The 72,089-nt window shown below is 29.6% G+C and overlaps 1 protein-coding gene across 15 annotated transcripts; it reads right to left on the bottom strand.

Annotated features, from left to right (window-relative positions):
• Positions 1–25,270: 25,270 nt before the first annotated feature.
• On the bottom strand, positions 25,271–52,046 carry LOC147817051 (serine/threonine-protein kinase mig-15-like). 15 transcript variants are annotated; one of them, XR_015430077.1, is made up of 10 exons: positions 51,811–52,034; positions 50,588–50,792; positions 46,935–47,113; positions 45,427–45,638; positions 43,763–43,826; positions 40,498–40,748; positions 34,317–34,395; positions 33,677–33,793; positions 31,640–31,720; positions 25,271–25,833 (listed from the first exon to the last, which is right to left on the bottom strand). XR_015430077.1 is itself a non-coding variant. In XM_087154295.1 (7 exons), the coding sequence occupies exons 4-7, from the start codon at positions 40,606–40,608 to the stop codon at positions 25,796–25,798; spliced, it is 309 nt and encodes a 102-aa protein (XP_087010421.1). In that variant the 5' UTR covers positions 40,609–40,748; positions 43,763–43,826; positions 45,427–45,638; positions 50,588–50,792; the 3' UTR covers positions 25,271–25,795. The 15 variants fall into 15 exon arrangements, 3 of the variants coding, with proteins under 3 accessions (XP_087010421.1, XP_087010423.1, XP_087010422.1); XR_015430071.1 differs by lacking the exon at positions 40,498–40,748 and having other exon boundaries at positions 46,814–47,113; positions 51,811–52,039; XR_015430072.1 differs by lacking the exon at positions 40,498–40,748 and having other exon boundaries at positions 43,763–43,870; positions 46,814–47,113; positions 51,811–52,039.
• Between the last annotated feature and the right edge of the window lie 20,043 nt (positions 52,047–72,089).

Genomic DNA, 72,089 nt, shown 5'->3' on the forward strand with positions numbered 1-72,089 from the left:
ATTTCGAAATAAACCATAATTTAGCTTATTTTATTAATTTTCAGCTTATTTATATACACAAATTTAAAACTAGATTGGATACAGCACAAGGACCGAAAATTTAACTTTTGGATATAAAACCGAATTTAGGGGGATACCTAAATAATTATTGTTAATTAATTGACACAAAATAATTATTATTAATTACTTTTATTATAGAATGAAATGTTTTAAAAGATCTGCTTATGTTTAATATTTTTTCAATGAAATAACATAGCCTATATTAAAATCTAACGAATCAGAAATAGCCGTAAAATCTTTGACAGATAGATGGCCCTGTCAAAGAGTGAAATGACAAGTGGCCCATCATTGAAATAACTGAACAAAAAAATCACAAAATATTAAAAAACTAAATTAATAAAAAGAAGGATTTACAATACCAAGCCAAATTATTGGAAGCACTCTAAGATTCTATGTAAAATCGTAATTATCAGGTGATACTTTAGTGTTTTTATGCTGCTTTAACTTATTTACCTTTGAGTATTAAATGGTTAACATTGTAATGCAATACGTTAAAAATAAATACAAATAGGAAGTATGTAAAAAATCTCGCGAATAAAAACCCATTAAATGTATCTTTAAATATAAAAATATTGCCTATAAACTCGTGCAAAACATGTCATTATTAAAACACTTCAGAGCGTCTAATAATTTGGTCTAATTCTTATAATATACTAATATAATACCTGATATAATAAATATTCTATATTTGTATAATACATCGTCTAATTAATATTATATATCGTCTAATTTCACCAATGGATACACGAACGTAAGCAAGTATAAACCGGTTTCAGTCGCCTAAAAAGCTGTATAGTATCACCCTGATAGTTAAGATTTTACATGAAATCTTACAGTGCGGTCGAATAATATGGCCAGGTATTGTAGTTATTGCTTTGTTGGCTTAAAAACTCTTCCTTCAGAACGAAGTCTATCCTCATGATGGAAGGTCACCTTTTGCTCATAAAAATTATTTATAAAACATAGTTTTTAATTTGTCAAAGTTTGTAATTTGAGTAAAAAAATATTGATGTAAACAGGGGGCATATATTGTAAGCTTCTAGATAATTTGAACTTTGAAATTATATTACGTTTAAAAAAATTATCAATACAAAACTGCGCATGCCTTCCATGTTTTTCCTAACTACACCCATAAGTTGACTTAATTAAAAAATTTGCTTACTTCCAAAGGTGATGAATTTATAAGTCTTCTTAATATTCAAGTAAAATTTTGATACAATGGTTCAAGTACGTTTAATAGGAAAAATAATAAAATAAAATCAATTAAGATAAATAAAACAATTAGGCTAATTGAAAAGAATTAACATAGTTAAAAGGGACAAAAAAACTTTTGTTATAAACTAAAAAAATATCTTAATTATGTAAGAAAGAAAAATTTGAATTAAACGACAGACACAACGGAAATCTCGAGAGTCAACAAAAGAAATATTAATAAGACTCACCTCATATTTACAGCCTTTTTTGTTCCAAGCAATTTATGACCAGAAATGAGACAAAAGGGTGTTGATATCCGATACTTCCGAAGTAAGGACAAAAGAGGCAATTGAAAGAATTGAGGCGGTTATTTCACGATTCTGTGAATGATACGTTGATATTTTCATCAGTGGAAAAAGTGCTCTTTTGGTTAGAAAAGTGAAGAATAAACAATTATTTTATATTTATAAACACTTCGAGTAGATTCAGCTCCAAACTCCAAATAAAACTTTAAAAAGAAAAAAATCGGATCTGAGGTATTTAGCTTATACGTAAATCCGGCTTTGGTTGGGTTCGTTGTAGTGGAAGTGGGCGTCTGAGGGGCCCTTTACCCATTCATCCTGAAATTAAAGTAAGAAACATACATGACAAAATTAAAGTTTGGGGAGCAAAATGGAGTTCTTGAGAAAAAAAAATGGCACTTTGCCATTATTAGGCAATAACAAAATTACAAGTAATTAAAAAGTACATGAAAAAAAGGTAAAATTAAAAGGTCCCGCAGTGGACTGATCGTTAAGACACGGTTCCCAGCAGATCAAGCATCACTGGCTGCGGTCAGTGTGCGGGTGGGTGACCACTTGGATCAGTCTGCGTAGGGACTGAGGGTGTGGGGTATGGGTCCTCGTTAAACTGTTCTACCGTAATGCAGGTCGTCGAGCTACCGAAGCGGGGGTGCCATCCCTTCCACAGAGGGTCAAAATTGTGATGGTATGTCTTCGGAACATCCTCATGGATGCTTTCCAGATCGTCGCCAATAGCTCAATTTGCAGCTCTAGGGGGGTGCGACGTAAATAAACTACAACAACAACAAAGTAAACAGTCATTTTTTATTGTTGAGTATTAAAATTAAATTATTAAAAAAATTGATAATATTACTCGATTGTTAAATATATTGATTGTGATGAGATTTTTTGATTACACATATATTTTGAAGGAGGAACACATTTTAAGCTCATAAGCACATTTGAAGCACAGAGTAAAAATTTTGTAAGCTGGATGAGCCATTACATGTTTAACGAAGTCTATTTATACATTGTTTTTCGAAATTCTGAATATAAGTTATTTTCAATTTTAAATGCATTTTTTTGCGATTTTTTTTCAATCGTTTTTTTTAAACATTACATTTTGATTTGCTGCTCAAAATCTATAAGAGTTAGAAACTTGAAATCATGAAGACGTGTTGAACATATGGAAGAAGTTTGAAAAAATACAATTCGAATATTATTTTAATTTTATTATATTTTTTTTCTATAATCGTCACCCAATTTTAAGTTTACGATTGCCAATATTTAACCCCGTAGCCTTGTAATTTTGAACATAATCTAGAAGACAACGGAAATCCTGGATCAGTATCCAGAGGTTTTGATTTGTTATGGGAACTTGGAGGACTTTATGACCCCGATAGATTTAACGTACCCCAATCACCACTTTATACACGGATTGATTATTTTGAGTTTACTACTAATGTTCAACTCCGTAGCCTTGCAATTTTGAGCCAATTCAGAAGATAAGGAAACTCCTGAATCAGTACTTCCAGAGGTATGATTTGTTATGGGAACATGGAGGACTTTGTGACTAGACAGATTCAACGTGCATCAGTCATCATTTACTACACGGACACTCTTCGGCCGGTGGGGATCGTACCCACGACCTCTTGGACATGGGCCTAATATCCTACCAACCAGGCTATCCCGGCCCAATCATAGTATATATTATTTTATTTTATAACCGTCGTTGAACAGCCTACCCAATTTTTTGGGTTTAGGACTACTAACGTTCAACACCAAAGCCTTGACATTTTGACCCCAAACCACAAGACAAGGGAATTCCTGAATCGAGTATTAGGAAAATTTGCTTTCGTGGAGGACTTTTTTGAGCGAACTAGCCAGTATTTGCGTTGCATGGAGAGGAAAACCACGAAAACCTCCCTAGGTAGCCTAACGGCAAGGAGACCCATGATCTGTGTAACATTAACGCATAATGGAAAATGTTGAATGATGGTGACCATGAAATCATCTTAGTCATCATCATCATCATCAATCATCATGTGAATCACATTGAAACCAACACAAATCAGCAAAATGTTTTGATGGGATCATCAGGATTAAAATTACATGTCATTATCCACCACTAGGGAAATTTCCCTTCTTTGTGTGTCGCCCCTAACTGCATACGATGACATTTCTAGGCTTGAGTTCCTATGCATTTTTAATCCTGGCTATGAACCTTAACTTCCTTAGAATTTTATCGCAACAGTTACGTGAACCCCTGTTATATATAACGTTTTTAAGTTTGTAGTATTAGAAACATTTGTAGCTTTAGAAACAAAACTAATTTCAGATAACATCATAATTTTGAGCGTAAATTAGGAAAATTGATTGTGTTTGAAATATAATGCCGAACCATATTAGTCGTTTATTTGTGGGCTACACAATCAGGGATTTTTAATTATAGGATAAATTAAATTTCACAAAATGCAGTATTTTACCTAAAGTATGGATTGAAATTCCCAAAGCGAATTAGACAGTTGACAGTTTAACCAGTTTTTGTTCAACTGAATATTCGATTTTGTCACGATTAGCGAAAAACTAATTGTCAGATAGGAATTTTTAAGTTAAAATTTATAAAAATAAACAACTCAGTTAGCAAAAAGGGAGTTTAAGAACGATTATGTCTATCCCCTGATGGCGTTATGGCAGATTTTAGCGTATTCCTTCAAAGAATGTACAAAGAAACAATGATTTTTTTTCTTTTAACATATTTTATACACTATTGAATAAGATTTATAAAGCGTCTAATATATTTATTTTTTGGTCTGAAATTTTTAGCAAAATTGCGGCTTTAAATGGATTGCAATGTCTTTCTGCTTAATCGATTTTTTAATCGTTCTGCGTAAATCGAATTTTCAATTTACCAGTTCATTGATAACAATTGAGCTGAATAAAACAAAATTCTAAAATTTGATTACACTTTGAAATTTCAGATTTATGCTTAGTTGTTCATTTATAAATAAATTTCGGTTCCCTATAAATCTAGATACAGTCAAACCCCGCAATAGTGAACCTTCAAGGGACCGACATTTTGGTTCACTATAACCGGGAGTTCACTATATCCGTTACGCAGGCAAGTTAACTAATGGTTCCCAAACTCCTCCCTGTTATTACGCATTATTCAAATAAATGACTGAAAAATATTATGTCGTAGCAAAAAATGTGTTCTTTTTCATTACTCCTCGTCTTACGTGCAAAAAAAAAAAAATTAGTAATTCTTAGCTGATGAGCAATCCTCAACATCAGATATGGAAACACTTTCCGACTCTCAGATAATTTTTCCTGAATTTCTGTTATTCCACTTTTTAAACCCGTCTAACCTGCCATTCGAGCACATAAAAGAAGTCTCATAAAATCGCTTAGAAAATTCATCGACATTTGTCCAAATACTGGAAAATTGCGACTTCTTCGAATGGTGAACCACTTCAGAAATGCTTCTTCAACATCCTTTTGATCTGCTTTTCTCAACTTTTCTTTACCTTCTAAATTTTTTTTCATGAGCAGAAATTATTAATTGCGTATTTTTCCATATGCTACAAACTGCAGATTTGAATAGTTAATATTCCCTGCAAATATCAGCTTTATTGCATCGATTTTCAATTTTTCTGATTTTGCCCATTTTATCATCAATGCAGAACGTTTTACGTTTACTGGTCACCATAGTTAAACTTGAGACACTTGTTTGCAGGCTTATTTTTAACTAAACTGAGAGCAAAAAGGAGTTGAAAAGAGGGTTTTATCAACACATATTAGTGTCCAACCCTTTGACCAATAATGAATAATTACTCATTCCCTCTGATAGAAAATGCATATTGATCCCACTGACACCTTGCAGGTGCATCATCTGCCTGGAAGCATCTGCTTGGGTTGTTTAGGGATTGGAAAGTGAAATAAAAGAAGCAAACAAGAAAAAATGCTTATTGCTACATTCCCCTCTATAGATGGTTTTAAACATCGGTATATGTATTTATTTTGAAGTAGAAATTTCAAAATTATTACAATAAAATGAAGAATAAAATCAGTCGAAGACAGAAAAAAGTTCATTATATCCAACTTCCTCACTTTTTTGGTTCACTATATCCACAAAAAATAACATTATACTTGTATAGCAAGGCACGGGACCGAACATTTCGTTCGCTATATCCAGGAGTTCACTATAAACCGTGTTCACTATAGCGGGGTTTGACTGTATTATATATAATTAAATATTATATATATTAAATATTATATATAATTAAATATTATATATAATTAAATATTATATATAATTAAATATTATATATAATTATGTATGCACTAGTAAAGCAAGACAGCAATTTAAGAAATGATCTAGTTCAGCCTAGGTAAAGTAAAAGACGTTATGCATATACTTCAAGAAAATCATTTCAACCATAATTCGGTAACTTGAACCTTAATGAGGAGCAAATTAGCTGCAACGTAACTGATACAAAAAGTTAAATCATTTTTGTTACTGCTTATAGAAACAACCGCCTATCATTTTAGTTCATGTAACATCCATATCGCTGGTTCAAAACTAAAACGACACTTCTACATTCACTTCTCATTGAAATAACATGAGAAGGGAGAGCAGAAGTGTCGTTTTAGTTTTGAACGAACCAGCGATATGGCCTGCAATTCCTTTGATATGTTTAGTTATTAATAAGCATATTAAAAATAGCATTAAGACGTATCCATAACTCCAAGTATTGAACACACTTGATCACGTTTTGAATCTTTTTACAAAAGTTATCAGATTTAGAAATAATTAGTTTTTTATATCCCTAATGATATAAAATCGCAATAAATTACCGTTCATTTGGCGATTTCTTTTCAATGGTTACGTTGAAATTTTTAACTAGCGAGTTATTGTAAAATCTTATGTTCACGCAGATTGCGCACTTCAGGAATGTAAGCACAATTAAACTGCGAGATCTCCTAATTTTTCTTTCTTTGTTAGTAAAAATCATTAGCAAAATCTTTTATAGTCCCCGCTTTTTAATATAAAATAATTAATTTAATTATTTTGAATGACATTTAAATCATCAATTTTTATTCAATTATAAAACTTTTTTATGCTTTTATTGTTCCTAGTTACACATAAACAAGTTTTCATTTTAGAATTTCAATGTCATAGAAAAAATCTCAGCAACCTGCAAATCAAAAGCAGTTTTAGTGAACGAGTTATTTTTTCCTCAGATGGTTATTAGGTTCAAACAGAAGAAAATAACATAAACCACGTATCTTCATTCTATTTCTTCACGTTTATCATTAAGCCCAGCGATAAAACGTGTGCACTTAAACGACTTTCTTTGGATTAACCTGCATCTATCAGATAGACATTTATTTTTTATTCTTTTCTGCCAGTGACTTAATTAGGCTCAAGAAGAAAAAACTTGAAGGCATTATCGTCGAAATTGAAGACCTGCAGTTTTGAAAAAGTTGCTTTTAACTGTTATTGAAAAGTTGCTTCTGTTAGTTTCTTTAATAATCAAAATACAAAACCCGTTAGGAAATCAAAAAACTGATTTAAATGAAAAATTATAATCAACTTGGACTCGTGATTCAAGGAAAATATATTAAAAAGCTTAAAAATGTTGGTCTTAACTGATGTATTTAGTGGTCATTTACAGGTATGATGATGTAATAAAAAATTATCTTTACCGGTTTCTTTAGTTAGTTCTGTTTTCTTAAGTTTAGTTTTGATTACTGTAACTGCGGCTAAAAATTTATAATATTTTGTTGTAAGCGTAAACAAAACCATAAATACAGTTAATTTGTTTAATTTCAGAAAAAATTCCTTTAAAAAGTAAATTTTGAATGGATTTATTCAGGTATATAAAGAAAATTTAGTAACACCAAACTTTTCAGAATTCAAATCCTTTATATTATGATTTATTCAATTTTTGAAAAATCGTATACTTAAAATCTGCTTTGTTTTCTGCGCTTCGTATATTTCTTTTGTTCAGAAGTAAAAAATTTAACATTATTGAATTAATAAATTATTACATATATTTTGTTTAAATTTCAGTCTTTTTCTCCTTTAAATTACGGAATTCAAAGGTAAGTTCATAAAGGTATTTGGGCCTCAATATTTTAAAATGTTTTTCTCACTGAAAACCTCTTACAAAATTTTGAGCAAAAAGTTTAGTTATTTTCATGCGTCTAAAAAGAAACTATTCTTTAAAGACAGTATAATGCAATCATAATAAAATAGCATAGAATATAGGACCAATGTATGAGCATTATTTTTTTTCTACTAAAAAAGCTTAATAGTTCATCTTTTTTACTACCCTTAAAAAAACATTTACAGGAGATAATGACAAACATTGATTTATTCGAAACAAAAAAATATTTACTTTGGGTTTTAATTGCTGGAATAATGAATGTTACATAAAAACAGCATCATGTTAAAAAAAAAAGTAAACTTAATTATTTAGTTAAGTTACTACATTAAAAATTGCTGTAATTTTTTTAATTTCGCTAAGAAAGTAAAAAAATAGTAAAGCGTATTAAAATATTCATGAGCTCAACAATTAAACTTATTTTGTACTTCAAATATATGTGATTTATATCAAGTAAAAAAATTTTCAAATATTAAATATGCTTTTTACCAACAAAAAAATAGGTACTTTATATATATATATATATGCTTTGTTAAAAATAATTTTTATGTGATTTTTCTTCTTAAATTAGGTTAAAATTATGCAAGGTTGTATTAAAAGTAATATTAATAAGAGGCCGTCAACAAAGATGCAACGTCTTGAGAAGATTAATTTCGAGGGAGAGGTAACATCGCGCATTTTATTTCGCATATATTCTAGTAATTTAAATTTTTTATTTTAACTTGCATCCTTTAAAAATATTAAGTTCTACTTCACTCTTTTATATTAATGTTTTATTTACTAGTTTACATAAATTTCGCTTTTTCTTGTAAATATTAATCTCAATTCAAGCAATATTATACGAATAATTATTTTTCGCTCTAATTATATTATAACACTGTTTTTTAATAGTAAAATGTAATGTGATCTAAAAGTAAGTTTCTGTATTTTGGGTATATGTTCATCTAATGTAGTTTTACTGGTGACAATGGCATAGCAGAAAAGGGTTATTGAAAAATCAGGTCATGATTGTCTATGAGAACACCTGCATCGTATAGGTATTTATGTCCACACTCAGTGTCAACTGTGTGGTACTGGAGCACCAATGAACAGAGCTGTAGGAGGCTTCACGGACTTGACTCGTTGTCGTGCGACAGACCGTTTGGGAAGATGACTTTTGTTATTTTCTATTTTTGTTCTTCCTCTGTGTTAATGTCTGTATTCCCTGGAAATAAAAGAAGTTATTGAAAAATATGACTTCAATCCTTTGCTCATCGAAACAATAAGACATGGCGAATGTTCTTTTGGAATTGCCAGATTCAGTTTAATACTAGTGTACATAGACTTTATTGTTTGAGAGAATAAAATTGCACTCAGTTTTATTAGTTCTCAAAACAAGCTGTATGTTTGTTTAACAAGGTTCAAGGCCTCTGGTAGGGTACACTATACCTAGGTAATATAATACGTCTTCCAATTAAAATATTATAGGTCAATATTAAGGGCAGATATTGTGACGTTTGTTAACATTGAAAAGTGTCTTCCAATTTCCTTGTTTTAATGCACTATTTAAAATATACATAGTGTATCCCATAAGGGGTCTATAATTATTTCCTGTTGTAGGGTACACTATTATCCCGTAATATAATACGTGGTCCAATTAAAATATTATGGGTCAATATTAAAATCCGATATCGGGCTTTACGTTAACATTGAAAAATGACTTCGCTATTCCTAATTTTAAAGAGTTTAAGAAGGCGATTTTCCTCACTTTAAGCTCTTCAGAACACTTATTTTAGATACGCATACATAGTAAAATACAGGGCCTCATTGTGCACCCCCTAATTGACCTATAATTATTTCCTCCGGTAGGGTACACTATTACCCTGTATTATAATACGTGGTCCAATTACAATATTAAGGATCAATATTAAGGTCTGATATCGCGCCTTGCGTTAGTTAACATTGAAAAATGTCTTTGAATTTTTAAAGCTCTTTAGAAGGCGAATTTCCTCATTTTAAGCTTTTCAGAACATTTATTTTAGATAAACATACACAGTAAAATACAGGGCCAAATTGTGTACCCCCTAGTGGGTCTATAATTATTTCCTTTGGTAGGGTACACTATTCCTAGGTAGCATAATACGTGGCCTAATTAAAATATTATAGGTTAATATTAAGGGCCGATATCGGGCCGTTTGTTAATATTGAAAAGTGTCTTCGAATTTACTTCTTTTAATGCACTATTTTAATTATACATAGTGTACCCCCTTCGAGTTGTATAATTATTTCCTGTGGTAGGGTACACTATTACCCTGTAATATAATACGTGGTCCAATTTAAATATTATGGTATAAAATACCAAAAAAGGAACAGGCGCACTACAGCTCAGCAGGTGGCAAACCAGTTTCTTGCTGCCACAGGAAAGCAGATTTCCCGAAAAATTATTGCCAGACGTTTGAGGGGAGGAGGACTATACGACCGCAGACCTGTTGTGTGTGTCCCATTGACCAGACAGCACCGTACTGCCCGTTTGCAATGGTGTCGTGAGCATCACAATTGGACTGGGCATGCGTACTATTCTCAGATGAGAGTAGGTTCAGTCTGTCATCGGATTGTAGACGCCAACTGATCTGGCGCGAGAATGGTACTGGTTATCGTACAGAAAATATCCGGGAAAGGGACCGATATCCGACATGCAGTGTCATGGTGTGAGCCGGCATCATGATCAATGGCCGCACGCGCCTACATGTGGTTGCGAATGGGACTATGACGGGCCAACGATACATTGATGAAGTTCTACTTCCTCATGTTCGTCTTTTCCGTGGTGCTGTCGGTGATATATTTGTTTTTATGGACGACAACGCACTCGCTGTTCAGGATTGTCTAGACAGCGAGGGTATTCAACGACTCGTATGGCCAGCACGTTCTCCAGATCTAAACCCCATTGAAAATGTTTGGGGAGGCAATTTTCTGGTCGAAACTATCCTTCGACAAACAAGAACACCCTCATCCGTGCATTGCCAGAGGAATGGGATAAATTGCCTCAACAGCTGCTGGATAATGTTGCGCAAAGTATGATACGACGTGTAGAATGTTGCATCACTATCCACGGTGGACATATCCCGTACTGACACCTTTCTTCAAGTTGCCTGCTGACATTTAGATGCATTTTTCCGTACGCAGCATCAAATAAACATTTGTTTCCTTCAGATGTTTCATAGCTTTTGTACTTTCCAGAACAGTGAATATTCTTTATTCTAATGTCTGAACAGTGTGGCAACTATATTTTATCCTACTAGGCCTCATGTCTCGCTTAATGCTATGTTACATTGCAATTTGTGATCCGTCCTTAGCAATTGTCAAGCAGTGTAGTTGCGCTCACTCTGCTCAGCTTCTAACACAGCAATGGGACAGTTCAATCTGTTGTGTGTTAAATCCTCTTGCTGATTGTGGATGCCTGTTATAAACGGTTACAAATAATTGGAGTTAGAGATTTTTTTTATTCGCCGTGCATTTTTCTATATATATCTTCGAGATTTCACAAATCTACGAATTGAAATTTGATTATTTTAACGCAATATTCAACATACTATTATGTATGTACAAACACAGCAACTTATAGGGCCCTCCTATTAAGCCTATAATTACTTCCTTTTGTAGGGTACACGGTACAGTCATCCCCGCTTAAAGGAATACCATCGGTTCCAGCCAAATCTATGCTATTAAGCGGGTTATTCGTTTAGAAGGGGAGTGCAATATTCTATCTTAAATTCTGAATTTTCACGAAATTTTACTTTTTAATGGTATTTAATGCATAATATAGTGTTTTGATTAAATAAACTCAGTTTTATGATCAATAAATAATTATAATTAAAATTTTCTGCCTTATTATCAAAAAAATTTCATTTATAATTACATAAAAATAAATCAATGTTAGTGAAAAGTATCATGTAGGAACTAAAATATTATTTGATCCCATCCGAAAAATTTTATAATTGAAGACTGTTTTTTATACCCGTTTTATTCATCAATTTATCAAAATTAGATATTCCCTTCTAGTTTCTACTAAAATTTTCATGACTTGTGCGTATTCCTTTCAAGCACAATCAGAATTTTTTTTTTATCTTCGAAACTTGAGAAACTCCTAATTAATGCACATAATATAATAATTCTTAATTTTATTTTCGATTAATTTAAATCATTTCTTTTCGCGCTCAACTTTCAACCAACTCAAAATTATCCACTGGATTAAGCAATTATTCTACTTAAGAGAAAGACACTCTTTACACTAGTGTATTAGGTTTTTAAAACTTTTTCTTATCAAAGTTAATAGTGCAACAAGAGGGGACAACAAGTCTTGACCTAAAAACAAATCACTCTATCCCTTTTTTACATACTAAATGATGTGTGAGTGAAGTAAGTCAAAGAGGGGTAAAACCCCCTTCATTTACTTCAATGTATAACTGGCAGCAAGATTTGATTAAATTTTCAACTTCATCCCAAACACCTACTAGTGAATAGTCCCTATTGAAATGACCACCTATTATCTTAATTGAAAAAGGGAAATTCCATTTTAACTGATGAAACATTTCATAAAAATAAACAAGTTTTTTTCATTTCGCTACCACTTCTTTATGCAATTAAGCGGGGCGAAAAACAACAGATAACCGTTTAAACGGGGAAGTTTAATATAAAATGATTTGGTTCCATTAAATTTTATTCGTATAAGCGGGTTATTCGATTATCCGAGGGGCGATTAAGTGGGGAAGACTGTAATATAATACCTGGTCCAACATATATATTAAGGGGAGATATAGGGTCATGTTGTAATACAAAATATTGACTTCGAATTTCATCATTTTAACGCTAGTTAACACACTCGTATATATACTTACGTAGTAACCTATAGGGCAATATTGTGTACCCCTAATAAGCCTATAATTATTTCCTTTGGTAGGATACACTATTGCCCATAATTTTGAACCCAAGGGAACTCCTGTATCACGTATTTGGAGAAATTTACCTTCGTAGAGTATTTCTTGTTACAACTAACCCTCATTGGCGTAACATGGAGAAGAAAAGTTCCCACGGTTAGCCTGTCAACAAGGGGGCCAATGATCTATCTACCACTGAGGACATTTTAAGTCAGCACTGTAATCGGAGCGAGCCAGGTGCGGAATTTGTATAGACTAGTCACAGTTGAGATTCGAAATAGGTTCACAATATTGGAAGGCAAACGCTTTATCCCCTGAAAATGTGCACGAGCATTATCAAAAAACGCGTTTATGTGTTGGAGATTTCAATAATTTATGCTTAAAGAGCCGCGATTGCGCAGCGCGATAGAGCGTTCGCCTTCCAATGAGACGAACCGGGTTCGAATCCCGCAACCGGCTTGCACCGACCGCAATGCTGACGTGAAATATCCTCAGTACTAACCCATGATCCGTCGATCATGGGTTAGTCACTTTGCCGTCAGACTAACAGTGGGAGGTTCTCGTGGTCTTCCTCACCATGTACCGCAAATGCTGGTTAGCTCCATCACGAAGGCAAATTTCTCCCAATTATCAATCCAGGAGTTCTCTTGTCTCCTGGATCGGGCTAAAAATTACAAGGCTACGGAGTTGAACATTAGTAGTCGTAAATCTATAAAACTGGGTTGACTGTTCAACGACGGTTATAAAATAAAATTTAAGCTTAAACAAAACAAAAAAAAAATAGTGCGTGGAGTCCCTCCAATCGGAAGAAGTTAAACTTTGCAACCTGCGACGTTAATTGTAGAAGAATCAGCAGTCGTAGAAGGATCATTAGTTCTATTCAACGACTCTTTTTCCTGCTCACTTCCGTGCTCTGTAATCATGGTAATAATTTTTTCTTTCCTTTATATTATTTTTTTAAATATATTTTTGATATTTTAACCTGAATCAAGTGTTCAGTATATTAAAAAAAACTATTTTTTCTTTAGGAAATAGCGAATAATAGCTAATAAACGGATACATTTCGGATAATTTTTATTTATTTGTTTATTTTAATTTATATTACTTTTTTAACTTCTTTTCAATATTTTAAAGCGAATAAAGTGTTCTATATGAGAAAAGAAATATTTTTCTTTGTTAAAGAGTGAAAAATGGCTGAAAAAGGGACAAAAGTCATATCAGGAGGCACGCACACATCGCACCCCGTAACTCCTTATAATCTTAACCTATAAATTTCAAACTCCGCCCAAAATTAGAATTTAATGTATCAACAATTGTACTGATGGATTTTTTTTATAAACCAATTACTGGGCCCACAATGGGCCAAAATAAGTTTTGTTTACTAACCTGGAGGAGGTGTTTCAAGCTAAATATTCTCGGGGTAGGCATGTGAATCTTGGCGCAGTTGGTAAAGCTCTGTGGCAAGTTGTATTTGGTGTCCCGGGGGCAATAGGTTCGAAACCCTGGAGGGTCGACATTCAAATTTTTTCTTTTTTTTTATATTATTCTTTTAAATATACTTTTTGATATTTCAACGTGAGTCAAGTATTCTGTATATAAAAAAAAGCTATTTCTTTCTTTGGGAAATAGCGAATAGTAGCTAATAATCGGATACATTTCGGATAATTTTTATTTATTTATTTATTTTAATTTATATTATTTTTTTAACTTCTTTTCAATATTTTAAAACGACTAAAGTGTTCTATACGTGAAAAGAAATATTTTTCTTTGTTAAACAGCGATTAAAGGCTGAAAACGGGACAGAAGTCATATCAGGAGGCACGCACACATCACACCCCGTAACTCCCTATAATATTAACCTATAAATTTCAAACTCCGCCCATAATTAGAATTTAATGAATGGAACAATTGTACCGAAGGATTTTTTTATATACCAATTAGTGGGCCTACAATCTGCCAAAATAAGTTTTATTTACTAATCGGGAGGAGGTGTTTTAAGCTAAATATTCGCGGGGCAGGCAACTGAATCATAGCGCAGTTGGTAAAGCTGTGTGGCAAGTTAGATTTGTTGTCCCGGGGTGCATGGGTTCGAAACCCTGATGCGGTCGACATTAAAAATTTTTCTTTTTTTAAATATTATTTTTTTAAATATATTTTTTGATATTTTAACCTGAATCAAGTGTTCTGTATATAAAAAAAATATAAAAAATATAAGTTCTGTATATAAAAAAGACTATTTTTTCTTTGGGAATTATCGAATAATAGCTTATAATCGGATAAATTTCGGATAAATTTTATTTATTTATTTATTTTAATTTATATTATATTTTTAACTTCTTTTCAATATTTTAAGGCGAATAAAGTCTTCTATACGTGAAAAGAAATATTTTACTTTGTAAAACAGCGAATAAAGGCTGTAAACGGGACAGAAGTCATATCAGGAGGCCCGCACACATCACACCCCGTAACTCCCTATAATATTAACCTATAAATTTCAAACTCCGCCCATAATTAGAATTTAATGCATGGAACAATTCGACCGAAGGATTTTTTTATATACCAATTAGTGGGCCTAAAATCTGCCAAAATAAGTTTTGTTTACTAATCGTGAGGAGGTGTTTTAAGCTAAATATTCGCGGGGCCGGCATATGAATCATGGCGCAGTTGGTAAAGCTGTGTGGCAAGTTAGATTTGTTGTCCCGGGGGGCATGGGTTCGAAACCCTGCGTGGGTCGACATTCAAATTTTTTCTTTTCTATATATTTCTTTAAAAATATATTTTAACCTGAATCAAGTGTTCTGTATATAAAAAAAACTATTTTTTCTTTGGGAAATAGCGAATAATAGCTAATAATCGGATAAATTTCGGATAACTTTTATTTATTTTAATTTATATTATATTTGTAACTTCTTTTCAATATTTTAAAACGAATAAAGTCTTCTTTACGAGAAAAGAAATATTTTTCTTTGTTAAACAGCGAATAAAGGCTGAAAACGGGAGAGAGAAGTCATATCAGGAGGCACGCACACATCACACCCCGTAACTCCCTATAATATTAACCTATAAATTTCAAACTCCGCCCATAATTAGAATTTAATGCATGGAACAATTGTACCGAAGGATTTTTTTATATACCAATTAGTGGGCCTACAATCTGCCAAAATAAGTTTTGTTTACTAATCGGGAGGAGGTGTTTTAAGCTAAATATTCGCGGGGCAGGCAGATGAATCATGGCGCAGTTGGTAAAGCTGTGAGGCAAGTTAGATTTGTTGTCCCGGGGGGCATGGGTTCGAAACCCTGATGCGGTCGACATTCAAATTTTTTCTTTTTTTAAATATTATTTTTTTAAATATATTTTTTGATATTTTAACCAGAATCAAGTGTTCTGTATATAAAAAAAATATAAAAAATATAAGTTCTGTATATAAAAAAGACTATTTTTTCTTTGGGAATTATCGAATAATAGCTTATAATCGGATAAATTTCGGATAACTTTTATTTATTTATTTATTTTAATTTATATTATATTTTTAACTTCTTTTCAATATTTTAAGGCGAATAAAGTCTTCTATACGTGAAAAGAAATATTTTACTTTGCAAAACAGCGAATAAAGGCTGTAAACGGGACAGAAGTCATATCAGGAGGCACGCACACATCACACCCCGTAACTCCCTATAATATTAACCTATAAATTTCAAACTCCGCCCATAATTAGAATTTAATGCATGGAACAATTCGACCGAAGGATTTTTTTATATACCAATTAGTGGGCCTACAATCTGCCAAAATAAGTTTTGTTTACTAATCGGGAGGAGGTGTTTTAAGCTAAATATTCGCGGGGCAGGCAAATGAATCATAGCGCAGTTGGTAAAGCTGTGTGGCAAGTTAGATTTGTTGTCCCGGGGTGCATGGGTTCGAAACCCTGATGCGGTCGACATTAAAAATTTTTCTTTTTTTAAATATTATTTTTTTAAATATATTTTTTGATATTTTAACCTGAATCAAGTGTTCTGTATATAAAAAAAAGTATTTTTTCTTTGGGAAATAGCGAATAATAGCTAATAATCGGATAAATTTCGGATAACTTTTATTTATTTATTTATTCTAATTTATATTATATTTTTTACTTCTTTTCAATATTTTAAAGCGAATAAAGTCTTCTATACGTGAAAAGAAATGTTTTTCTTTGTTAAACAGCGAATAAAGGCTGAAAACGGGACAGAAGTCATATCAGGAGGCACGCACACATTACACCCCGAAACTCCCTATAATATTAACCTATAAATTTCAAACTCCGCCTATAATTAGAATTTAATGCATGAAACAATTGTACCGAAGGATATTTTTATATACCATTAAGTGGGCCTACAATCTGCCAAAATAAGTTTTGATTACTAATCGGGAGGAGGTGTTTTAAGCTAAATATTCGCGGGGCAGGCATATAAATCATGGCGCAGTTGGTAAAGCTGTGTGGCAAGTTAGATTTGTTGTCCCGGGGGGCATGGGTTCGAAACCCTGATGCGGTCGACTTTCAAATTTTTTCTTTTTTTAAATATTATTTTTTTAAATATATTTTTTGATATTTTAACCTGAATCAAGTGTTCTGTATATAAAAAAAACAATTTTTTCTTTGGGAAGTAGCAAATAATAGCTAATAATCGGATAAATTTCGGATAACTTTTATTTATTTATTTATTTTAATTTATATTATATTTTTAACTTCTTTTCAATATTTTAAAGCGAATAAAGTCTTCTATACGTGAAAAGAAATATTTTTCTTTGTTAAACAGCGAATAAAGGCTGTAAACGGGACAGAAGTCATATCAGGAGGCTCGCACACATCACACCCCATAACTCCCTATAATATTAACCTATAAATTTCAAACTCCGCCTATAATTAAAATTTAATGCATGAAACAATTGTACCGAAGGATTTTTTTATATACCAATAAGTGGGCCTACAATCTGCCAAAATAAGTTTTGTTTACTAATCGGGAGGAGGTGTTTTAAGCTAAATATTCGCGGGGCAGGCATATGAATCATGGCGTAGTTGGTAAAGCTGTGTGGTAAGTTAGATTTGTTGTCCCGGGGGGCATGGGTTCGAAACCCTGATGCGGTCGACATTAAAATTTTTTTTTTTAAATGTTATTTTTTTAAATATATTTTTTGACATTTTAACCTGAATCAAGTGTTCTGTATATAAAAAAGACTATTTTTTCTTTGGGAAATAGCGAATAATAGCTTATAATCGGATAAATTTCGGATAACTTTTATTTATTTATTTATTTTAATTTATATTATATTTTTAACTTCTTTTCAATATTTTAAGGCGAATAAAGTCTTCTATACGTGAAAAGAAATATTTTTCTTTGTTAAACAGCGAATAAAGGCTGAAAACGGGACAGAAGTCATATCAGGAGGCACGCACACATCACACCCCGTAACTTCCTATAATATTAACCTATAAATTTCAAACTCCGCCCCTAATTAGAATTTAATGCATGGAACAATTGTACCGAAGGATTTTTTTATATACCAATTAGTGGGCCTACAATCTGCCAAAATAAGCTTTGTTTACTAATCGGGAGGAGGTGTTTTAAGCTAAATATTCGCGGGACAGGCATATGAATCATGGCTCAGTTAGTAAAGCTGTGTGGCAAGTTAGATTTGCTGTCCCGGGGGGCATGGGTTCGAAACCCTGCGTGGGTCGACGTTCAAATTTTTTCTTTTCTTTATATTTTTTTTTAAAAATATATTTTAACCTGAATCAAGTGTTCTGTATATAAAAAAAACTATTTTTTCTTTGGGAAATAGCAAATAATAGCTAATAATCGGATAAATTTCGGATAACTTTTATTTATTTATTTATTTTAATTTATAATATATTTTTAACTTCTTTTCAATATTTTAAAGCGAATAAAGTCTTCTATACGTGAAAAGAAATATTTTTCTTTGTTAAACAGCGAATAAAGGCTGAAAACGGGACAGAAGTCATATCAGGAGGCACGCACACATCACACCCCGTAACTCCCTATAATATTAACCTATAAATTTCAAACTCCGCCTATAATTAAAATTTAATGCATGAAACAATTGTACCGAAGGATTTTTTTATATACCAATAAGTGGGCCTACAATCTGCCAAAATAAGTTTTGTTTACTAATCGGGAGGAGGTGTTTTAAGCTAAATATTCGCGGGGCAGGCATATGGATCATGGCGCAGTTGGTAAAGCTGTGTGGCAAGTTAGATTTGTTGTCCCGGGGGGCATGGGTTCGAAACCCTGATGCGGTCGACATTAATTTTTTTTTTTTAAATGTTATTTTTTTAAATATATTTTTTGATATTTTAACCTGAATCAAGTGTTCTTTATATAAAAAAAAATAATTTTTTCCTTGGGAAATAGCGAATAATAGCTTATAATCGGATAAATTTCGGATAACTTTTATTTATTTATTTATTTTAATTTATATTATATTTTTAACTTCTTTTCAATATTTTAAGGCGAATAAAGTCTTCTATACGTGAAAAGAAATATTTTTCTTTGTTAAACAGCGAATAAAGGCTGAAAACGGGACAGAAGTCATATCAGGAGGCACGCACACCTCACACCCCGTAACTTCCTATAATATTAACCTATAAATTTCAAACTCCGCCCATAATTAGAATTTAATGCATGGAACAATTGTACCGAAGGATTTTTTTATATACCAATTAGTGGGCCTACAATCTGCCAAAATAAGTTTTGTTTACTAATCGGGAGGAGGTGTTTTAAGCTAAATATTCGCGGGGCAGGCATATGAATCATGGCGCAGTTAGTAAAGCTGTGTGGCAAGTTAGATTTGCTGTCCCGGGGGGCATGGGTTCGAAACCCTGATGCGGTCGATATTAAAATTTTTTCTTTTTTAAAAAATTATTTTTTCAAAAAATTTTTTTTGATATTTTAACCTAAATCAAGTGTTCTGTATATAAAAAAAACTATTTTTTCTTTGGGAAATAGCGAATAATAGCTAATAATCGGATAAATTTCGGATAACTTTTATTTATTTATTTATTTTAATTTATATTATATTTTTTACTTCTTTTCAATATTTTAAAGCGAATAAAGTCTTCTATACGTGAAAAGAAATGTTTTTCTTTGTTAAACAGCGAATAAAGGCTGAAAACGGGACAGAAGTCATATCAGGAGGCACGCACACATTACACCCCGTAACTCCCTATAATATTAACCTATAAATTTCAAACTCCGCCTATAATTAGAATTTAATGCATGAAACAATTGTACCGAAGGATATTTTTATATACCAATAAGTGGGCCTACAATCTGCCAAAATAAGTTTTGATTACTAATCGGGAGGAGGTGTTTTAAGCTAAATATTCGCGGGGCAGGCATATGAATCATGGCGCTGTTGGTAAAGCTGTGTGGCAAGTTAGATTTGTTGTCCCGGGGGGCATGGGTTCGAAACCCTGATGCGGTCGACATTTTTTTTTTTTAAATATTATTTTTTTAAATATATTTTTTGATATTTTAACCTGAATCAAGTGTTCTGTATATAAAAAAAAACTATTTTTTCTTTGGGAAATAGCGAATAATAGCTAATAATCGGATAAATTTCGGATAACTTTTATTTATTTATTTATTTTAATTTATATTATATTTTTAACTTCTTTTCTATATTTTAAAGCGAATAAAGTCTTCTATACGTGAAAAGAAATATTTATCTTTGTTAAAGAGCGAATAAAGGCTGAAAACGGGACAGAAGTCATATCAGGAGGCACGCACGCATCACACCCCGTAACTCCCTATAATATTAACCTATAAATTTCAAACTCCGCCCATAATTAGAATTTAATGTATCGAACAATAGTACCGAAGGATTTTTTTATATACCAATTAGTGGGCCCACAATCTGCCAAAATATGTTTTGTTTACTAATCTGGAGGAGGTGTTTTAAGCTAAATATTCGCAGAGTAGGCATGTGAAGCATGGCGCAGTTGGTAAAGCTGTGTGGCAAGTTAGATTTGTTGTTCCGGGGGCCATGGGTTCGAAACCTTGCGTCGGTCGACATTCAAATTTTTTCTCTTTTTATATATTACTTTTTTAAATATATTGTTTGATATTTTATCGTGAATCAAGTGTTCTGTATATAGAAAAAAAACTATTTTTTCTATGGGAAATAGCGAATAATAGCTAATAAACGGAAAAATTTCGGATAATTTTTATTTATTTATTTATTTAAATTTATATTATTTTTTTTAACTTCTTTTCAATATTTTAAATTGAATAAAGTGTAATAATATAATTTAAAATAAACAAAAAAAAAGAAAGAAAGTTTATTGAAAAATTGTCCGTCCTTGGGATTCGCACCCTGGACCCCTCCCTCCAGCAGCAAACTTGCTGGTCCGGTGGCCTTCCTTCCTGTCCACGGTGATGCGTGAAGCCTACCGCAGTTTCACTTCAAAAGCTCTCTCCTCTCATCTTCGTAATATACCTGTAGGGGCCCACTTTGACCTAATTGGCCTATAAAAATTCTCTTCGGGGAATATTTCGAACCCTCCTGAATATCGAAAAACACATTAAAAAAATAATATAATTTCAAATAAACTTAAAAAAATAAGAAAATTTTTTGAATTTTTTTTGTCTTTATCGAAGAGCAAACATACGGAATCTAATATATGTGAATCGCACTTCAGATGTGGCACACTGCTCAGTTAAAGCTCCAACGAGTGGATTTTTCTCCCGGAACGAGTCAAGCTTCACTGGCTACGGTCAGTGTGCGGGTGGGTGACCACTTGGATCAGTCTGCGTAGGGACCGACGTATGTTAACTCGTTAAACTGTTCTACCGTATAGTGCTCGACTTGGCGTGCAGGTCGTCGAGCTACCGAAGCGGGGGTGCCATCCCCTCTGCAGAGGATCGAAATTGTGATGGCATGTCTTCGGATTATCCTCAGGGGTGTTTCCCAGACCGTCGCCAATAGCCCATCGTACAGCGCTAGTGTGACGTAAATTAACTACAACAACTCCCGGCGCGAGTTCTAACACTCTTAATTACACGTGGAAAGATTGAACACATATAACGTTATTGTTAATAATGGTGAAATTATTAAATATATAAACAATAGTGCTTGTTTGAGTTATTTACAAACATTTTTAACTCCAAAATGGCTGTGAAAAAACGCCAAGTTGATTCAGAGTGCTGTGAGTTCAATGATGAGTGAGCTTGGAAATATTTTTCTACAGTTGCAAAAGATAAACCAGTATCTCTTGTCTGCAATGAAGATGTAGCTGTTTTTAACGAATACAACATTGACCGGCATATTACAGTCAAGCAGAAGACTGCCATTTACGAAGCAATATCTGAATAAGAAAGACGACAAAATACGGAAAGTCTTCTTAGAGAATTATCAGGCGGACAAAATTTTTTCGATGATAAACTCTGTCCAAGAAGCAGCTACGCATGCAAGTTGTATTGTAACATACAATGTTGCTAAAAATAATAAATCTCTAGGTGATGGGGAGTTTGTTAAACAATGTATGCTCCAAGTTAGTGATGTTTTATGTCCAGATATGAAAAATAATTTTGAGGCTGTAAGCTTATCGCGAAAAACTGTGACTTCCAGAATTGAAGCCAACGATAAAAGTTTGACATCACAACCCAAGTAGCACCTAATATTAGATAATATCAGAAAAATCGGTAAAATCTAACGCTATCTTGTACAACTTCTAATATTAGAAAGATACAAGAGGTCGCTGTTTGCTCTGCCTTATAATATTAGATTCTATGCGAACTAATATTATCTAGCGTTCGCCATAATATTATTTTTCATTAGTTTTGATGCTATATAATATTAGAATATATATTTTCTGATATTATCTTGCGTTGCTTTTTATTTTTTGGAGTAAGTAAGAGGTAGTAGCAAGGGATCCGGCAGAATAATATAAAAGGGGATGCAACCCTCTAACAAACTATCCCCCCCCCCAAAAAAAAATTAAAATATTCTGTTATTACATTTTGTTTTGTTATTACATATACTTTAATCTGTTAATTTTTTTCAAGATACATTTCTTCATTGTTAACAAGATATTTAAAATAAAAGTACGAATTTCTTGTACTTGCAAATTTTGCCGCGAAAAACTGTATTGATGGCGCTGGCTTAGCTACTGAGTTTGAAACACAAATAACTACAAACAGTAGTTTCGTATACTAACGTGTTTGTTTGTGCACGCTTAACATTGGTATTTATTGTGTTGATGAAGTTTTACAGTTGTGATAAGTCAGTTTGTGTTATACACCTTTGTTAAACTAAATAACTAATAGAAAATATAATATTATTTATATTTCATTAAATGAAATTTAAAATTATAGCTTAGATATCTGCCAAGTTTGTGCATGTTCAGTGTGCATAAGAAAAGAATCAAAGATGACTCAGAATTCATTGAAAAAGTTATAAACAGGTTTGGACAGCAAACAAGACGATTTCAATTCTTGTTTGATTAAAAAAAATTTTAACTGTTACGTATCAATAATTGCTTAATTATTTGCTTTTCAATAAAAATATTTTTAATAAAACATTTTTATAACAAAATTGTTTTTCTGTATCTCTTTAAGTGTTTAAAAAAAAAAAAAAAAGCTAGGGGGTTCAAGCACACCCTCTCGCACCCCGCTGCCGGCGCCCTTGGGTAGTAGAATAATTGGGAGATATAATTTTATACTTAATTTTCTGTATTGCTGTGAAGCAGTAAAGCATAGAACAATAGTTTTATAATGTCATTCCATGAATTATTTTCTTAGCGATACAGAAATAATAAATAAAATAATTGTAGCGAATTCTGCTAACCATCCATTTTCCTCCTTCTTACTCCAAAGTATATCTTATGTTCAGCTGATTTTTTTAAATATTTCAAATTTAATTAAGAAATACTATATTGCAACTTTTATTGCTATTTTTTTCCTTTTCTTCATACAATGGGTCTTTTGATGAATTTTGTATCATTAATAATTTTAAAATCATTAATTTAAAAATGTATTCTTAATTTTTTTTTTAGAAATGAGCCTTTCTTATCAAAATTTTAATTGAATTTGTTAGTTTGTAAAACTTGTTTATAAAAGCTGTAACTTAAGCCATTTTTAATCTCACAATTAACATTAATTATTTATATTCTGAAATTATGTAATAAAAACCACACTACATAATTATAAAGTTATATATTTACATTTGAACTGAGTGGAAATTTAAACTTAAAATTTTCTTCTTCTTATAATATTAAAATAAAATTGTTCAATTTTTAAGTGGTCATTTCTTGTAATAATTGACACAATAAAGAATAAAATTTAAAAATATTCAAATTACTTACTTCAACAAATTTACACATTTTCTGTCCCTTCTTCTTTTACAGAAATTAAATGTAGAAATACTTACGTAGCTTTATTCTTTCAGTATCTGAAATTTTATTTAACAAAACACCTGAAATAAAACCCAAACGCAACCTAGAAATTTTTCCACGGAGAGAAACCAGGAAAGCAACTAATACTATGAAAATTGCAAATATTTTTTTTATAATGTAAAAATAACTTTTATGGGCACTTCAGAAATTTTCATCAATTTGATAATTATTTAAAGGTGTTGTGTACTAAACCAACTATCTTTGCAAAAAATTTACATAACAATTTAATTTCAAAACTGTCAGTAAATATGTTTTATCTAAATTAAATTTGCACTAACATATACTTGCATACAAGAATGAAACGAAAATATAATAAAATTTTTTACATTATTTTTTAAAAGTTGCTTTCAGCATGAATGATCAAAATTTGACTACAATCCATTACTCTTTTGAGAACGTTGCTATAAAAAAATTCAGATTTTTGTTTGAAAATTCAAATTAAAAAAAATTCAGATTTTTGTTTGAAACAATTCCATTGCTTTTATTTCGCTGATTATAGATTATGCGTTATGACATAAATAGGTTTAGAAAAAAGCAGGTGTAATATGTAAACATTTTAAACAGAGCTTTTCAGAAAATAAATTTTAAAAAATTAAGCAGATGCTAGAGTCAATTTTCTGGTATTGATCAATTAGCCATAAAAAAAAACTATATTATGCATGTAAAAACTTGCTTTGCAAAGAGCCTTACTGATGAAAACTTAAACAAACAAGATTCTACTCTACGTTGGTTTAAATTTTTTGCTTTAACAATAATGTAAATAAATGTTCAGCTAAATTTTAAATATTAAGCCAAAGAAATTTTTACTATTATCATTATTTTAACATCATAAAAATATTCACTTCTTATCTTAAATTTGAACAAAATAATTCAAAATTAAGTGAAAAATACAATGCTAGTAGTATGAATGCTCATAAGCTGGAGTTAATGTTTAACAATGATGTTAAAATTAAATTGTTTCCGATATGTTGCAAATTTTAAAGAAACCGAATTTTAACTTCATCCAATTTCAAAATACTTAAACATTACTATCATGACTATAAAAAAATTTCCAACATTATATCTTTTTAAATTTTATTAATGAACACATATCTGCCTACCCCATTTTCTAAAATTTTGAAGATTTATTATAAAGTTGCTGTATAAATTACCCAATGCAGTAGCTAAGAATTAAAAAAATTAATCAAACCAAATCATGACAAACATTATTTCACAATTTAATTATTTTATTTTAAAACAAAACACAATATAAACTTCACTCAACTATAAAAGCAATATATTCTTACCGTCATTGTTTAATATAAACATATAATCCGTAAGAACACATATTTGTCCTTAAATAAAATAATTTTTATTGCAAAAAGCAACAGTTGGACTATGTGTTATCATTTTTATTATTATTTTCTAATAAAAAGAATTCCAAAACTTTACAGTAATTTATTTCATGCAGTTCTCTTCCCTTCAATTGCAATTTTTTGTTTATGTGCATATATCAGAACAATAAACTGATGAATCTGCTTTATTGAAAGATTTTATAAAATTGTCAGCAACCACACAAACACACAGCAGGGATGAATCACACAGAGATATGCCTTTCTTCAAACTTCTGCACAACAACAAGAGGACTTTCAGCTTCGGCAGATTTAAAGAGAATCTAACAGCATATACACATCAGTTGTTTTGTTTTCTGTCAGGATTGAACTTACGGGCCCTCGTATTCTACCAGAATGTCATTTTCCATTTGCATTATCCAGCAGCCCAGACGAAGCTAAAATTATAAGAGAGAAAAAGTTAAACTTAACATTGAAAACACTAAATTTAAAACTATTAGCATTGAATATTTCTTAAAGACTTAAATCATTTAAGACTTAATTCATTTAAAAAAATTTTAATAAGTCTAAAATTTAATAGGTAGATTTCTGTAACAATACCTAAACCAAAAAATCTCAGTATCACTGAGCAAGAGTCGAAAAATATTTCATTTATAACCACTCTCAAGTAATAATTTTATTCTTTCCTAATTATTTTTTATTAAAAAGAAATTATAGTTCAAAATTCTTAAGCCCTTCTGAATCACTGGAGTTTAAAAGATAATTCCTTCTAGAAATGTTGTTCTTTCTTTCATTTTTTGAAAGAACACCATAATTTAATAAAGAACAGGAAAGGAAAAAAAAACATTTTATATCTTATTGAAATCTGACTGTGAGTGGGGATTTTGTTACTAATTCAGATATTTGGAGCATAGGAAATCTGTGAAATTGGGGAAGGGGGATTCCGTTTTAAAAAATAAGATTTTTTGGCCACCTAAATCTATGAACTTTCCATGATTTTTTTTCCTTTAAATAGTTAAAATCATGACATTTCATGACTAATTTTGTTCAATATTGAAATGCCAGACTTTCCTTTATGTAAATTGACAGAGAGCTAGTCTAGAATGACCGGACACAAGATATCAGGGCAGTACTATGAAAAGTTTTAACTGAATACAAATACTTTAGGATCTCAGCTCAAGTTATCCATAACCAAAATTGTTCACAGTCAATCATTTGAAATAAATAAAATAAAATAAAAATGAATATTTTCATGTACAAGGATGGCTATTGTACAAGGGAGATATCTTTGTTTCGATTCAAGATGAAAGTTATTTTAATTAATTAATATTATTTAATAACATAATTATGGCTCATTCTTAATGATACAATTCATGGATTCAGTTGGCTGGAGTTCAATTAAAATATCTCAAAATACATTAAAAATAGTTTGCAAATTCAAATATATATATATGGATCACACTCTAGAACAATGGTTTCCAAATGATGTTAGGGGTTCCGTGAAGGAGTTCTGACAGTTGAGACTTTTTGAACAGTTTTTGAAATCTGTAATTATATTTAAAGTAATATGCCAAAAAATGGGAAATGAAAATTTTTAAAAAAATATGTAATTTTTCTAACAACAATTTTATAAAAGTATGAAAAAAACATGCATTTATAAGAATTTGCAATAGTATTTAACATTGCGCTTATCAAATCAAAATAAAATAACAGAATTTTTTTTAATAAAGAAATATGTTTCCCTAATAACTATTTTCAACATTTAAAAACAGCTTTTTAATAGCAATATAAAAACAAATCTTCAATTAGACTAGATTCATCTCTAAGACAGTGTATATTCAACTGTTAAACATACGAGTAAAACCTAAATTAAGATTATTAAATATAAAACGATGAAAAAAATTTATTTCTCCTTTTAAATATTAAAAGTTCAAAATAAAAAAAAAGTTTTTTACCCTAATTATTACCGGACTATTTAATCATTTAGGGCTTCATAGCAAAAAAAAAAAAATTGGGAACGGCTTTTCTGGAATTGTGCTATTTAATGTCCCGTTAACAGAAGACACAGAAGGAAGTATTTTCATCTAATTTCTGTTTGTATTTATTCGTCATTTACATGCACTTTACAGAGCTACATGCTACCTTCCTTTAATCAGGATAAATATAAATACTAAAAGGTCTTTCATGCTCTATCCATTCTTTAAATAAAAATTGATCATGAAGGAAAAAAAAAAACTATGATTACCACAAATATTAAAAATTTTAAGTCTTTTCCTTATGTTTCACTGCATTTTAAAAATATTTTTGCACTGAATTTGACTTCCTAGCCTTTTCAACAGTTTCATGGCCACTAGTAACTCATATAACACTTATTCTCAGTAGCAGCTGATTTAGAATGAAAAAAGAATATTTGTATGGAAATATTTAGCAATCCTGCTTAGGTATATTGAATAAAGTAAGTTGAACTATTTTTATTGCTGCCATTACCATCCTGACCCTTTATGAGTTGATTTTAACATTATTGAAAATTTTTGTTCTTCATTAGTTTATATTAGATAAGTCTTTGTACAAAATATATAAAAGTTTTTACAACAGTAACAATATTTTGTTTCCTGCAGAACAGCAATCAAGATGGATAAGAAATATTATAAATTTCACGGTAACTGCTGCATAATATACTAAATATTTTACATATAGAGAATTTTAGGGATTTTTATTGCCATCAAAATACAAAAACTTTATTACCATAATGTCTATAAATGGTCTGCAATATTTTTTCTTTATGATTGGCATTAAATGAATTCGAAATTTTTTTATGTTAACTCATAATTTTAAATAGTAGTAGACAAGTAAATAATTATTGATTGTTAAAAGATTTAATTTAAAAAGGGAGTTCTGAAAAAAAGAAACAAATTTTTAGAGCACAGAAAAAGAAAAGCCTTAAACTGATTCCTGCGAGGTCCATTTCATTATGTATTAGTAATACTTTTCAAAATATTCAACCCAGCAATAAATTGAGTAAAATCTCTATTTTAATGGGCGATTTTTTGAAAACTCAATTATAGATCTAAAATGTACAAAAATCAGGAGAAAAGCCAGAAGAAAATGGCAAAATCGAGTAGTCTGCTGGTAGATCCAGTAGAGTTGGCAGCTATGCTGCAGGGTAAAATAAAAAAAATGTCCATACATCTTAAACCATACTATTACCATTCATCTTAAAATTTGTAAACATATGAAAATACATCTTAAGCGCATACATCTTAAAATTTGTATAACAATTGTAATGACAGCTTGAGATTCCTAATGACAGAAATGAAAATGGAATAATACAATGTAATTTTTATTTATTTCACAATCTTAATTTAAATTTAGTACATTGAATTGTATACACAATTTTAGATGCTAAAATTTTGGCCGTTTTTTGTGTAATAATTTTGAATTTTAATATTTTATTTAATCTTAAATGGAAATTCATTAAAAATGTACTTAAGTATTTTTAATACCTTTGCATTTTGTATCATTTTATTGTTTAAAATCGCTACAATAATTTGTAACCATCAGGGATAAGTAATTTTTTGTATTCATCTTAAATAGTCATTGACCACAGGGGTAATTGTGAGCCCAAGGCAAAATTCCGGAAAATTTCTCGAGTTAAAAAAAAAAAGAAGTTTAAATCGAAACATTAGAAAAAAATTTAAACAAGGTGTTTTTGTACTTAGTTTACTAAAGTTATACTTAATTTAGTTCACATAAAATATATTTAAAATTTTACACATACCTATGATGACTTAGAGAAGTAATTGAAATTTACAAATATGTCTTTCTTTCTTGAGTTTATGATTATAATAACTATTTACTGATAAAAAATGAATATTAATCTTGAATATAAGCTTATAAAGTAGCTCTCCTTACAAACAAATAAAGTAAACTGCGTTTTTAAGTTCCACCTTTGAAAATTTGATTTCCAAAAACTTTTGTGATCAATGATTTTTTGAAACATCCGAACCTTCGATCTCCGGAAACTTCCAAATCACGGTTAGAGAAATATCCGGAAATCCGGATTTTTTCCGGAGCACAATCAGCCCTGATTAAGTTTTAGGGTATTTTTAAAAGACTCTGTCGTCAAATGAAATAAAGCTCTTTTTTTTCTGAACAACAAGCTATTTTTATAACTGCTGTGAGTTTGCAACAACTGTTAAGACATCCTAGTTCCCTGTGAATTTCATAAAAAATTCCCTGACTTTTCCAGGTATACTAGGTAAATTTCAATGGAAATTTATCTCATATTTTATTTATACCATGCAATTTTTTATCAGAAAACTTAGTTTTTTTTTATTTTTTATTTTTGCTATGTCAAAAATTAGATTTTGTGAGCAAAAACATTGAATGAGAATGGAAACATAGAAAAGTTTCACTTAAAAGTAGAATTTTATAAAATAATTGTAATAGGCCCATGGGAGCCCCGGTCATGTTTGACCTATCTTTAGCCAATATTATTATCCATGCTAGTTCTGAAAACGATGTAAAACATCAATAAGAAGTAAAGACACATTTTTGTGAAAACGGTTTTATATTTTAATATTTGAACAATGCTACATTATCTGGGCTAAGAATAAGTCTTTGATTTAAATAATTTTCATTCATAAAAATCTCACTAAGTTTTAAAAAAGCTGAATAACTTTCAAAATATTCAAATTTTTCTCTCATTCTAAGTCAGGATAACTCACTAGAGCAAGATAGTGTTGCGAGGCCACAATGGGCATCACATATTTCATAACTTTTAAAATTTCTTTAATTTCTTAAGCTTGTTTTTTTGTTTTACTCATTCTTAATCAAATTATAATTAAATTAAATCAATTATTTAATTTTTATAATGGCGAATATAAAATATTTTATTCTTTTCTCATTGATCAATGTAACGACTAACTTTTTATTTCAATACTAATGTAGATTCATTAATTCACCGTTGCGCCTAATCAAATTTTTTTTTATTATTTAGTTGTGGGCCAAGTTTGCTAAATATTCAGTTATGCCCAAAAATATTCTTTCTTTTCTATTAATAAAATTTTTCATTTATACAGGAATTAAAACAAAAAGTTGAATTAGAGTTATGCATGAGAGTAGTTTTCTTACAATGTCATGTTTAATTAAGTCCTATTTCAAGTAAAAACAGGCCATACTAACAATCAATAACATAATTTTTAAGAACAAAAATCTGCAATTAATTATTATTTTAAAGGTTTATTTATTGTAAATAAATTCCTTCAAATATTTAGCTTTAACTCAGTTAAAGATGCCAATTTTTTTAAAAAATGCTTCAAAATCTTCATAATATATGTGTATGTTTTATCATTCCATAATGCTAAATGCAAAAACTATTAGTAAAAGAGATGTCATGTTGTGTTCATTTAACTAACTTTTATGTAAATGACCATACTTAATATGAATAGTAAAAAAATAAAAAATTCATCCAGTAAGGATCTCATTAATGATAAAAAAAGACTACAGATGCTCAATTGACTTGATCTGTAAACTTTTCAACTAAATTTAGTTGAAGCTCTGAGGAGCTGCGTATTTTAAGCATAATCTAATAAAAAGCAATTTTTTAAACTTTAAACTCAGAAACTGTAGCTACTACTCTTGTTTGGTAGTTAAGAACATTGTAAAAGCATAATCTAAATAAAAAGCAAGCATATCTTTGATTATAATAGCTTCATTCCTTTTTCGTCTGTATTATCATGTAAAAATATTTCCTTCAATTGATTAAGAATTCATTTAATCCTCCTCTTTATAAATCATTAATATGTTTTTCTTAATAACTTTGGCATTTGTGCAGAAATCAAATTATTTAAATAGATTATTTGTTTACAATTGCCTAAAACATTAACATAAAACTCAAGAACAGTTTAAGTTTTATTACAATGTTTTTACCTTTATAAAATAGCCATTAACTTCCCACTACTAAAACTGTTCTGCAGATAATACAATACAATTGAAAGAATATTTTTAAAATAGCTTTCAAGATTGAAATTTGGAAATATAATTATACAGGATAATATGTAACTGTTCCTATCATAACTGAATAAAATGTTACATTTAAATCCATTATTCTTTTAATTTACAATAATAATATGTATTGTAAATAAACGAATACATATTATGTTATACATTTCAAACTTGATAATTATTTCAAACAGAATAGATAAATGAAGGTAAAATCAAAAAGAAAAAAATATTTCTTACCTACAGATGTTGGCATCTCTCCCCACTGAAGAACAACATTTTTATTAACTTTCCCACAGGAATTTACATAAACTCCTTCATCTAGAAATAAAAATAAACAAATTATTTTTACTCATAATAAATAATTTCAGTACCTAAACCACTCAAAAAATAGGATGGAAAAAATTCTGCTAAAAATCATTATCTTAAAAGTTATTTCAAAATACAGTAAAAGATAAGAGAAAGAAAAATACATAGCAAATTTAAAAAAAAAATGGAGATGCCTTAAGTTTTGAAAGATAAGTATGTTGAGGTCTTTAAATATAACAAAAAAGTTAAAGTGAAAACAAGCACTGATCTCGTTACAATTACTAAATATAGTTAATACCACTTTAAAATATAATTATTTAAAAAATTTTGTAAAACAATAAAAACTATCAACACCTTCTTGAATGTTCTGAGTAAATTTTCCATTCCAACAATTTTTTAAACATCTTAAAACATTTAAGAATCAAACTAATTTATGTAATACTTTGTATTTGTATGTTTTTATTGCTAGAAAGCAAAGAAGATGTTTAATTATAAACTACTAACATTTTTAAGGATGTTTGGAACAGAAAGCTTTTTTTCTGTTCAACTCTTAAAAAAGTTGTAATTCTTAAATAGAAATAAAGAGAAGGATCTTGAGAAATCTAAATTTTTCTGATCAACTGTTAGGTGGAATTTTGCTAGCAAAGAAGAAAAAGCTCGAAATGGATATTTTCAAAAAAAAAAAAAAAAAAAAAAAAATGAACAACATATTTCAAAGAAAATAGGTATTTAAACAACTTAATGTGAGTGTCAAAGAAAACAAGCATTTAATTCAGATTTTTATACTACTGTTATAATTATTTTTCAAAAGAATTATCTGGAACTAAAATAATTTCATAATGCATAAATCTCTGCATATGTAATTTTAATTGTAAGTAATTATTCAACAGACTTTTACAAATTCTCAAAATAGTTGAGTGATTTTCTGAACCTCAGACTTCAAACTTCGAGAAATTAAAAGGTTTTCAAAAAATATATTTGATTTTATTTTTTAACTCACTGAGATCATCTGAAAAGTTACATTTGCAACTTTTCAAACGATCCTAGTCAACCTAAACCTAGCAGTCCAAAATCTTAATCCATAAGGATTATTCCTAGTGCAGTGATAAGACATGTGCCTATAATACCAAAATATGATGGAAACTTAAAGCATTAAACAAATTCTCAATTTAACTTTTCATTTATAACTACTACAATATATTAACATTATCAATGATATATATTTAAAATGAAAAACTAATAAACATTAAAAGTAAATAATAAATTAAAAGAAATAAATAAAAATAATTTTTATTCCCTTGAAGTTTCTTTTTTCCTTTCTTACTGAACACCACTTTTTACATTTTTTGGCACATGTTCCATCACTGTTAATGTTTAAAATTAATTGAGTGTAATCCAAATTGGTTTAGTTTTATGCCAGAATTTTCCATTTTTAATATTGAAAAGAATCATTGTGCTTAAACACCTATTTTGTAAAATGTTTAACACTTATTTTGAGCAATATCCAATTTTGTAAAACATGTCTATCAAATTGTGTTCATTTTCTTATATATGTTTTTTAGCTGTATCAAAAACAAACAGCTCAACAATTTAATATTTTTAATAAATTGCAGATTAAAAAAGTTTTATTTTAATTTTATCAGTTTATTTAATTTTTCATGAAATTCATTATTTTAATTAAATATTTAAGAAAGAGTATGTTAATAAATATCTTTTAATAAAAATTGACCTTTTTTAAAAAATAGTCTGAACATAAAAATTGTCTCTTTATAAAAAACAAGAATAAGAACATTTACATATATTTGTAATAAGTATATTTGTATAAGTACATTTAATGTTAATATTAATGGCTCACTATACGTATAGATATATACAAAATTTTAAAAAAAAGTAAAAACTTTCATAATTCATCACAAACAACTTATTCTATACAGGTTGTCGGAAATACAACAAATGTGGCATGCATACAGAATTTAATGGTGGGATCTTTTCCAAGTTTTCCTTAAGGAATGCAGTGCCTTGCATTTCTTCAGTTTCAGCTGAAACTGTGCTGACAGCAGGTTCAATACATTCAAAGAAATGAAACTGCAAATTTCAAAAAGTTCTGATTTTATAATAATGAAGACACCACAGAACAATTTAATGTACAATGAAATATTTCAAATAAATACTAAACTTTTATATGTGTGCTGTAAAATACAAAAATTAAACTCAAACACATATTAATAATTCAGTTACTTTTTAGTATCTGCTCAACATAGCACATTTTGTCGCATTGTGTGAAAAATTATCAAAATTAAGAAAACCATCATTTTTAACCAAATTAACCTACACAAAAATTATAGAAAACAGAAAGTCTTCTTAATAATGGAGAACTAGTTGCTCGGGGACATTTTTAAACTGATAATGCAACATATGATTAGCAATAATTACAATAAAACTATAATCAGTAATTTTAAATCTCTAACAATAACAGTTTATACAGTTAGAAAATACTTTTTTCTTAAAAAAATTTGATAAATTCTTAAAATGAGCAGTAAATAGCTGGAATCAAATGTAAAACAATTTATGTTCAGTCATAAATTTTAAGCATTGAAATTATACTCACTATCATAACAAAGAAGAAGTTGCAAGCCTTTGGAATTGGGAAGAGTGACTATAGTGTGAGGTGTAATGAAGCCCTGAGACTAAAAGAAATATAAACATGAACATTAAAAACTTTTGAAATGCTTTGGACAATGACTAAAATAAACTAAACAAAGGAGCAGACTATATTATATATATATATATATATATATATATATATATATATATATATATATATATATATATATATATATATATATATACACATATATATTCTGCTCCTTTGTTTCTGACACAAAATTACAAAACAATTAATTATATCTATAAAAAATCATACACATAAAAAAAAAAGATTCTGCACAATCTAGCAGAAAATATATTGTGTAAAAAAAGGCCCATCAGCAAAAAATAAATAAATATAAAATAAAACAATAATACAATACCAATGTGTAAGATGCAGCAAGTATATAAAAATAGAATAATAATAATAAAAAAAAAATACTTGTATAAATGCCTTTCTAATTTAGGACCCAAAAATGTTTCAATGATACTAACAATTCTTTTTAGTTGTCACACACATTTAAAAAACCAAATTAGTTCATTTTAATATATATTTCATATGAAAAATCACATGTATTCCAAATTAGTTTAAATTTCCTGTTAAAAAAAGTTCTTTGTTACCACTGCAGCAGAATGCTTTAAAATTTAGTGTTTAATGTTAGTATTTTAAGGCTTTTAAAGACAATTTTTGAAGAAAAAACATTATGAATGCAATTTTTGATTATAAAACAGATTTTAATAATATTTTATAAAGTTTGATAAAACCTTAAATAACCCAAGAATACAGGGATTAAACATAGGAACTTCGTATATTAAAACCAGAATTTTAAAAAGTATATATTAACTGACATTTATTATTCTCTATGCATACATGCACACTAGCAAACATTTCAGATTATTTAACATAATTACAATGAAATACAAATCATGAAAACACTTAATCAGGGAGCTACTTCAATTCCAAACTTACTTATGATTTTTGTGTATTGTTTACTACAACATTAACTGCTTATCATATCATACTTATTTATTAACCTTTTCAAGAAGGATCGACAAGACAGCTAGGTCTGTAGGGGTATCTTTTTGCGACTGGGGGTGGAAATTGTAAAAGAAAGTTTCTGTTCGTAAAAAAATGGTGACGAGAATGAAACAACTTTATACTCCCACTGTTTTTCTTAAACACCCTTCACTACTTCTTTGACTATCGTATTTAGGGACAAGACAAGGGCCACCAGAGAGGGACTCTAGTGCTTTTGTATCACTTTATAAGTGCAGAAATCCTTTTTCAGTGGTTTTATTAGATTCAGCATAAAAAATTAAACAAATAATATTTCACATATCGTTTTCTATAATAAATTATCAGCCTGTCCTATGTTATTATAACTTATGCACCTTCAAGCATTCATTCATTTGCACCATGTAACACTTTGTCAATCTTTTTGTTTTGAAGTTTATCAATGCAGAATCTCAATAAATAATATTTCAATGTCTATACGTACATTTATGTTTAAAAAAATTAATGAATGGAAAAAATAATAGAAACAGCTTTTTCTTTTTTGCTGTTATATCAATCCCTCATTCGCAACAATTTCTGCAAAATCAAAATTTAAAGAATCAAGTCTTAGTTTACAATAACATACAAAAGGTTTAATAGCTATAATTATCAGTACCTATAATAATAACTATTTAATACATTACAATTAATATTTGTAATTTTAGTACGTTTATTAAGCATTTCACGTTTAATTTCTATCAAAAATATTTTACAAGCTGTTTTTTAACATATTTATATTAAAACAAATTTTAAACAATTTGTCTCTGTTCTACAATAAGTCTGAGTAAAAATAGAAGAAATTTAAATAATTTCTGATGCACGAAAAGACAATTTAACTACAAATATAACTATTTGAATGTAATTTTTATCTTTAGAATTGTTAAATCTTTTCAACTTATGAAAATATGTCACTTCAATCAATGATAAATAGTTTTTACCACTTTATTTGCCGGTTTTATGTTTTCACTATTAATGATAACAACAATAAAAACAAGAGGGGGAAACGAAGATAATTCTACTATAATTCCTGGCTAATTTGATTGATCTGTTCTTCTCAGTAAGAATGATCGTTACTATTGAAAATTATTTAATCAAATAAAATTCCCTTAATCTTATTTACATTATTATATTAAATAAATTGTGTGATACATAAAAAAACTATTATTACAATAACTTGGTTAATCATTGACAAAAATTAATACAACATTTTTAATTTAATTTAATTTTCTAAATAGCATATATCGTAATTTAAATCACTAACTCTAAAAAAAAAATGCTTTAGCCAGTTTCTAAATTTATTTTTAACATATCACTCAGAACCTTATTCCTCTAATCTCTCAGTTCGAATCAAATATGTGCTTTGGTTTCCAAAGAATTTTCTTTTAAAATAGCTTCCCCACAAGAAATACATGAATACTTCAATTATTGTGCTTCAGTTGCAAATGATTCACATGAAATATTCATATTCAAAACATCATGTCATTTTCTTTTTGTACCAAATTTCATAAATGAATGTATCTTACAGAAACTATGTAGAAACTATAATATAAATTTTTTTTTTTAAAATTCAGGTAATAGATTTATGAAATTTTAATGTTCTCAAAAATTTAGTTCGATCTTATGAAGATAAACCAACGAGATATTATTAGACTTCATAAAAACTAACTTAAAATTAAATTGTATCTAGCGTAATGAGAGGTGAGGAACACGAAAATTGTCAAAAGAAAAAAGATTAGGAAGAAAAAAAAATACAATTTATGATTTCATTACAAATAAAGCATAAAAAATACAGTACTATAAATTACACTTTCAAAATCTGAATCTTTGAAATCCTTATATAGCCAAAATCATGGATGAAGTTACAGCTAAAAAATGTAAATATATATATAAATTTTTCCTACAAAATAAATATTTTTATTAAAATTCATAGAAAAATATTTTCTTCTTGTCTGCAACAATTACAATCAAAATTTAAAAAAAACCGATAAGCACCACATTTATAGAAAACAGTAGATGTATACCCAAACTTATAATTGATATTTAAAAGTAAGTGGGAAATGTAGAAAACATTTTCTACCCTTATGAGAAAGTGTTGCATAAAACAATAAAACACATCCCACAGCCACCCCTTCCCCCAGAAAAAGGCTAAAGCTGAACTATCTATATTAGAGGTTTATACTTAAAGAGCTTTACAACAAATAGCTTCACAATTGTATAGATTAGAGTTGTAGTAGAAAAATGTGGCAAAATAAATTGCAACACTTAATGAAGTTTCCATTCTTATTCTGCTTAAAAATTCACATTTCATTACTTTTTAGTCAAAAGATACATGTTTACACCCCAAGTTGCTTAAATTATTGAATAACTGAGCCAGCTCGTTAAATATAAAAATTAAAGTTTATTTTTAGCTAATTCACAAAGTTTTCTATCAAGAATAACTTTTTGGTAAGAAAACTAGCATTTGATCAGAAAATTATCAGTTTATTTAGGGGAAGTCATAAGATTACAGGGTGGTTCAAAACTATACGTCAAAAATGTAAAGGCAGCTAGAGGTGACCTAAATAAACTGATTTTGTATAGGAATGTAGAATATGCTCAAATGCAGTGTTAAAAGTGCTAGCATGTAATGCAGTATTACTCCCAATAATTGAAAAGCCAGTTATACAAAAGATTTATTAACAGTTCCTAATATTAACAGATTTATTAACAGTTCCTAATATTAACAGATTTATTAACAGTTCCTAATATTAACAGATTTATTAACAGTCCCTATTAGCTTGCAACCAGTTTACAATCAAATTATAGAATTGCTTGATAGAGCGAGTATCAACAAGATTCAAAGAAGTGGCGCATGAATTGGTGCACATTAGCAAAAGTCAGCACATTTTCAGTGGCAACCAGATCTTTAGATGATTCAAGACTATTGATTGTACAGGTTACTTGTTTTATATTTGACCCCACATGAAGAAATCTAAGCACGTCAAATGTGGAGAATGCGGTGGCCAGTTCAGGAATGTGAGAAGAAATATATTAAAAGCAAGCAACAATGATAGTTTTGTCTGCATCAAAAATTAGGATTAGAGCGCCTGAAGCCTACTAAAAGTTAAATAATGTATTCATATTTAAAACATACTCAATTGCGAAACTATCCAAAAGGAGCGCAAGAAAAAGATCAACGGAAATATTATTCAATTAAAAAATCATGAAGGTGCTTAATGAAGTGGAAATAGATGCAGAAAATGTTTAACAGTGACTATAAGGCTTTTAAAATGTAAAACTATCATTTAATTTAAAGAAAAGAGCTTTGAAGTAAACTAAATAAAAGATTTAAAAAAGTTAATTTTATGTAAAATAAAAATTTATTTATTCAAGTGTAAACTATCAGCAAAAATAAAATACAAAACTTTATGCAGAAAATTTACATTTCCTTGAATCTCTTACAGATTAAAAATGTCATCATCATGTCATCAAACCCGACAAAATTAACTCCAATGAATTTTTCCTATGATTTATCTTGGTGATAAGAATTTGTGTGACACCTCAAAATTTTGGCACGTCTAAAAAGATACTTGTATAAGGAATGGGGCAAAATATTAGGTAAACTGCGCCATGCATACATATAAAATTCAGTGACCTGCATACAACTTTGCATTAAATGCAAAGGTCTTTACTTTGAAAATTTGTTATTATATTACAGGCAATAAAGTTTTCAAACTCATTTGAAAGTCTGGTACTGATATTTTGCTAAGCATTAAAGTTGTAGAGCATGTGTGTCAACTTATCTCTTAAAACCCTGTAATTTTAAACTATGCAAATTTTCAAACAAACCATGGAGTGAGGGATATTTGCGTTGCAGTATGCCACTTATTGTAAGTTTTTAAGACTAATTTCGTATAATTTATAATAAATATCTTCCACGTTATTATGTACATCATGACAATCAGCCACAAAATGTCAAGATATGAACTAAAGTGATCTTCAAGAACACAGAAACAGATTCCTGTGGCTAAATATTATATTAAAACTATTAGTCTAGTAAAAATAGCATGTAGTCTAGTACTCTAACAAAAAAGAGTACAAACTTTACTCACTTAACTATACTTTTACTCTAGTTACATCAGAAAAAGAATAAGGTAAACTACTAAGAAAACAAAGACAAAAAACACATAATTCAATGATGTCTTGATAACTACATGCTTGAGAACTAAATTTAACATCAATAAAACAAGTCCTAAATAAAGCAAAGAGAAAACTTTTGTTACTTTTAAATCTATTATATGTTATTAACTCAGAAAAAAAAACTTCTTTTTATTTAACCAACATATTAGTCATTGTGTTTCTTTGGATTATTATTTTCTTAAGTTTACTAAAGTTGCAATTTTTAAAATACCATATTTATTGCAATATAAGCCACCCTTTCCTTTTCAATGTTACTGAAAATCGAATGCAGCTTAGAGTCGAAGGTGTAACAATTTGTTGAATGGGAGAAATTTAGTTTTTACCCCTTTCAAATGGAAAAATGTAACGATCCATTCTGGTCACTGCACTAGTCACGTTCCATAGGTATATCTTTAGTGTTCAATCTATCCTGAACATGATTGTCTGCATAACAAATGCATAGGATTTCATAATAGACAACTCTTTGTAGGAAAACAGCGACATAAGCACCAATTCCAAAGTCAGTTGTGACAGTGGGAGTGACCAATCATTTTCGGAGCATGATACAGTTAGAACAATTATAGTTTCATGTGTGTATTTAATCTATTTAAAAGTTTTTAATTGTGAAAATTTAAGAAGTGAACAATTAATTTAATCAATCATTCACTTATTATTACTTCCTATTATTAATTTTATAAATATCTGTTATCAATAAACCTTTCTACGCTACTTTTTATTTTTCACAAATCTGTGTTCAAAATTTGGAGTACAGCTTCAATTCAAATAAATACCATATGATCATATTAAACAGTATCGAGTCTGATATGAAGATCTGTCACCAGATCATAGTTTAGAGACCCACAGAAAACTCAAACATCAGTCACAAAAAAATTCATTAAAACTCAGAAAGATATCAAAATAATTTACTCACATGAGCGGGTATATAAATATCGTAGACAGCACCAGAATCCAAATCTAGAGCATGAAAAACTTCAGTAGAACCGTACACTACTTTGAGCCAAACACCCTCTTCAATCATCATATCTATTAGAGTAGGCCAGTGAGCTTAGTCTGCAAAAGACTTGAAGGCCATGAATTTGTGATACGGTATTGGTACCCATTAATAAATTTCTATGCTTTCTTTCAAGGTGATAACAAGGAACTTTATTCATTCAAATTCGACTGGGAAAAAATTATAAAAACAGTCACACTTTGGTATAGTAGTGATATATTACTCATAAAGTTCTTAAAATTATAAAATAAAGAAATCAAATTCTGGTAAGAACTGGACTCTTAATTAGAATTAATCATCATTACAATGCTGTGATAAGTAGTCTAATGAAAAACCTACAAACAGGTTTATAAATAATATTTGTTATGCTTTGAAATGGATTTATGTTTAAGGTTATACATATTAGAATTGATGTAAATATAAAATTCAAAATGAAATTTTAAATATTAACATCACTAAACAAAAAAATCATACTTTTGTCAAAAGTAGACACTTTACAAGAATTCATCACTGTTTGAGTCATTAAAATGAATAATCTAAATATAAACACTGCAAGCTGTTTTTTTAAAAGAAAAAACACACTTATAAATACACAGTGGTACCTCGTTAACGTGAACATGCTTAACATAATATTTTTAACAGGGTGTTTAGCCAGATTTTTCAACAAAAAATAAGTACCTTTTATATACTTTTTAAGCACTCTAATTAGGATCTTTGCAGTAATAAATTTTTTTTTCTATTGTTTAAAGTTCTTACTTTATAAACATAATAAAATTCAAAAGAATCAAAATTAATTTAAAAAATTCAATTTAAAAATCGTGCCCTTTTTTGTAATTTAGAACAAGAATCGACAAGGCAAAGAAAAGAAAAATCCCATTTTAAAATATAGAAAATTATGCACTTTTTACAAACCCGAAGTAAAAAAAAAACTACCTTTAAGGGCGTTTAAAAAACGCAAACAAAAAATAAGCAACTTTAAGCACTTTTTAAAAATGCTACGCACCCTGTTTAATATGAACTAATTTTTTATTCTCTGCACAATTGAATACGCACATAATACTTTAAAGTATTTTTAACATGAAACATCTTTTAAGGTGTACTTGAATTTCATTGCCCTTGGATAAAAATGTACTTTAAATGTGAACAAAAAATTCAGTTCCCCTTGAACAGGTAAGAAAACTAATCATTCACAGTTCTAAGAGTTTTTTAAATGCTTTGTTATCAAGTTATTAATTACAGCAATTAAATTAATGAGTTGTATGAATTAAATCTGTTGAGAGAGCATTGTTGTTGAGAATTACAGGAAACAAGCCTTTTGTACTCTAATGTGAAAAGAGTTTTCTTCTACCTCATGAGTGTGAAAGTAAAGAGGCATGCTTTCTTGAAAAACCCATATTGATCCTTTGTTCATTATGAATAGTTATTTCTCCACCACTCTCATACCAAGAAATTGATATTACTGAACTGCATTTCTAGAGATAAATATGTGTGGAGCTAAGATTTTTCTTAAATTTCACTAACGAATACTTTCAGTTCATAACGAATACTTTCATTTTTTTTTGTAATGAAAAATGAAAGCTTGAATAATTTTTTTGGATACAGTTAATAAGTTAGAAGACTTTTGGAAAGCGTGTGCCAATAAGAAACCAAAACAAGATATTACCAATTATCTTGTTAGTAATCCTCTCTAATTTGTGCAATGAATAAATTTTTCTTAAATAGTTACTTTTAACCCACTGATGGCTCTGCACAAAAAAAGTTGGCTTTGAACCTGCAGTCTTCTCCACATAGCAAAACGGGTTTTTTCCATGCTAATAGATAGGAGAATAGTGCACAGGTGAGAAACATTCTTCTAATTTTGCCTATTTGCTAAACAGCCAGTAGCATTAGTAATTTTTTATTTGCTTCAACAGATTTAAAAAAAAAAGATAGAGCACCAGAAGTAAGAACATTTTTTAATTAAATTCATCTGAACTAAAATATTTTTAGCTTCCTTTATAACTTTATTCTATTTTTTGAAGTAATTGGTTGTATTTATTATGAGATTTAAAGAAATTATTTAATATAAAGCGGAAATAAAAACTAGATATATATTATAGTACAATTATAATTATATGTTTCACACATAAATAAATATGAAATCAAATATATATTAACTTACATATTTATAATGGGGATATAACAAAAAGCTTTTTTTACTACAAAAAACTAGTTTTACAGACGCTTTTATTATGACAAGGCAATTAGGAGGGTTTATACTAGACTTTAATCTTCACTTTTCTTGAAAATACAGTATTTGGAAAACTGAAATGTTAAGCATTAAAATTTTCTTTCAAAAATTACGATCAATTTTCAGTTTTTCTATTCTGCTTTTGTGTATAATCTTTGTTTTTTATATGTGTTTTTATAATAGCGCTGCATTCTTTAAAAAGTTTCAGATAGACATTACCTCTTTTAATGTTTTATGCATAATTTTTTTTGCAGAAAATATTATTTTTAACATTAAAGTTTTGTTTTAAGAATTAAGAGAATATTCTTTTTTATTCACCTTTACAACTTAAGCTTTTTTTTCCAATAGCAGTTAGTTTTTTTTTTTATCTTAAATATTTCTAATTATTTTAGTATCTAATTATCTTTACTAACTTAAACATTTCTATTAAAACTTTTTCCCCTTTACCCCATATCAATTATACAGCTAAATTTCGATTATTTTTCAATAATGACTAAACTTATTCCAATATAAAAAATATTTATTCATGTTTTTTAATTAAAAAAAAAGTGTTGCTATTCGGTCAATTTTCTTTGGCCAAATATTTGGCTATTTCACTATTCGATACATTTCTAATTCATAATAGAGATTTAAGACTTAACAAGATTAAACAAGGTTTGACTGTATGTACATAAAACTTGAGAATAGAAGAAAATAGAGCTACAAGTATGCTACGAAGCATAGTAAATAACAGTTTTCTTCTTTCTTTTTTTAAAATTTGTGATAAGTTAATTCATACTAAGAAGCAGTGCATAGCTGAAAAAAATTTTGATACAGTGTTAACTTTAACGTGTGCCAGATAAATATTTATCTAGTATTTCTTTTGAATTATAAGCATAAACACTACACATAAATTTATGGACATAAATACAAAATTTAGATAACATAACACTTATGCATTAAATTCTTGTTTACCTATTTTAAAATGGATAGCACATTGAAGATCTCCTACATTTATCCAACCACTTCTTTTTTCAATCTAAAATATGATCACAGTTTTGTTAAGTAAATTGTTTTCATCAACTATAAAAAAAAGAATGGGCAAAAAATTAACTTCTTAAAATATTAACTTAAATAAAAAAAACTCATTTTAGTAATTTTCTTTTTTTTTTGGCTTTAATGCTATTGTAATGAACTTAGGGCTTTTCATTAAGCATAACAATAACTTTTAAATAATTTACCACTAATATGGCAACCACTAGAAAAAATGGTCTAAAATACATTTTTTTAGACCTAAATAAATCTAAATAATCAAAAATACAAATTTAGGTATAGGTGTAAAATAAAAAATTATTAACTTAGTCCTAACTCTATACTATAGACAAACAGCATATAGTGAGCATTTATGCAAAATTTCAATAAGATAAGGCAAACAAATATTTAAAATATCACACTTACCAATAGAGAAAATAACAAAACAGGTTTTTAGCTGCAGTAACTGCACTTATATTTAAAAAAGAATGAAACGGGAAAGACAAGAGTAAAGGAATGTAAACAAAAATTGCTGATGAGTTAAGAAAAAGTATTGAATACAGTTATCATTCAATATCAGTTTAAATCACTGACTCATTAACCTTTACTATTGAGAAAATAGTTGCAGCAAAATTTAAAAAAATAAACTAAAAAATAAATTAAATTCCTAAAATATTTAATGAGATAAAGACATTTAAAAAATATTCATCATTTATTAAATCAAACAAAAAAGTGGTGCTAAAATATCGAAAAAACGAGTAAAATAAAAACCAGTCTGTGCTCTTTTTTTATTTTATTTAGACACAATAAAAATAGTGGGTACATTTAATTAAATTTGTTAACTAGCTATATTCTCAAGATTTGAATGTCAAAGATAAATTTGACATCAATTCCAATTTAACTCTTAATGAAATAATAAAAGTTATAAAAACTTTTAAAAGCCTTAAAAGAGATGAATCTTTAAAATGCTGCTTATAAAATAACAAAATCTTTAAAAAAAAATTGAAGCTATTTTTTTAATAATATATGACATTTAAATTAAAATACAGAAATTAATTTAGCCACTGTAGTATTTGTAAAGTTTAATATTGAAACCCTTTTTTTTTTTATTTAAATGTAGAATACCAGTTAATAAAATTAGCCACTTAATACAATCAAACTTCCTAAGAACGAATGATGCTTTATTAAGTGACAGGCACTGTATATTATTAAAAGACAAGTCTTGCTGCAGCTCCCTATAAGAAAATGGGTTTTTAAAACTTTTATAACTTCTTCTCTAACTAGGACAAAAAAAAAGTTTGGGAGAGATGAAAACGAATTTGTATTTAATATTGAAATCTGAAATTTAATGATTTACTCATAATAAGCTTAAAAGTATATTTGGTTACCGATAATAATAAAAAATAAATGAAATCAAATAAAAATTAATTACATTGATTAAAATCAAAAGCTGAATCATAAAACATGCATTAAAAGCTATTTCAGTTTCCCTATAAGCTAATAAAAAATAATTCATTAATAACTAAAATATAACTGTAAGGAATATATAAAAAACAATCCTGAACTTGAATATGTGTTAAACTGATAATACACTAGCTAATACTCACTCCATCAGTTCTCAATATTTTGCTCCTCAGCCAAGAGAGGTAATATCCGCGTACTCTACATTTTTCGCCAGACACTGTGACAAGAATATTTTGGTCATCTAGGACTTCCATTTGCCGAAATTTTCTCCTCGATATTAACTGATACACCTTACCTTGACCACTACGGTCAAGAAGCATGAGTCCATTCTCTGTACCAATCAGTAGATTTACTCCTAAGTAACAACAGTTTATATTAAAAAAACAATAAAATAAATTTTAGCTACAAAATTAAGTTCAAAAAGAAATTAATACAAAAAATGATAATTCCAAGCAACAGTGTGATAAAATATTGCTATCAGCAATGTAAAAATTCCACCTAATGCTTAAGTCACAGTTAGTAGCACAAACAAATAAATAAGTAAATTACACAATGCAATGAGTTTAAACCAGCTTTTAATCTATTTTAATAAATGTTAACCAGCTTTAATTCCAATTAATATCAGCAAATTACTAATTAATTTTTTTCTACAAAATAATTTATAATTTTATTATGCCATATTAAAAATTTAATGTCCTTGTTCGTTACCCACGAGAAAACTTAGAAGGATACACAATAAAACATTTAAACATCGTGTTGCAATAATAATGAGTGATAATTTATTAATAAATTAATAACGTAAGGTTTACTGTTTACTTTTCACACTAAAAATAAACACCATCAAAGACTTTAGAATTATTAAAAAAAATATTTCACTATTGAATGCTTGACTTTCAAACAAATGGCATGTTTTTACAGCTTTTTATTTATTTATTTTGATTTCTTTTGCGAGCAGCAGAAACAATCATCGCCTGGTAAATTACCTTGAAAAGGCAAGATCCGCTGCTTGAAGTGAAATTATTTAGTTGTAAGTGAACTCATTTATTTAAGAAGGTTGAAATAACAATCATATTTTAAAATAAAACAATTTAATTTGATAACTATTAATGAAAATAATAATGAAATTATTAACGAAGTTAAACTCATAAAATCTATATGAAAAATATCAATGGTTAAAAGCCTAGTTTTTAAAATATACAAAACAATGCCCTCCAAAAATTTTTAAAACAATTATAGTCTTTTTCTTTGTAAAGAAGCCAGCAGTTAAAATATGCAAGTACATACAAACTTAAGTCAATATAAAGGGCTATAATGTATTCAGTCTTGTTCTAAATGTATCACGTTTTTTTTAAAAAAACTCACACCTAATTTTATCACTAATCTAGCACTAAAACTAAATCAGGTAATTTGGATATAAACTTTTGATGTTTGAGAAAAAGGATTTTGTTTTCAAAAGGAAATGAACACATTATGAGGAGTAAAATAAGAACTAATAAGTAACAGAATTTAGGTTTCAGGAATAATATTTACATAATTTACCAATACCAGTTGTATATTGTGTATAAAAAAAGAGACGGAGAAAATATTTTTAAAAAAGTGCTCGATTCTCACTCCATAAGGCAGCACATAGAATATCAGAGTTGAATCGTACTTTCTTATTTCTGGAGTGTCATCAGATGACTCGTGCAATGTTGGTGTAACATTGACACTAACATGGCTCTCTCTCCTTGGAGATGGAAAGGGACCAGTACCATCACCAAACCCAAATGTGAGAAAAGAGCGCTGTTTGTGTTGTAGTTGAGGAGGGGCCTTTCCAACAGCTTGCCTATACTGTTACATAAAAGAATAAAGTTATTCAATTAGAAAAATAAAACTAAGAGGTAAACAGACAATAAAGCAATATAAAAAGCAAGCATCAAGAAACTATAAATATTAATTTATGCTGTATTATTTAAAATTAGCACAAAAACAAAGCCAATACTTATTTTAAAAAAAGTGGTGATTTTATTTTAACATTTAGTGCAATTGCAATAGCATATAAAAAATTTTTTAACACATACTTCCTGATATATCTGCAATGAAAATTAAGATACTTTTATTATACTGATTTCTTTAGAATATTTAAAGCGAAAGTCAAATTTATACATAAGTAATATTACTTTTCATTTCAGTTAAAATAAAAACTAAATATTTTCAGCAAAAGTTATGTAATGAATGTATATGTAGTTACATATGTTATAGTGAATGCTAAAAACTTGGTAATTTCTCTTTCCAATAACCTAACTAATTACTATTAAAAAAGATAACCATACACAAAAATTTTAATGAGACTTAAAACTGGAATATTATATTATGTTGTTCCATTTAAAATATGTTATTTATAAATTCTAAAAACAAACAAAAAAAATTATCATAATTCCTACTTAAAAAGCATAACTCTCTCAAATAGAAACACATAAAATTTAAGCGAATATTTTATTAAAAAAAAAATCACATATTAATAGCACATGTGGGTATATTTTCTGATAATTAACTTTAAAAATCATTAATGTTTCAGTCACCAGAATATCTTACTTAAAATACATATTGAATGAACCAGCTATACAAGTCGCAATAGGAAAAAAGGAATTTCTTAATTCTAACTAATATTTTGCAGGGGTGACATTAAAGAAATGGGGAAAAAGAAGGGAAAAAAAATATTATGCTTTAAAAACAAATAAGAATATTTTAAGTGCAATAAATGTATCAAGTAACAAATCAACTGGATGTTTCCAGGGGTCTGTCCAGACATTTTGTGAAAGGTCCGTTTTTGTAAAATTGTGAAAAAATTAATCGTAATTTGTGAATAAAAAATAAACGTTAAGTCACATTCTTTCAACCAGGGTCCTGCTTTTGTGAATTTGTGCAAATAGGGTCCTGTTACTGCAAAAATTCTTTACAATGAGTTTTTAAATTGTAAATGGATACAAGATTATGCTCAACACTGTAAAATAATAATAAAAACAAATTAAATTTTCAAAAATAAACAGCTATTGCTGCTACTAAATTAGAAATGCAACACACAAATATTTGGTATTTAGTCTATACTTAGTTCCTTTGCATTTGTCTTTCTCCCCCCCCCCTCCCGCTTCCTGGGAAAGGTTCATTCGATTAGCAAAACAATAATGAAGATAAACAAATCTGTGAAGGGTCCACTTTTAAGTTAAAATATTTTGTTAAGGGTTTGTTAATGGACCCAAATTTCTTCTAAATAGACCTTAATTTTTGAAACCAATGCCATACAGTATGCTTATTCACAGCACTACCCCCTGACACTTGACATATTCGGAGTTTTCATGCAGCTAGTGATAAGCAGTGTATGGTGTACCTGCTTTTATAACAACTAATATTCCTACTCTGAACCGACAGGATTTTTGTCCACTTTACACACTAATTTACTTTTCTCTCAATAGCAAAGCAAAGACAGCAAGAACTTTATTAGTTACCATATATATATTATATTAAATATTAACTCATGCATGCATTTTAAAGTTTGAAATATATACACACTTAAATATAGTAATATAGTTAACAATTATGTTTAAATTGAGATTATAGTTCAAAATTAACTCTTACTTTAATTTAAAAAATCTGTGTTAAAATATAAATTTTAGTCAGTAATTTTATAAAAAGAGTTTTCAGAAGAACTTTTGTTTATTATACTATGGTCAATACTTAAAGTTTATTTATATACACTGGTTATTTTAGATAATACAGTGTAACGTCCCATATCCGGACGTCCCTTTTCCGGAAGGGTCAATTTCCCGGACACTTTTTAACAATCAAAATAAACAAACATTTCTTCATCTTCCCCACTCTCTTAAAAAAAAAAAAAGTTTTTTGACAGGTTTTTTCCTTTCTTAGCTTCTAGTGATCTATGCATTAAACCCATAAATCAACAGAAAAGAGAACAGAAGATCTACCAAGACCCTACCGTTAGTAACGCTCCTCCTCTGGAATGCAGGAAAGGGGGGGGGGAGATTTTTTTTCAAACGAGCACAATTGAGTCCCCTCCCCCCTTCTTTCCTGTGCAGCTGGCTAGTAAAAGAGGCATTTCCTGGAACCTTTTTGATAAAGTGTTAGGGAAAGAAGTACTGTGAAAAAGGGTAAACACAGCAAACGTTAAAGTGGAGGGGGAATCCCCTTTAGTCACACAAGAAAAAATAAAGAGAACCCAATCAGCATGCCACGCCTTTATGCTTGATTGATAGCCAATGACAGGAGAGAAAGTAAGAACTTGTCACTTCCCCCCCTTCAACTTGAATGACAAGTAAGAAGGAAATGAATTTTGCTTCTTCACCTACCCACCTTAATGAATGAATGACGGGAATTTCCCCTTCTTGCTTGAAACGTTCTAGTTCAAAATGGCGGAGAGAGGAATGAATATTTTCATAACTGTAAATTTTTTTAGTTTCCTATATTTATTTTTATAATAGCAATAATTATTTTTTTTAAAAATATTTTGTTTTTGATTGATTAGATGTCATTCTAATACAGTAGGGAACCAATTATCCGGAACGATCGGGACCATCGCTATTCTGGATAACTGATTTTTCCGGTTTTCTGAATCGCTACAAAAAGCCGTTTTTTTTACTGTTAAACCCAACTAAAAAAATTTTTTGAAAATAATCTTAAAAAGAAGAATAAACGATGAAGTAAAATAGAAAAAAAAATCCTAAAATCCTATGAGGAAAAAAAATTTTTTTTTTGAAAATGGCGGGAAAATTTATCGAATTTCGTTCCGGTTTTTTGGTTTTCCGGTTTTCTGATTTCCGGATAACGGGTTCTGTACTGTACTAAAACATTATTGCAAGAAAAATAATGTTATTTAATTTCTGCTTCTTAGATTCAGATCATTTTAATCTCTGTTTACCTTGGGGGTCTATTATACGGAAAAATCGATTATCCGGACTTCGGAAAGTCCCGCCGATTCCGGATACGCGACTTTCCACTGTAGTGCATAATAATTGTGAAAATTTTGTTTTATATAATTTGAATTCTTAACTGTAACAAAAGAGGAATTTTTAATACACTTTTTCTCATAAGTTTAGCTATTTAAAATATCAATATTAATGTTATACCAATACATAAAAGCAATTCTTAAGGTTTTTGATAGCTTTCATTGTGATGGTTTCCACACAGTAATCTTAAAAAAGCTAAAAGTGCAAAAAAAAAAAAAAAAAAAAAAAACAACAACTCGTTCACAATAATTAAGTCTTACTACAATTCTAGTAACACAACAGTTATAAAAATCACAAGTAATACCTCATCTGATATTGTTGAGTCTTGAAGCCTATGCTGTGGTGAAGACTGATGATCAGATGTGTTCGAAGCATGCTGCTGCAAGAGGTCAGGTACAACACCCATAGAACGTGCTAGCGGTCATCCCTATATTACCAGGAGAGCTTTGAGTCCAGGACCTCGATCACAGCCACCGCTTGATGAACTCCGATCCGTTGGCTCCCTATCACTGCAAATAACAAAAGAGCTTTAGTTTTCAGAACTAAACACAATTAAAAAGGAGAGAAAATTTAAAATCTGTGGAATTTAAAGTATAGCAAATATGCTTCTAGTCAGCTACACGTTTATGCAGATTTTATTGCTATTACAAGAGTAATACTGTTTTACTACAGTGTGTTCCATAATACAAGCAGGAAATAATTTTGATTGAAAACACAAGTTTTAAATCAAAAATTGTGATTTTAAAAAAACCCAAGCGCATTTGAAATTTTAATAGTCTAAACACTGGCATTTTATTTTCAATATCCGCATTTTATTAATCAAATGACATAAAACTCAAAGATTGGGTGACTTTTAGAACACTCTTTATTGCAAACAAATAGCATTTTTTTCAGCTAGGAATACAAGTAATATTATGTAGTTTTTTTAAAATTGTTAATACATGAATTAGAGTAACAAACCATGCCACAAAAATTTGACATCCTTAAAACAACTGACAGTAACAAAAATGACTACTAAAACTGTTCCCTAAGAGCTATCTGCTACTCTATTTAAGTGCTATATATTAAATTTAAATGCTATATATTAAAATAAAATGCTATATATAAATATATTAAATTTAATAATAAATTGAAAACGCTCAAAACTAATTTCGTTGGATTTAATTGACGTGTTTACATAATTGCATAAACAAGCAAATAAATTCATTGGGGTAATAATAATTCATCTTCAACAATTCATCAACAAGGAACATCGAGCAGAACAGGCACAAGGGCTTTCACACCAGTTACGATTCATTCAAAAGGCACATTCAACAGAACAAACAGCAGAACTTCTACACAAATTAACATTAACAGGGCAATTACAATTCAGTTAAATTTATTCATTCATAAGGCACATTCAACAGATCAAGCAAAAGAGGCAGCCAAATAATATGCAAATATGTAACTAAGTCAACTCATGTGAAGAATTTAGTGTCAAAACCAATATTATTTATATAAAAATTACAATAAATGTCGTCAACATGCCTAAATACTCGAGCATGCGAACTTTCATTAGTTAACCAGAAATACAAGTAGCCGTGAATTTAAAAAAGATTGTGCACCCTGAAATAGGTAGGGGATACTATTAAAAAAAATGCATTTCTATTTTAATTGAATTCTTTAATTTAAAAATCCAAACTAATAGCAAATTTAAATGGTAAAAATAAAGTATTGGTTTAAAACCAATTTCCAAAGATTGTGCGAAAATATTTTTACGCTTTTAGCTTACTTGTTTTCTATGACGTTTTTAGTTTTCCTTGGAATTCAAGTTTTATAAGGGGTAAAATAAAAGCGCGCAGCAAACTATTAAGTAAACATCTTGAAAGGGAGCAGAAATAAGAATAAATCGCTTTATTCCATTCTAAGCGAAGAGGTAGCTTGTCGAATCCCACTTTTACCCTGGATTTTATTCCAAATATTCCTATTTCCTGGTAAATATAAGTCCCACAATGAACGGATCGTAAAGACACGGTTCCCAGCAGATAACCGAAGTCAAGCATCACTGGTTGCGGTCAGTGTGCGGGTGGGTGACCACTTGGATCTGTCTGCGTAGGGACCGAGGGTGAGCGGTATTGGTCCTCTCGTTAAACTGTTCCACCGTAAAGTGCTCGACTTTGAGTGCAGGTCATCGGGCTACCGAAGCGGGGGTGCCATGCCCTCTGCAGAGGATCGAAATTGTGATGGTATGTCTTCGGGTCATCCTCAGGGATGTTTCCCAGACAGTCGCCAATAGCCCATTGTGCGACGTAAAATGAACTACAACAACAACCTGGTATATATTTTTTATTATACAGTGAACACGAAAACCCTGGATATTATTATGTGGCGTCCTTCTCTGTTAAAAGGGATACTACCGTAATGTGATCTGACACGCCAACTACAATTGCAGTAGCACCAAATTGAGTTTCAACAGGAAAATTTAAAAAAAATAAAAAAACATGTAGATGTTTTCCCGGAATTGGCTGCAAGATTTAAATTTCGAGTAGGTTTATTTCTGGGACATTTCTTTTGGTTTCTCGCTGCCCTCTGCCCGGAAGTTGCCAAGACTTGGCAATTATTCGGCTACAGATCACTGTACAGAAATCTTTCCCTGCCTAAATTGCAGTGGAGTTGATAGTTCAAATGTTCGAATATAACTCCAATTTTCCTAAACAACTCGTAAACAATTTTGACTGAAATAAAATTTTCGCCTATTCCCCAAAAAATATTAGTTGCTAAGATATCACCTTTGATTATCGTTTTTGAAACGTTATCAGTATTCAATTGATAATAAAAATTGCTAATCTAATACTAAAAACCACTTTTTTAGTTATCTGCTCTAAGTATTCTACAAATAAGAGCGCATAATTATCTGTCATCTATAATCCTTGTAAATTCCCTTTATAACCTTCACTTGAACAGCCGATCCAATTTAGGGTTAATCCAAATTAGGGATTTTGGGCATAATCTAGAAAACAAGGAAACTTCCTAGATCAGGTTGTGAGAGAAATGTGCTTTCGTAGAGAACTCTTTGGTGCAGCTATCCCACATTTGCGTAACGTTGGAGAGGAGAACCACGAAAACCTATCTCGGTTAGTCTGACGGCAATGGGACTTTAACTCATGATCCGTCTACCACTGAGGATATTTTACTGAGGAATACTATCAATTTTATTTTATGATCGTCGTTGAACAGCCGACCTAATTCTGGGTTTCGATTACCAATGTTCAATTCTTTATCCTTGTAATTTTGATCACAATCCAGAGGACAAGAGAGCTCCTGGATCAGTTCCCCCAGAGGTATTGATTTGTTATGGGAACATGGAGGACTTTGTGATCTAACAGATTTATCGTTCATCAGTCACTATTTACTACCCTACGAACTAGGCCATCCTAGTCCTCTCTTGTAATTTTATTTTATATCCGATTTTGGGTCCTCTCTTGTAGTTAAAATTGGGGATTCAAGGTCACATTTACTTCCTTCGTCGTTATGGTAAAAATGCTACTGGCAACAATTCCACTATTTTTATTCAAGCCGCAATTAAGGAGTATCTATAACTCATAACTGTATATTATTATAATTACGGGGGTAGGGGAAAGTAAGACATGCGGATACTGTGGTGACACAGTGTACAATCACCGCATTATGTGGCTCTGGCAGAATATCGAAAATACGATATTTCATTTATGAAAAACATTGTTATTGATTAATACGTTTGCTAGCATAGAGTCATCACTTTCACGAGGTATTTAAGATAATATACGCAAAACCACACGAAGAAATTAAAAATTCTTAAAGCTCTCTGCCCTTATTGTTTAAGTACAGAAGTAAAGAGTGATAAATGCAGGCTTACGTAAGTTATTGAAGGAATAAAGTATATCTCCGTCACTGGTAATTTTAAACATAACTATTCTTGTTCTCGTCTATATATATATATATATATATAATGATTGGATGGATGGAAGAATGGTTCCACCTTATAAATGGGTGTGACGTATGGGTGTTGCAGAAGTCGAATTCTTGGCCATAAATGGGTCAACTGGAAAACAAGAACAATCCCACCCCTTGAATTAAAGGCAACAACAGACAATATAGGTTCTATATAGGCCATTCTTGGACCCATATTGCATGCTTTCATAGGATCACAAGTTAAGCCAGTATTTAACCTAACTGCAGTTGGGTTTCATGGAGCAGGGGGGAAATCGTCACTAGGGATGTAATTCTGTTCTATGAGAATTAGTATTACATAAAACAACTTATTTATTATCAATTGTAACGTTGATGTATTTATAAATGAGATATTAATTTGTTCTTAATATCTTTCACTATGCTATAAAAGAAAATACTTTGCTTTTACATTGATTTGAAATGAAATTTCTAAGATTTACTTTTTGGGAAATCGCACGCGTTCAGGATATTAGAACTTACATACAAAATGACAACTGAGGAAAACGTTATGAAGATTGATTAGAGCAAAAGGTATGAATAAATCATCGAAAACTCTTTTGTCAAATGAGACTGAAACGCGATGCCCAGTGTGAGTAATTGTATTTCAGCTACAAATCCGATTGCTTTTTATTGATTTCAAGGCACCTTTGCTTTAATTGTTCTCGATAATGATTCGGCACAAAAGATTTTTCCCATTGATTGTCACTTTTATTCTTATCATTTTTTACAAATATTCTAAAACTGATATGACGGAACAGTCCATTGTTTAAAAAGACTTTGGTTAACGTAGATAACTCATAATTGGTTTCATAAAGTTGTCCCATTATTTGACTCTTTTTGTTATTCTTCTACTTTTAATTACTCGTGTAGCCATTAAAAAAGTATTTTTTTTACCTTATTTCAAAAATTGAGTCTAATTGAGTATTTCATCCAACAAAAGTTGAAAGTCATAGAGCTCATCGTCTTAGTGGTTTCCCTTTGCGTGTAACGCATTTTCTGGTTATTTTCTTAAAGTTTCCTCAATTGTTATTTTACGTCGTTATTTAAATTAGGCATTACATTAATTTCTGAATCGGGCTAGTGTCTACTATAGTTTCTGAGTATGAATCCACTGAGCTTCGAAAATAAAGACATCGCACTATAAACAAACAAGAAGGAATCATTTTTTTAATCAAACAATATCATTTTATTAAATGGGCAATGACAAAACTTTTGACACAAATTAAAATTTTTCGATATTTTCAAATTTTAAAGTATAAAAACATATTAGAAAAACATACAAATTCAGGCTACAGCAGGCAATCCAAAATAATTATCTTTAACTATGAACTAAATATAAAAATTGAAACATTTGAACAAAATCATAATAGGTTGTCAGCATTTCTCTTAAAATATCTTAATAAATGTTTCTGTAATTAAAATTTTCAATTTTTACAATTTTTTTTAAATGCATTGTTTTTTAAAGTTTTATCAAGAAATTTATTTGTGCAATATATTATTTATATAAAAGGAACTCTATGGATGTATTTACGGATATATTAATTAAACTATTTTAAATCATTAATTTTATATTATTTAATATTTATTTAAAATGAGTCAGAATCAACTAAGAATAATTTTCAATTGGGAGTCTACTGTAGCCTAGAGTGAAAATTAAATTTTTTTTGTTATTTACAAGTCAAAAATACAGTTTTTAATCTAAATTCCATTATAAAATCAGTTACCACCAGTATACAGACTTATGAACTTTCCAATCTCGCTATCATTTATCAGAAAAACCATAACAGAAATATATACATGTCAGCCTTTATGAAATTTAAATTTACTCACATTTAAAGTGTATTTATTCTTTAATTCGATATAGATATATAAAATAAATTAAATTATGCATTAATTTACTATTGAATAAAATAAGTAACACTTATGTAAAGATGCCAAATTACGAAACAATTTACAACATCAGTGAATGAAATCATCCTTTTGAAGGTTTTATAAATCATTAAAGTATTACTTAATTAAAAATAATAGTAAGTTAGCAAAGCATTATGTGCTGTCATACAGAAAGAGATTGTTACGAAATTGTCAAAAACTGCAATTTTTGTTACTAAATTTTCAATATAAAACAATAATAATCATGGAAAACTCGAAATGTTTGACACTTCTGAGTATATCACTTGTATACAATCACCAGTTCATACAATCACCAGCATGTGCAATCAGCAGTAAGAATTTATCATACAATCGTGTACAAAAACAGCTGAACAAAAAAAGTTTATTTTCTAAATAAAAAGAAATTGAAAATAGCCCAGGATTCAAAACTTAAATTTAAATGAATAACAATTATTTATGATCCGGTTTGTCATGAACTTTATGTATAAAACTAATTAAATTCAAGAGTAAGGTAAAGCTATGAGCAAGCTATAAAAGGATTTCATCAGCATAAAGCTGGAAAAGGATTTAATTTTGATTGCAATTAAAACATTATAGAAGTGTAAGACTTGAGTAAAAAAATTATTCTAACAAAAAGTCAAAAAAGCAGAAAAAATTAACTCTTAAAATGAAATAGTCTTCTAAGTAACAGACGACTATCTCCTATTTTGTAATTATATAGTCTTTTTGTTTAAACACTAATCGTTTTTAGAGAGAGAAAAAAGCGTAGGTTTGTTGGCGAAGCTTCTCAGAAATAGTTTCATTTAAAAGTAGTTCATAGAACTGTCAGAGATTTTAGTAAAATAAATTAAAATAGCTTTATATCTGAACAATCAAATTGTGCTCATTAAATGAAAGAATTCTGTTGTAAAACTACTGGAATAGTATTAATATTCTTTCTCTCCTAGCTTTACCTTTTACAATGGAATAATATAATATTACACTAAGTTACCAGTTTCAAGAAATTTATTACTAAAGTGGAAGACAGTTGTGAAATTGTACAATAAATAAAGCATTGAAGAAATATCGTAAAAAAAAGCAGTCGTAATTTATCGAGATGTTTGTAATTCCAGATCATCTTTTTAATATATATAACTTTTTAAAATACTTCAACTTTTTGAAATGCTTTAAATGACATTTTCGAAAGAATTTTTCTTCCTCTTTTCCTTATTATTTAGAAAGAAGATTTTTAGATCACAAAGCAAATGAGATGAAAAATCAATAATAGGATAAAAACTGGAATTTAAAAATACGTAGCAAGTTTTTCACTGTTTTGATACAAATTTGAAATAGCAAAAATAAGAAATATTTTAAAATTGCTCAGAAAACAAAATATCTAGCATTAAAACATCTACACAACTGTCTCCATTAAAAAAACACTCCAGAAATAAAATGAAATCAATAGTTTATATTCTATAGTTTTTTTTTATTTATAGAATTTAAATAACCAATTTTACCTTCATAGTTTTTCATATGATTCATAATTTCATCGGGAAGACTCAATATTGTTTTTAAGTGTGTTCAGCTTTTACTCAAAAATTTTAATTGTTAGAAACAAATTATTAGATGCTTACACATTGGCTGCTTATTATTTATCTAAAATCAATATTATAACAAGTTATCGTGCGCGACGGAACATGCAGGCGAGTAAGCAGGAACAACGAGTTTCGGTGGGAAACGCTGGAACATCCACCGTACTGGCCAGACCTTTCACCGTGTGTCTTTCATGTTTTCGGACCTCTAAAACAAGCTATTCAAGGATATCAATTCACAACGGACGACGACGTGTGTGACTGGGTCCAGGCCTGGATCCGACAGCAGCCTACTAGCTTCTTCAAAGATGGAATAGACCAGCTAGTGTCGCAATGGGATAAATGTGTGCCAGTTTTGGCGACTATTTTTGAGTATGTGTACTGTGCATAACTACATTTGTGAGATAATAAAATCGCTACTTTACACTAGTCACCAGGTTTCATTTGAATGCCCCTTATATACATAACATAACCAAGAACATAAACCGACATTGAAAGGAAAATGATTTTAAAAATTATTCAGCAAAACGTCATCACATTAAAAAAAATTAATTTTAATATATTTTTACAACTCTTTTTACAAGAAATTTTACTTTATCCTTATCGTGATGCCGCAAATTGCCTCATATTATTTTATGTATAACACACAGAAAGAATCGTCCTTTGTTATCATCTATGAAAAATATATTTTCTTATCTGAAAAATAATATACTAGCTTCTTTAAATCTTCATAAAGATTTGCAGAAATTAAATTTCTTCCCTTCTAAATCCTCCTTCGTAGAGTTACTTTCTTTTACTGCATTCTATTTGTATAAATACATTTATTGAAGAATTGAATGAATAGTAAATAAATAAATTTATAATCGAACATTTACGTGAACCCTGTCAGACAGGAACCAGCCACCTTATTCATGAAATTCATTTCTACAAATATTATAGAAAATGCATTATAATAACTATAAATACAACTTTATTATGATTAAATAAACTAAAACGGAAATATATTTGATTAAAAAAACTTCATTCTCTTCAGAAAATATACAGACTGAAAATAACAGTCGACATGTTTCAAAAATAAGCTTCAATTTTCAAGGCTTGTGACTTAACCCTACGAAGTTTGTTACTTTACAGAATTTACAACGCCATTTTTTTTTACAGTTTATTATAAAATTGCTTCGATCCTCTCCAGTTTTGGTTCATTTTGAGGTTTGATAGGTCTCTAAAACACTCTATCAGTTTTGATAATAAGTTGAAGGCACATTCCTTGCTGTACAAACGCTTTAAGACTTGATTGAAAGTACTCGACAGACATTATCAGGAATATGAGAAATCATCAATTGCTGCCTCATGGACCCGATGCGTCGTCGCTTTCCAATGAAGTAAAACGAGTTCGAATCCAAGCGATATCGGATTGATACGAATTCCTCACCCAGCTGGCACCGACCACAGTGCTAACTTAGAGTATCTTCAGTTCATGGGTTAAAGTCCCTTTGCCATCGGGCTAACCGTGGTAGTTTTTCTCCTCATGTAAAGTAAATTTGGGATTAGTTCCATCGATGAGTCCTACATTAAAGCGAATTCTTCCCAATATTTTATCCCGCAGTTCCCGTGTCTTCGAGACTTGGTATAAAATTACAACTCTATGGAGTTGAAAATTAGTACTCGTAAATCAAAATTGGGTCGGCTGTTCAACGATGATTAGAAAACAAAATTGCCGCACATAAGAGGATAGAGTGCTCGACTCAAAGTGAGGTGATTCGAATACCAGCGAGGGCTAGTCGATACGCATCCGGCTCACACAAACCACAGCGCTGAAGTGAAATACCCTCAGCGGTAGACGGATCATGGGTTAGAGTCCCCTAGCAGTTAGGCTAATCGTGAGAGGTTTTCGTGGTTTTCCACTCTGTAACTCAAATGTGAGTTAATTTCAACAAAATGTCCCCCACGAAGGATCCAGGAGTTTCCTTTCTTTCTGCATTGGGTTCAATAGTGCAAGGCTACTTATATATTAGAAGTACACCTTAAGAATGTTTTTCCCTTAAAATAATAAAAATCAATTTTGTGAATTGAAGGCACAATTTGAATAGTAGTAAAATCATCGTTAATGATACTGCTTCCTAGCAGTATATTACTTACTTATCAACGAAACACTGAGTTTAATTCAAGAAGATTTTCACTATAATTCTTTTTTTTCTTCTGGTTTATCCATTCAATAATTATTTTTTCTGTCTACAATATTATGAATTCTTATTTATCATTATTTTTTAATATTACTTATTGCTTGAATTAATCGATTTTTTTAAAAATTTCTTTTGTAAAAACAATTTCAGTAGTACTTAATAGTAGTTACTTAAATAGGAATTTGATTTACTGCATTTTTATTGTATTTTTTTAGTTACTAGATATAACTTCATTAACTTATTCGTTATTTAGTTTATTTAGCTAATAGCTTTAACACTGGTATTTATTAGTGATGATTATAAATATTAAAGAGTTAGACTTATAATGAATTCTCTATAAAGCATTAGTTTTGTACAACTCTACGACGTTTATTATATAGAGGTTAAATATCTTCAGAAATTTATAAAATTCTCAATTCCAGAAAATTCAGAACTCTTTGTTTGATCAAATTAAAACAAAACTATCTTCATCGATTTGAGAGAAAAAATTATCATAAAAAAGTGAATTTCTCTGAAAAATAATAAAGTTTCGTTAAAAAAAATATCAAAAACATGTTATTTTAATTTTTTTTTCTAGAATAGAAAAATTAAGCAAAAAGATATGAATATTGAACTCTGTGAAATAATTGAAATTTTATTTCCTATTTTTCCTCAGCGAACGGAGAAGGAAGAAGCACTTTGCCTAAACTCGAAAATATACTTGACAAATCTAGTTTTCGTTTTTTTTAAACGTTAAACCTAATTTTATTTAAAAATTCATCTCAAATCATCTACTGTATTAAAATGTTCGCAAAAGAAAGAAAACGAAACTGCCATACTGACCCAAAACATGTAAAATACTACTTTTCGACTACAAAATACTACATCGTTAAACAGCTGATCCAATTTTATGGGTTTACGACTACTGATGTGCAACTCCGTAGCCTTGTCCTTTTAAACCCAATCCAGAAGACAAGGGAACTCCTGGATCAAGTTTTGGGAGAAATATGCCTTCTTAGAGGACATTTTGGTGGAGCTAACCCGCATTTGCGGTACATGGAGACCATGAGAACCTCCCAAGGTTAGCCTGACAGAAAGGGGACTCTAACCCATGATCCGTCTACCACTGAGGATATTTTACGTAAGCACTGTGGTCGGTGCAATCCGGATGCGGAATTCGTATCGACTGGGATTCGAACCCAAAATACTACTTAGCACATCCCAAATCTACACCCCAAAAAAGCAATAAGCATCCCATTCTTTTCCATTCCATCAAAATACATAAACAAAACCCCAGAGCTCAGTTATTCATCAGCGATATTCTGTCAAAAAAGCCAAAAACGTGCAGATATTTTCATGCTTAATTAAACCGGATAGAATAGTAATAAATCAAAACATTGAATGTCAACGCCTGTGAGAGATTAAACGAAACTTCAACAGCCATTATGAAAATTTAAATAGAACTTTCCAAAGTGAAATCACGTGTGCTTGACTATGGGCTACTGGATTTAAAAAGGCTCGTCTCATGTTGTTCACTTCATTTATATGAGGATTTCATAGAAATAAAAACTAAAATCAAATTTATAGAAATTATATTTATAGTCATGATTGGATTTTTATACTTTAATCGAAATTTCCAAGCAAGGTGCTTTAGAGATTATTCTATTTAAATTACGAAAAACCGTTGCAGAAAAAGAGAAAAATTTAAACTTCTTGTATGAGTTTACCTAAACATATTATATACCTAAATATTCAAAGGAATTCATTGGTGAATATATTGGAATTAAGAAAATTATTACAAATGAAACTTTCTATTCATTTTCATTATCTTTCTTTAATTAACTTAGGGGAATGAATTTGGTTGCGGTGAAACAAACCACTGAAATCAAACATTACGATGAAACAGTTCTACAAGCTTTTTTCCTGTAAGAAGTGATAAAAATGCGAGGTCAGTTTAAAAGTTTGCTTTTCCGCAATTCCATTTTCCCACTCCTTTGAGAAACGTATTCATTGGAGTCTCTTTTAAGCTTTCCCATTATTTCAACTGTTTTCAATTCTGGAATTTCACAATTGAAGTGAAAATTCACGATTTAAATGCAATCTCATTTAAGGCTTTTATTAAAAATTTTTGTAGAAACGTATGCCAACTATCCAAGTTTAAATGTAAAAAAGAAAACTTTATTTAGTTGCTTCACAATGGCCAACATTCTAGGAAAAATAACCACAATTTTGATCCTATGCAGAAAAGACGACTCTCTTTTTGATAGCCTATATTTGAAGTCGAGCACTTTAGGGTGGAACAGTGCGCCCTCTGTTCCTTCGCAAGCTGATCGACTGAATCGCGTCTGTAAGAAGCTTATGAAAAGGTGAAATTTACCTTCACTTTTTTAACGTAAAAAATTCGATACTTACTTTGAGATCTTTTTCTTCTTCGAAGAAAAGTGGATCTCAGAGTACTAATAAAAAAGTGGACCTCAAATATTTCATAGCTTCTAATATAAATTTGATTCAACTAAAATTCATATGTTATTTCTTTTCGACCCTTCAACGTCTAAATACATTAATATCTAAATTTCGGATTTTATAAAGATTGCGAAAATTCCACACAGAAATTAAGTGGGGCTTAAAAAAAAACTAAATTTAGGAAACTGTAAGAAAAATATGTTAAGTTTTGATACTACACTGATAGAAAAAAAGCTTAAACTAAGATTTAATTATTTATTAATTAAACAGATAGAAATATGATTTTCGGATGCCTTCTAATTACCGGACAAGAAAACTATAAAAGGTCATTATATGAACAGGGCTACTATCTTCCTACGCTTTTCGTGAAAATTTATTCTAGTGGTAGTTTTATTTATGTTTGAATGCATTATTTTTTATTTATTTTTTTAATCTTATTTTCCGCAAAAATACATGTAAATGAGAAATTCATATGCAGCACTTAAAATGTTGATTTTATGTTGATTAAATGTTGAAAAATTTGGTTTTTAGATGTTCACCGCTCTATAAAATATTTTGCAAAAAGCGTAATAGTTGGCATGCGTAGATATCTTTTTTTTATAAAACTAAATTATTGAGGAATATTCTTACAGATTTGCTTAGATTAGAATATCAGTTTGTATAAATTTGCGTTAATTTTGCAAAAATTCTAAACTGATACACAGTAACTATTAACTTGCCGGAAATTACATGAAAGATCAATTTTTGAACTTAAATTTCTGCTTAGTTTTTAACGATAACTACAAATTTTAACTACAATTTTCACAAAAGTTTTAAACTGTAAATTTCAAAAAAGATCAAAATAAGGATCAAATAAAGTTATCATTTGAACAGAAAAAGCATTTGCTAACAGAACATTTCATTTAAAATTTAATGCGTATTGTATTAAAAAAAATTCAACTCTAGTAAAATGTTAAATGTACTTACTCACTTTAAAAAATAATTTAAAGTTTCGAAAATTTTAGAAAATAATCAATTTAAATAGTTATATTGTTGTTGTTAACTTACGTCGCACTAGAGCTGCACAATGGGCTATTGGCGACGGTCTGGGAAACATCCCGGAGGATGATCCAAAGACATGCCATCACAATTTTGATCCTCTGCGGAGGGGATGGCACCCCCGCTTTGGTAGCCCGACGACCTGCGCGAAGTCGAGCACTTTACGGTAGCACAGTTTAACGAGGACCTATACCGCACACCCTCGGTCCCCACGCAGACTGATCCAAGTGGTCACCCACCCGCACACTGACCGTAGCCAGTGATGCTTGACTTTGGTGATCTGCTGGGAACCGTGTCTTAACGATCAGCCCACTGCGGGACTTAAATAGTTAAAACAATAATAACTATGCAGTTATAATTAATTTTGAAGTTTAATTTCAATAATAATAGTTATAATTTATCAAAAAAGATGGAATTTTAGAGTCGCTTTATTGACGATATATTGACGATAAGCCTTAAAAGTAGCCAAAAATGGGTTAATTGGCGCAAACAATAATCACGCAAAGTACAACATAAAATATAGCTGTCACACTATACTTCTGTCCCAGTAGCCAGGGTAGAGATAAAATGTATCTACGAAATGTAAATATATTGACTTCATTTTTAGAATTTTACTAATCAATTACTCGTAATCACCTTATCATATTTTTGATTACAGATGTAATCGTGATTACAATGGTAGATTACAGCAATAAATTACTTGAAATCTAGATTACAATTCCCCATAATTTCAGTTACAACAGTTATTGTGCGTCCAAAGAATAACAATAAAAGAATGATTGCGTGTAATTAACATTACAAAGGATCAAAATATGTGATTCCAGGTAATCGTAACAAGTAATTTTGATTATTGTAATCAAAGTACACGACTACAAATAATTACGTTTCTATACCTTATGCAAATAAAGTAATTGTGTGCACACATACTTTTATTCAAAATCAGCAATAAAAAAAAAAATGATTTTGAAAAATTTTGAAGTGTGGCTGTATTGTCATTCTGTAAAATGTTATGGCAATAACTCAAAAAATTCTTTTAAATTGTATACATCAGTTAACTGTAATCATTGCGGGATTGGCTTATTTTGATGAAAAAACGCGCATTTTCTGAAAAAACATATCATTTGCATTCGATTTTAGTGTGCAAAAACTACTCCTCAAATGAAATTTCATAAAATTATTATTATTAATGTGGGGTCCACAGAGATGAAAAATGGAATGTTGCCAATGTTTGCGTTCGTAGAAACATTTGGCAGTCGTACTGCCTTTAATTTCGTGCGTTAACTTGCAATTACGTACAGAGAAGTAAACCTGATCTCAAATTTTAAAAATAAAGACTATTTTTTTTAAAATTTATTTATTGCTAAAACGTGTCATACCACTCTACTAAGTAAATCTACCCCAAATTATCAAGATAAATAAAAAAGTAGTAGCAAGATTTTTTTTTGCTTAAGGTATCCGACTACCTTCGGGACAAAATTTTTGAAAAATAAATATTTTCCACAACATTATTGCAATTTATATTGTATATTAATTTAAATAAACATATTTAATAGAGGAAATGTAAAAGTACAAGAAATTTTTCGTTTAAAGAGTATTTTTTAGATAATTTTAATGAAAATAACTCATTAACGGAAAACACTCTACACAAAAAGCTATTGTACATACAGCTATCAAAATTTCTGAGCAGTTTCGTATAACCATCTGAAGTGTTATGAACCTCAACTTTAATGATATCATGAAATTATAAAATTTATGGAGTGTTTAGCATATTTCTCCATTTTTTTCAAATTCTCTTCGCATTATCTACTGCAAAATATCTCATAAAACAAAAAATAATACAGTTATCTGAATTCTGGAGATCTGTTACATAACCACTAATACAAAAAACAATCTCTGAAGTGACAAATTTATAATAATTAGTTGAGTTATCTTGTTTTCCGTAGACAAAAAACAGCAAAATTTTCATTTTGAGAAAAACATAATTAAAGTTTATAATTACATTTTTTTAAAAACTATAAATGTTTGTCGGCTGGACGTTATTATATTTTATAGGGGGCACTTTTCTTCACACATTTTCTTAGTTTTATTTTCATATCTAATGCCTGGAGATTTTTGTAGCGATATTTTAATGTAGTTAGTGAATACCATCAAAAGTCTACTACTTATAAAACATTTAAGACAGGAACAATTTTTTATTAAACAACCATCTTACTGTATTTTTACACTTTAATATATATTTCTAAATATAGTTTTCATTAATAATTAGAAGTAAAAAACATTTTTTATAATAGTCCAAATCTAGAATTTTATTCTAAATGCAATTTGTTATCATAGCAAACCGGACAACATAATGAAGCTAATATCCTCATCAGGATCTCAATATCAATTATTCGATTGCCACACAGATTGTTTTTATCCAAAGGGATCAGTTCTTTATTGACATCCATAGAAATCGATAATTTTGAAGAGCTTGAAGTAATAGATTCATCTGCTTTACACAATTTTGAAGAAATGGAATCATCAACTTTACTCGAATCATCGCTTTTGTTGGAATGTTGATTACCGTAATATTTACGTTTCTGAGATCGAGAAGTATGTTTGCCCATCTCAATAAATTTATCAAAATAAATAACAAATTTTTTGAAAGAAATCAATAAATTTCTTCAAAACAAATCAAAATCAGGATATAGAAAGAACGCTTCAAATGTAAACAAACTATCAGAAAATATGCTAACTTTTCTGTTTGCCAACAAACAGTAACCACGAAACGTAAAATCTAATTAAAATATAATTCAGATTATTAGCCGAGAGTTTAGGAGCTTTTAAAAAATTAAATATCTAAGAGAAATAACCACACAAAAAGAAATGGAACCGAAACTATTACCTACTTCTGGTTTCATTTTTGTAATTTCCGTTAAGTTTGACAGCTGTCATCTGTTACTATAATAGCTATAACTAAAGTTCTACTTGACGTGCATTCAAAAACAAAACAGTTTTGAAAACTAGAAAAATTGAGCATGATAACAAAATAATAAAATAAAAATGTGATTTTTTTTTCAATATCCTGGTTTTTAAGGAAGTCGGATACCTTAAAAATTTAAAAAAAATAAAATTAAAAAAATAGAAAAAAACTAAGAAATAAAGTTTTTTGAAACTTTTTTCTTCGTTCTTCTTTGAGTTCAAGTGAGTAGACTAAATTATGACTTTTGCACTCTATTCACAAAATAGTTTTCTTTCAATTTGCAAAGAAATAAAAAAAAATTCTTAATTGAATGAGAATGTTGAAGTTTGAACATTAAGCATTGCCTCAAAGTTTCAGTACAATAAGGCTAATAGAAGATTTTCTAGTTTTTAAAAGAACTTTGTTTAAAATTTCATATATTGTTTTCCATTTTAGTTTTATGTATTTTCGACATATATTTGTTAGATAGCTCAAATAAAACGTTGAAAGAAAGAGAACAGATTTAAAATATAATCTTCCGATTTTTTGAACGACTTAAATAAAATTTAATTAATCAGACTCTTAGCCTCCCCCCCCCCCTTTTTGGAAAAACTTGTTTTTATTAGTTCCTTTTACATTTTTTAAAACTTGTTTATATTAGTTCCTTTTACATTTTTTTTATTTTAAATTTTTATTTTCAACAGTGTTTTGTCGATAATGTGTAGAAAAAATTCTTGACACAAAGAAACTGCAGCGAAATTTCAGGAATGGTTGGACATTTATATACCTGCTTACTCAAACTTTTTCGAGAAAATCGTTTACAGTAGTGACAAATTTTTGTGTTTAATTTCCTAACTTAAAATACCGCCTACACTAATTAATTAGCATATTTGAGATCATTCCTTCGAACCATTAAGATTGAGTTATAAAACGTGAAAATCTGATCATTAGATCAAAATTTATTCAGGGTGGTCTGCTTTTAATTTTACACACTATACATCGAGTTTTGTGAGCAAAATATTCTTAAATTCACTCCAAAGATATGATGAAAAAAAAACTATGGGTCTAGGTTTTGAATCCACCCAGCTTTAGAGTGGGTACCAGCTTGTCAGGGAAATAAAGACGGTAGGTGCACAGTGCTGATTTTGTTTTCACCATCACTCCTCGTTAGTCATAAATCGTGGAGTCTTAATATCGATGGCCCTCTAGCTCACAATAGAATGTTGAGCGTTTCTGTATATAAATATTTTAAATAATATTCTCTTCGAGCGGATATTTTATTGTTACAATAATTAGGTCTGCAACAAGGTAAAATGAAGGAGAGATAGCCACACATTTTAAAGGAATCGCAATAACCCCTAAGGCCAAATTGAAGAAAAAAAATAAAATTTATAAAAAAATATTGAGGAGTCAATTTCCAGATTCAAATTTTTTTAAATTTTATTTATTTTTTAATGAGATTGTATGATTGAAAATTTTCTAAAAAAGAACTATTACTTGTATTTCTGTCGAGGAAAACTTCGTATTGTACTTTCGCAGAAATTAGAAAACAATCCAAAAACATGGTCTCGTTTATTTGCTTTCCCTTAAATGAGGTCCTTTGCAAAATATTTTCAGATTATTTATTAATATTTTCGCTGAAAAGGTTAATATTTGATTTATTTCGTTTCCTTTGAAAAAGGTTTTCGCTTAATATTTCTGCTGACCTAATCATGACAACAAACAAGAATGCAAAAAATAAGGCTTACCATTTGCTTGTTTTTTAACCTAAATAACACAATTTTTAAAAAAAAGCTTTAAAAATCATTTAGTTTTCCTTTAAAGAGGAAAAGCTAGAAATTGCAATATTTTTACGTCATTGAAAAAGGGTTTTTACTGCAAACTTTTTAGTGACAATGAAAATAAAATTAAGATACAAGGTTGTAATAAGATTACATGCTTTCTGGGATAATTACGTTGTAATGGGAGAATTTTTAGGTGACTTCAGTTTTAAAATTCGTACTCTATTGTCTGAAATACAATACAATAAGAATTATTTTACCCATTGGCAAAATGGGTGTTGTTTTGGGTTTGATGATGTGAGCCCCTTATTTGGACGTCATCACGCTTTTCAACTGTGTTCAAGAGTAATAGTAAATAGTTCGCATGCGTCATCATTGCATGCGTTGCTATAATGATTAATTCTTTTTTTTTTCACTTTTAATTTTGCTATGCATTAAATTGGTAAGCTTATTTTGAAGATATGGGACCAGAGAGATCCCATAAATATTTCTTGAGTTGTGAATAAAAGAGAATTTTATCATTTGAGAGATATTTTTGTTTCAATTTGGAATCATAAATTCTAACCTACAGTTCAACCTGATAAAAAATTAGACAACTACCATTTTGCCAATGGGTAAAATGCGATTTTTTTGCTTCATTTAATTATTATTTTTTTTTGTAAGTTATTTATTATTATTTTAACTTCCATATTTTGAATAAAAAACATCGTAAGTACTAACTTCTTTGACTTTTTTTTACAGGGGAAATATGTTTATTAATGTGAATTTAGTCTTTATGGGTACCATTAAGGTCAGGGCTTTTGACGTCAAAAATTTGTTTTCGAAATAGCATATCAAAAACCTGTCATTAACTTTCGAAATTTGACAAAATCTGTCGAAAACCTGAAGTCAATAACTGTCAAAAAGCTTTTTTGTCATTGGGGACAAAAGTTGTTTAGGTAAAAAGTAGGGACAATTCAAAGTTGAGTGGAGCATAATATCTATATATATATTTCTCTTACACGGCACCAAAAAAAAAGCCTCATTACAACTTCCCGAATGGCAACGTTAGAAAATCGACCAATGATTACTGCTAAAAATGTCACATGGCAAATGTCACATGAGGTGGCTCAACATATAGCGCTTTTAAAAACGGAAACAATAACCAGAGTGAGCATTATCAGGTTGTTCAATTCAGATTCATGCCCTAAAAACATGATAATATTTAATTTAAACTCAAATAGGAATTAATTAATTAATTGAAGTGAGAATGCTTTAAAAGGCTGCTGTTGAATTGATATTTTTCTACTGGGAGCTACCTAAACGTCTAAAAAACGTCTAAGTGTTTGTATTGAATGCATTGAATTTTTTTATATTTCGCGTTTATTTATGCATTGAATTTTCACGCTTTAAAATGCAGAATATTAGTGAAGCTGCTAGGGCTTTTAAACGTAATGAAGCGTGTTCGAAGAGCCCAAGAAAGTGTTGAGGAATGTTATGGAAGACATAGATTTCAGAGATCAAGTGCAATAATAAGTATTAGCAGTAGTCAAGGGGAAGTGCCAAAATCAAAACTCCCCGATTAGAAATGCAGCATGGCGACCTCCACATGGTATTTCTCGGGTAATGCTAACAGCCATGCATTTTAATTTATTGTATGTAAAACATCCTTATTTTGTTCTAAAATGTTAAGTACTTTATTACAAATGTTAATTAATATAGAAATTGATTTCAATGATGCTGATCACCAAAAAATATTTCATTTGGCGATAAAACAAATTTTTGTGTTCTTGAAAATGAAAGACATTTTGAGGGTTATTATCTCACAAGGAAAAGTTAAGATTTAAAGTTTATATTTTTAAATAATAAATTTTTCTTTCTAAAACTTTCAGAATTTCTAGCATTAACTAATTTATTATACACATTTAGTTGAATTTAGGTGAGTAACTGCAATATTTGATAATTTATTTCGCTAATATGTTTCTCATTTAGCTAACGTTTTGATTTTTTCGCCATGTACAATCTAAATAGCTAATCTACTTTTTTAAAAGCCAATAGGAACATTGATAGAATTCTTCTACAATACTAAAGTACAATACTATGTCTTTGATGATAAAATACTATGTCTTTGATGATAATATACTATGTCTTTGTGCTAGAACATTGTGTTCATTGGCGGGCGAGCGCAGCGAGCCATGGTTCACGGCGTGAACCACATAGGAATGCGTAGCAATTCTCGGGGGTTGGCGAGCGTTAGCGAGCAGGGGGCGGAGCCTCCTAGTTTTATTTATTACTATATTGATGATTTATATTTTACAACATCAATAAAAATATATTAAAAATTATTGAAACTATTAGTTTATTTTGCTAAAAATATGGTACCATTAATACTTTAAGATCAATATTATTTGCTATTTTACAACTATCCAGTTCCTGATACAGGTAAAGAGTTTTTTATTGTTATCAATCTAATTATCTATTTCAAGGCACAATTAAAGAAGATTTTTTAGCTTAAATAAAAAAAAAGGTTTGCCAATAATCGTCTGATATCACCTTGCGATTTTTTTTGTTTTGAATTTTAATATCTGTTGTTAATTCTTGTATGTACATAAACACTGCCCTTAAATCATGATTATAATATATTCTTCTATAAGTAAATTAATTATAATTTACAAAAAAATTAAATGGCTGTTTAAATGAGTTAAAAAAAATTTCAATCAGTTAAATCAAGTGCCTAATTAAGTTATTTCAGATGAAATTCAGGTGGGGGAGTATTGTGGCGTAACTACCACTACGATTATCAAATATCAATTCACTATTATATAAGACATGCTAGCTTGATTCAATCTCGTGGTTTCTGCATTCATTTTTATGATACAAGGACCACAAGGATCCTCCACTACATCATGAAGGGGTAACGGACCACTCCGGCCTCAGGCACCCCGACCAACCGACAGGACTAGGGCTAGGACAATCTCGTGGCACCTTTTGATAGATGAAAATTGGCATTGTCCAAAGGTCTTTCCCACACAACCTTTTTTTAATTTAGTGTATTACGGAGTCCTCGTCAACCTGGTAAGTCCCAAAACCCCTCTCCTCTTTCGGCCCACAAACTAGATATTTAGTAAGATTCTTTTTGTAAGCAAAGTCGTGTTTTCCTATATCTATGGATTTTTCATCGAAGAAAATGAACGACGAGTTGTGCTGACTGTTTTTGTACCAAAGAGTGCTCAAACTGTACCGAAGACGTCATTAATTGAATTGTATTACAAGGTGACTACAAAATACTGTCAAAAATATTAAATCATTTTGTTGTATAAATAATAAATAGGAAATACACAAATATGATAAATGGAAGTTTAACTTGAAATTTTTTTAATTTGAATCGGCAACCATCTTTATCAATTACTAAAAATAATCTCTTACGCAGATAACGGCACGAATCATTTTAAGAGGTCCCATTCACGCAATAAAAAAGCTCAGAGGAAGTCCTGTGCTGCTTAGCATTAACTTTAGACTCCCAAAACAGAATAGTCTTAAGATTTAGATGTGGTGAAGAAGGGAGCAAATATTCTTGCCTAATAAATTTCGTACAATCGACGTGGAGCCATGTTGTTTTAGCACGGTGTGACGGTGCAGAATCTTGATGAAATATCAAATCCTTTTTGATATACTATCTGTCAGCATATGGCAATAAACGCGTTGCTTCCTTTTTGTATATTCAGCATTGAGTTTTACTCTTTTATCGATAATTTTCCGAGGAAATTTCCCGTTATTCGACACTCAAACCATAACAGAATTCTTGTTCTGAAAGCTTTGCACAGTTCTCACACTTTCATGCATCTCATCGAAGGCTGCTGAATGGACAACATTGCTTTTAGCATTATAACTTTTCTCTGTGCACAATATTTTCTCATCTGAAAAGATTATTCTATCGACACTTTTGTTACCTTGCAGGTTCAGCGATTTTTTACATCTTTGCAACCTTTTTAATTTTTGTGCAGTTGTCAAACTT

Source organism: Parasteatoda tepidariorum, chromosome 1, assembly GCF_982258835.1.
Source record: "Parasteatoda tepidariorum strain Cologne lab strain chromosome 1, Ptep-v5.0, whole genome shotgun sequence".
Classification (NCBI taxonomy): Eukaryota; Metazoa; Arthropoda; class Arachnida; order Araneae; family Theridiidae; genus Parasteatoda; species Parasteatoda tepidariorum.

Excerpts from the sequence above, each read along its gene's own strand:
- LOC147817051 (XM_087154295.1), bottom strand. The coding sequence starts at position 40,608 with ATGATGATTGAAGAGGGTGTTTGGCTCAAAGTAGTGTACGGTTCTACT. Across the intron at positions 31,721-34,316 it reads ACTTCTTCTTTGTTATGATA|ATGAAGGAGTTTATGTAAAT; the intron begins GTGAGTATAATT and ends TTTTATTTCTAG. Across the intron at positions 25,834-31,639 it reads AGAGATGCCAACATCTGTAG|CTTCGTCTGGGCTGCTGGAT; the intron begins GTAAGAAATATT and ends TTATAATTTTAG.